Source organism: Bos indicus, chromosome 13 (assembly GCF_029378745.1).
Source record: "Bos indicus isolate NIAB-ARS_2022 breed Sahiwal x Tharparkar chromosome 13, NIAB-ARS_B.indTharparkar_mat_pri_1.0, whole genome shotgun sequence".
In the NCBI taxonomy this organism is placed as follows: Eukaryota; Metazoa; Chordata; class Mammalia; order Artiodactyla; family Bovidae; genus Bos; species Bos indicus.
Window position 1 is genome coordinate 59,267,137 of NC_091772.1, and position 72,089 is coordinate 59,339,225.

Sequence of the window (72,089 nt, forward strand, 5' to 3'; positions counted from 1 at the left end):
TAATATGAATTTTAGTCTTCATCAGTGAGGGCGACCAAGGGGGTAAGCTTCCGATTCCTCGTGTGGAATCACATGACACACATGCCCAGAAAGGAGAAGGCACTAAATACGTGGCAAAGCTTTGCCCTAGGAGTTTGAAGCTGACCTCTTTGTCCATGAATATTATACATGTTGAGGTCTACTACTCAAAGGCACTTTGGTGGGAGGGAATCAAGGTAAGACATCTTCTCACCTGGTACCAAGAACAAAGGAATGATCTTCTTCCCTAAAGACCACAGTGCCCTCTGAAGTAGCAGGGGGACTCTCAAGAAAAACATGGCCCTATTTGCTATTTTTCTATCTGTATATGACAGGTCTGATGGGGTTTGAGGAGAGATGTGTAAAAATGAAGTAGGTCCCATGGCCGCAGAAGTTAAAGGTCAAAATTTAAGTGATACTGGAAACACATTTTTCAAAAGAGTTAGTCCAGCTCTGTTTAACGTTAAGTTGGCTCCTATCAGCCATCTGGTACAGACATTCTCCTCTCCAAAGGGCATGCATGCCTGCTCAGTCGCTCAGCCGTGTCCAATTCTTTGTGACCCCGAGGACTGCAGCCCGCCAGGCTCCTCTGTCCATGGAATTCTCCAGGCAAGAATACTGGAGTGGGTTTGCCATGTACTCCTCCAGGGGATCTTCCGGACCCAGGAATCGAACCCATATCTCCTGTGTCTCCTGCATTGGCAGAAGGATTCTTTACCACTCAGCCATCTGGGAAGCCCTCTTCAAAGGGCATCTGAGTTAAGAGAAAAGATCTCTCTTCCTCCCAGAGGAAGGCCTGTGCACACCATCCACCCTGCTTCGTATCTCCATTTTGCTGCTTTCTGTCCCCCTAACAGAAAATTATGTCCAGGGCACCTCCCACATATCAGAAAGGGCTTCAGAGCAACATGGTTGAATTTTATTTTGATGAGATATCAGGAAAAATAAATAAGTAAAACGTAAACACTGAAGACGAACATACACTTTCCATACGGCCCAAGCTTAGTAAACATGTGCTGGGTTTTCATGCACCCTTGGACTTTCTGATTGTTACCAAACTCCATGTGTACCTGGTTATGGGACCAAAATATTCCGCCAGAAAGATAAACAATGGCTTTGGAGACTCAAGCTCATTGGAACCATCTTGCTGAACAGGCACCTCCTCATAAGAGGGGACCAAGAGGGGAATTCGTGTTTAGGCGAGTAGCCTCCTTTCTCATAGCCTCTGCCTTCAAGGAGTTGGGAGTGAGTGGTTAAGCTGGGGGTCTCGAATCAGAGAGCTCTGAAATAGACTTGCACCTTCTTTTACTGTTTGGGTGACAAGTGACTTTCTCTGCCCTGGCCTCATATTTAAAAGGGTGACATAACTGACCTCGAAGGGTTATTTTCAGGACCAAATGAGGGCATGTGTGGAAGTCCTTCCCAGGGCCAGCTCCAAGGGCAGAGTCCATGGGCCCTGGAGATAAGATCAGACTCTCTGGAAACAAGGCCATTTCAGTATGCCCAGAAACCTAGATGGAGTTCTAATTTGTCCATACTGTTGAGCCTAAATTATGAATCAAGGGGGGGTTAATTTGGAGTCTATTTGTGTGGAATGAGATCGGAGCAGGCTATTCACACTTCCCTTGCCTTTTTCTGCCCATCATGGAGTTATTTTTCACTGTGTGTATGTATTTCAAGTATCTTTACTCGACTTTGCTTGTGAAAGTCTCACATGTGCATAATAATTTCAAAGCATTGTAGAAATGTAAAAGATTTGCTCCCACTAAGCAGTTTAACCCTAAAGCCTCAAGATAACCGCTCAGACTCTAGTGGTACTTCCAATAAACACACACACGTGACTGTGCTTCTTTAAGGGAGAAGGCAATGGCACCCCACTCCAGTACTCTTGCCTGGAAAATCCCATGGGTGGAGGAGCCTGGTAGGCTGCAGTCCATGGGGTCGCTAGAGTCGGACACGACTGAGCGACTTCACTTTCACCTTTCACTTTCGTGCACTGGAGAAGGAAATGGCAACCCACTCCAGTGTTCTTGCCTGGAGAATCCCAGGGACGGGGGAGCCTGGTGGGCTGCCGTCTATGGGGTCGCACAGAGTCGGACACGACTGAAGCAACTTAGCAGCAGCAGTGCTTTTTAAAAATGGAGTCACTGTTTTCATTCAGTCATACGTCTTAAACAACTTTCATATCCATCTATAACTTTCTGTTTTTCAATATTTGGCTGCACTGGGTCTTAGTTGCAGCACATGGGCTCTTCCACCTTCATTGCAGCATGCAAACTCTTAATTGCAGCATCTGGGATCTGGTTCCCTGATTGGGATCGAACCTAGGCCCTCTGCATTGGGAACACGGAGTCTTACCTCCTGAGCCACCAGGGAAATCCCTACCCATAAATTTCTGTCTCTCTCTCTCTCTTTTTTTTTTTTTTTGCAGTAGATTTTGTTTTTTAGAACAATTTTAGATTTACAGGAAAATTGTAGGGATAGTACAAATTGTCCCCACATACCCCACACTGTATTAATAATAGTTTCTCCTATTATTAGTATCTTAGGTTAGTATTGGAGAAGGCAATGGCACCCCACTCCAGTACTCTTGCCTGGAAAATCCCATGGACAGAGGAGCCTGGTAGGTGCAGTCCATGGGGTCGCTAAGAGTCGGACACGACTGAGCGACTTACACTTTCACTTTTCACTTTCATGCATTGGAGAAGGAAATGGAAACCCACTCCAGTATTCTTACCTAGAGAATCCCAGGGACGGGGGAGCCTGGTGGGCTGCCGTCTATGGGGTCGCACAGAGTCCGACACGACTGAAGCAACTCAGCAGCAGCAGCAGCAGGTTAGTATTGTACATTTGCCATAATTAATGGACCAACATTGATACATTATTATTGACTAAAGTCATACCTGATTCAGATTTCCCTAGTTATTCCCTAATATCCATTTCCCGGTCCAGGATCCCACCCAGGACACCACATGTCATTTACTTGTCATGTTTCCTTAGATTCTCCTTGGCTGTGGCCATTTCTCAGACTTTCCTTATTTTTGGTGACCTGGGAAGTTTGGAGGAATATTGGTCAGGTATTTTGTACCTGGTGTTAGAGTTTAGTGTTTTTCTTGTCGTTAGACTGGCATGATGGGTTTGGGGACAATGAACCACAGAGATGATGTGCTCTTTTCATCACATCCTATTAAGGATGCAAGTTATCAACGTGACCTATCACCATCACTGTTGACCTTGATCACCTAACTGAGGCTGACTTCATTTTTCAGTTCAGTTCAGTCGCTCAGTCGTGTCCAACTCTTTGCGACCCCATGAATTGCAGCACGCCAGGCCTCCCTGTCCATCACCAACTTCCAGAGTTCACTCAAACTCACGTCCATCGAGTCGGTGATGCCATCCAGCCATCTCATCCTCTGTCGTCCCCTTCTCCTCCTGCCCCCAATCCCTCCCAGCATCATTTTTAGGCAGCTATAAAATGTTCTGTTTTGGGGAAGTATAATCATGATTTTAAACCAGCTGGGGGTTAATGATAATGCGTGTGTATCTCACACATACACCTGTGTGAAACCATGCCACAGGGCCGATCCTTGTTACCATCATCTTGGCTAGTATTTCAGATGTTTCCAAGATATGCTTCCTGGAAATCAGTTTCTTGATTTTGAAAGATAAGCTACTTTAAAAATTTTGTTATCCTGCCAAATTGCCAACAGAAAACACGGTTCCCATGTATCCACCCACTGTCAGGTATGAGTTCCCATCATCTTCCCCAGGAACACTCCTTTCCTCTCTTTTATCTTCGCTAGTGTCACGGGGCAGCTGGGGATAAATACCTGACATGCTGAGTCTGTTGGCTTCCCGGAATCTGACTACTTAGGTTGGTACCCAAAAATCTAATTTCAGAAACGAGTTGAGTTGTTGGAGCCTATCCCCAAAGAAAATCCCCTTAATGCTAAATATCTGAAAACATAGGAGAAACATAAGAAATAACATCAAATTGTAGGGGCTTCCCTGGTGACTCAGTGGTAAAGAATTTGCCTGCCAATGCAGGAGATACGGGTTCGACCCTTGATCCCAGAAGATCCCACACCACGTGGAGCAACTAATCTCACGTGCCACAACTATTGAGCCTGCGCTCTAGAGCCCGAGAGCCACAACTGCTGAAGCCCAAGTGCCCAAGAGCCCCATGCTCCACAGTAAGAGAAGCCACCACAAGGAGAAGCCTGCACACCACAACTGGAGAAAAGCCCATGCAGCAATGAAGACCCAGCATAACCAAAAATAAATAAAATTATTAAAAACAATCAAATTGTATTTATAAGCTGAAAATCATCACATTTCTAAGCATTTCTACTTTTCTAAATGGAAGCTGTGCCTGTCGGATGCGGGACACATTTGAATCTTTATTATCCTCCTTCTTAACTCTAGCCCATCTCCATCTCTAAAATGAGTTCATATCTGAAAGGTTTGCATCTTTGAAACTCAGGACGTGTCCCTGGTGTAGAGAGACCTGGTTTTCCGTGTGTGCGGCCTCTACTCTGGTCCAAAATTTATACAAATCTCAGGGAAGCAGTCCTTTCAAAACTGAAGATTTGACAACTATTTACATGCTGAATGAGAGCCAAGCTACATCCACTTTTAAATGTTTATATCGGCTCGACAGCTGCTCCAAAGCAAAGGCAATGTGGGCACCCTGGAGGTGGGGGGAGCCCAGAGACGGCCAGCCCGACACCCCCCATCCGCTGTGTGACACGTGCTGCACAGGGCACACAGCATGAAGGTCGCTGTGCGCCCCCCACCCCCATCCCAGGCCTCCCTCGTCTCTCTCCTGGATTATGACTTAGGCTAAAAAAGCAATCTGTTTATAGGGCATATATTAACTTTAAAAATGTAGTCCAATATACAGTGTGTGCTAAGTTGCTTCAGTCGCGTCCGACTCTTGGCAATCCTGTGTCCATGGGATTCTCCAGGCAAGAATACTGGAGTGGGCTGCTATTTCCTTTTCCAGGGGATCTTCCCGCCCCAGGGATTAAACCTTCGACTCCTGCATCTCCTGCATTAGCAGGCGGGTTCTTTACCATAGCACCACCTGAGAAGCCCCTAGTATACAGTAGCACAGACAAGTACTGTTTGAGTCCATTTATACGAGGTACCTGCTGCTGCTGCCAAGTCGCTTCAGTCATGTCCGACTCGATGCAACCCCATAGACAGCAGCCCACCAGGCTCCCCCGTCCCTGGGATTCTCCAGGCAAGAACAGTGGAGTGGGTTGCCATTTCCTTCTCCAATGCATGAAAGTGAAAAGTCAAAGTGAAGTCGCTCAGTTGTGTCCAACTCTTTTCGACCCCATGGACTGCAGCCTACCAGGCTCCTCCGTCCGTGGGATTTTCCAGGCAAGAGTACTGGAGTGGGGTGCCATCGCCTTCTCCAATACGAGGTACCTAGAATAGTCAAATTCATAGAGTCAGAAAGACTCATCGAGAGATCCAGGGGCCAGGTAGTGGGGGGGACATGGTGTTGGGGAGAGGAGATGGGGAGTTAGTGGTTAATGGGGACAGAGTTTCAGTTAAGGAAGGTGAAAAATTCGGGAAATGGATGATGGGGAGAGTTGCACAACAAGCTGAATGTACTTAGTGCCGCTGAACCTTACAGTTAAATATAGTTAAAATAGCATGTTTTATATGATGTGACTTTCACCACAATTAAGAAAAAAAATTTTTTTTTAAGAAAGAAAACACACCTATCACCATCAGCCTCTCTGCTCCCCAGGACATTTTTCTTTATAGCCCTAACTGAATGAGGGGCATTATGCTGAGCGTATTTACCTGTTGATTTGATTTCTATGTCCTTACTGAACTTTGGGGGAATTGGGACTTCATCTTGTGCACTTTTGATTCCCCCTCGCCTGGCATACCATCAGTGCTCAATAGACACACACCCGCCTGCAAACTATTCCTCACTCAGCCACCAGCAACATCTTCCTGAAATGCAAGTGGACCCAGAAGCTCTCGCATTCAGCTCACATCCTCTGTCCCCCTCTTGCTTGGAGGGTTAAATCCTGGCCCCTGAGAGTCTCTGGGTCCCCAGGGGTCTGACCCTCACTACATAACTCCTCCTTCCTGTGTCATCTTCATCCTTAAAATAGGCAATAACGTTAAATTCTAATGTGATTCTGCAAAGGTTCCTAGACAGGTTCTGGGAATACACTGTACCCTGTCTACATGGGTTCATTTAAAACTGGTATTTATTTATTTTTTTTTATGATGAGATTTTTTTTTAATGCTGCTGCTGCTAAGTTGCTTCAGTCGTGTCCGACTCTGTGCGACTCCATAGACGGCAGCCCACCAGGCTCCCCCGTCCCTGGGATTCTCCAGGCAAGAACACTGGAGTGGGTTGCCATTTCCTTCTCCAGTGCGTGAAAGTGAAGTCGCTCAGTCTTGTCCAACTCTTAGTGACCCCATGGACTACAGCTCACCAAGCTCTGCCATCCATGGGATTTTCCAGGCAAGAGTACTGGAGTGGGTTGCCATTGCCTTCAATGATGAGATCTTAAAAAGCCTAGAGTGTGATTTTCAAGACCTGTTTTGTTGAATCAAAGGCAACAAAAGACAGTCATATTTTTCTTCCTCATGAACAATTTAATGGCACTGGGATGCTTTGGAAACCTGTGCTTCTTAGGTTCAACTGAAACAGGGGCTGTCTTTTTGTTTGTACCCCAAAATACCTTTGACTGGAAGTCCTTAAGAAGATAAGAGCTCCCTCATGGCTGCCACCTGATGGATGAGTAATTTACTGAAAGTCGGGGAAAAGTCGGGGGACAATTGGCTAGCTTCACCCATAGCCACATCCCAACTCCTTAACACAGTGAGTTTTTAATTACATCGAACAGTGCTTCTCAATCAGGACAATTTTGTCCCCCAGGAGACATCCCACAATGTCCAGAAACATTTTTGGTTGTCATACCAGGAGCACGCTACTAGCATCTAGCTGATGGAGGCCAGGGATGCTGCTAAACATGCTCCAGCACACAGGACTGCCCCCACCACAAAGAATTATCCAGTCCCAACTATCACTAGTGTCATGATTGAGAAACCCCAGTGTAGGCTAGTTATCCTGGCAGCCAAATGTTCTACTTAGCCTTAAGACACTGGCCATCAGTCAATGAATCACAACAGAAAGGATCAGAATAATTCCCGTAGGTGTAGTGGTAAGTGGGAGAAAGTTCTTATCCCAAGACATCCTTGGATCTGAAAGCAAGTATAAGCTACAGGCAGAAAAATCAAGCCAAACAAAGAATAAAGTCTTGGGCATCTGACATTTCCAATATGGCAGATTTTCTCATTCAGCAAAGCTCCCTTACTAAGTTTAATGGTACCAGCAAAGACTGGACCTTGAGGGACTCCCCCGGTGGTCCAACGGTTAAGACTCGGCCATTCCAGTACAGAGGGTGCAGGTTAAGATCATACATGCCTCCTGCCCCCAAAACAAAAGAACGGAAGCAATGTTGTAACAAATTTAATAAAGACTTTTAAAAATGGTCCACATCAAAAGACTAGACTTTCAAAACTTGGGGTTCATTTCAACAGATATAAATGAGAACCTGCTGTGAGCCAAGCTCAGTTTCAGGAATTGAGAGTCTTGCAGTGAAAATACCGAGAAACATTTCCCAGCCCTCATTCTTGTTGGTGGTAGGCATTTGGGAGAGGGGGTCACTGGAGGAGTGAAATGAATAGTGGGGGTGGAGGGGCTGGTCAGCAAAGTCTTCTCTGGGGAGGTAACAGGAACAGAGACCTGAAGACGGGCCAGATGCAAGCCATGAAGATGTTTGGAGGAAGAGTTTTCCAGGCAACTAGAGCAGCCAGTGCAAAGGCCCTGAGCCAGGGCTATGACTGAAGACTCACAAGAGACAGCGGGCCTGCAGTGAAGAGGGCAATGGGTGGAGAAGAGGGTGGCAGAGGATGAGATGGTTAGACAGCATCACCAACTGAATGGATGTGAATTTGAGCAAACTTCAGGAGACAGTGGAGGGCAGAGGAATCTGGCGTGCTGCAGTCCATGGGGTCTCAAAGAGTCAGACACGACTTGGTGACTGAACAACAAAAGAAGAGAGAGTACCCATGCTGGGAGTGGAGAGGTGGTGCAGGAGACACGGGGCTGCTCTGAGGTTTTGGCTTTTCCTCTCATGAGATGGGAGACATGGGAGGGCTGTAGAAACAATATGCCAGAGATAACTTGCATTGTTTTTAAAAGGCCTCTCTGGGGACTTCCCTGGTGGTCCAGTGGCTAAGACTCAGCTTTCCCAAGGCAGGGGGCCCAGGTTTGACCCCTGGTCAGGGAACCAGATCCCACTCACCACAACTAAGATTCTACATGCCACAACGAAAGACCCCACGTGTGTGCGTGCTAAATCGCTTCAGTCATGTCAGACTCCTTGTGACCCCATGGACTGTAGCCCATCATGCTCCTCTGTCCAGAGGATTCTCCAGGCAAGAATACTAGGGTGGGTTGCCATGCCCTCCTTCAGGGGATCTTCCCAACCCAGGGATGGAACCTGCATCTCTTTACATCTCCTGCACTGGTAGGTGGGTTCTTAACCACTAGCATCACCTGGGAAATCCCTAAAGCTCCCACATGCCGCAATAAAGACCCGAAGCAGTCAAATAAATAAAAGACCTCTCTGGCTGCCGTGTGGGAAACAGCGCAAGGCATGGCTAGGTGAGGATACAGCTGGGAGACTAGTTGTAAGTACTGTGGTGGCCCGGCTGAGGATTGACCAGGCACGAGAGGTGGTGACAAGGAGTGGGGGTCTGGAATGGATCTCAATAAAGCTGGAAGGATTTGCCAGATGATCAGAAGAGGGATAGGGAGAGACTGAAAGGCAGAAAGACTTCTGCCAAAACTGAAGTCTAGAAAGACTTTATGTTATTGATGACTAAAGGAACAAATAGTGTCTATTTTGTTCAGTCTTGTACTCCTAACTCCTAGCATATTTAACACATTGAAATGAATAAAATGTTTTATGAAAGCCCCTTTACTGTATCTTCTCTCACCTTTCTGTTTCCTGGAATGTGGATGTGATGGCTGGAGCTCCAGCATCTACATTGGATCATCAGGTGATGTAGTGTAGTTGTCACAACTGAGGATTAGGGGAGTGCTGCTGGCATCTGGCAGAGAAGGCAATGGCGCCCCACTCCAGTACTCTTGCCTGGAAAATCCCATGGACGGAGGAGCCTGGTAGGCTGCAGTCCATGGGGTCGCAAAGAGTTGGACACGACTGAGCAACTTCACTTTCACTTTTCACTTTCATGCATTGGAGAAGGAAATGGCAACCCATTCCAGTGTTCTTGCCTGGAGAATCCCAGGAACCGGGGAGCCCGTTGGGCTGCCGTCTGTGGGGTCGCAGAGTCGGACACGACTGAAACGACTTAGCAGCAGCAGCAGTAGCAGCTGCCATCTGGTGGGTAGAAGTCAGGAATACCTCTAAACATCTATAATGTGCAAGACAGCCCTCACGACAAGGAAGTACCCAGAGTCAGAAGTCAATAGTGCCAAGGTTGAAAAACCCCGAGGGGGACAAGTGAAAGCATAAACACAATAAACTGATATGTCTATAATCAGAAAACCCCAGAATACTTGAGGAGCACAGAGGAGAGGCTCTTAGCCCAGTGATGTCCATGTTGAAACCAAAAGAATACACAGTATTGGTGGGCAAAAACAGAACAAAAAGCATTCATCAGGCAGATGGGATGCTGCATGCAAGACCGAGAGACAGAAGAGGGTTGGTCTCCTTGAAGGAACCAGAAATGAGTCAGTGCTGCTAGAGCAGAGAGTGCAAGGGCAATGGTGAGCCATCGAAGGTTTTGAAGCAAGGAGGTGATGCAGTCAGATTTCCCTTCTAGAGAAACAGGCAAGGAGACCCTTGGGGAGACAGCTGTGGTCATTCAGCAGTATTTAAAGATCTCAAAGTAAGATGTGGGGATCACAAACCCACAGTCTCTGACCCACTTCTGTCTGTTCCGCTGCTGCTCTTGTTTTGGGTCTAGGCACCGTTCCGTTTTTGTGTTTTGATGTCTGTTTGATACATCTGACAAGGCATTAGGCCTCACTTCCCCAAGCCTCCTAGCACTGATCATGGCCCCTGAGGCTTCTTGGTTGGCCTCAGGAGGCAGGTTTGTCTCCTGGACACAGGAACACAGCCTGCCCCCTGCCCTCTGTGCCCCTCTGCAGTCTGGCTGGGCTTGCCACTAAGCCCATCCCTCACAAGGCCCCAGCCTCAAGAACAAAAGCCCCAAACCATTTCCAGTAATGTAATTTCATGCTCAGAAGTCTTTCACCACCCTCAGAGCCTTTTGATTCCAAAAAGAGCATGTTCTTGGGAAAGACAAAACAAAGTTCAGCATTTCTGTTTAGTTCCAGTAAGCGCTTTGAAAAGTCCCAGCCCTCCTTTTGACAACTCTGCTTCCTTTGTAAGTGCTGCCACCAGACCTAATTGGGTTTTTTTCCCTCTTAAAAATGAGTTTCTGTTGCTGAAAAACTTAAGAAAAAAAAAACTATTAATTCTCTCTCCCTCTCTTTTTCTTTATCACTTCTATTCTTATGTGACCCTGCTCTTGCTACTTTCTGAAGCCGAATAACTGGGGTTGGGAAGGACAGGAGGGACAAAGAGAATACCAGCTTGGGTGTGACATGGCCTGTAAAACTGAAAGTGGGCACACTCTTGGCTTAAAGGGCATTTGCCCTGGAAACAAGCCAAGTGTCCACCAACAGATGCCTACGCAAAATACGGTATATATGTACAAAGGAATATTACTCAGGCTTTGTTGTTCGATCGCTAAGTCGTGTCTGACTCTTTGCGACCCCATGGACTGCAGCACGCCAGTCTTCCCTGTCCTTTACTATCTCCCGTAGTTTGCTCAAACTCATGTCCACTGAGTCAGCGATGCCATCTAACCATCTCATCCTCTGTGGCCCCCTTCTCCTCCTGCCCTCAGTTTTTCCAGAATCAGGGTCTTTTCCAGTGAGTTGACTTTTCGCATCAGGTGGCCAAAGTATTCAGCCTTAAAAGGAATGAAATTCCTTTTAAATGAAATTTGGACTTCCCTGATGGTGCCGGTGCCGAGGACACAGGTTTGATCCCTGGTCCGAGAAGATCTCAAGTGCCATGGAGCAACAAAAGCCCGTGTACCACAACTACTGAAGCCCATGTGCCTAGAGCCTGTGCTCCTCAACCAGAGAAGCCATCGCAACAAGAAGCCATATACTGCAATGAAGAGTAGCCCCCACTCACCGCAACTAGAGAAAATCTGAGCAATATAATGAAGAACCACCACAGCCACAAAAAAATTTTAATTAAATAAATAATAGATTTTTTTAAAATACTGAAATTTGGACACATGTTGCAACATGGATAGAAATTGAGGACGTTAAAGTGAAATAAGCCAGACACAAGAAAGACCAATACTATATGGTTCCACCTAAATGAGGGACATGGGATAGACAGGTTCATAGAGAAAAGAAAGTAGAAGAGTGTTTGCCCAGGGCTGGGGGAAGCGGGGTGGCGAGATGTTGTTCAATGAGGGCACAGTTTCAGCGTGGGAAGATGAACAAGTTCTGGCAATGGATGGTGGTGGTGGTTGTACAACAGTGTGAAAGTATTTAATGCCACGGAAATGCACCCTTAAAAGGGGGTCAAATGGTAAATTTAATGTTATGTGTATTTTACTGAAAATCACACTTTTTAAAAAGTCATTTGCCCTTGACACATTCTCACCGTGCAGTCAAGTGTGTCTCAGGGCTCGTCTTCTGTACAATTGCTTCTCCTAGGGGTAAGCACAGGGCAGTGAAGGTGAGGGCTGTCCAAGTCCTTATTGTAGACACTGCTGTGTAGTCTGACCAGTAGTCACCCTCTCTCCTTCCAGGGGCAGAGCCCCAATTTTCCTCACAGCCGCTCCCACTCGACCCCACCCCCAACACATACCCTGTGCCAGCCCACCGAGGGGAATAGAGCTGGCCTTGTCTCCATGTCCAGAGTTGATGACACCTGACTCAGGGCTGGCCAATTAGCATAATCCATCTCCTCGTTAGAGGTGCAGGAATGGGTACAGCAGACCCGGCCGGCTGATCAGACCAGCAACAAAGTACTGACTCCTTCGAGCCTGCATAGAAAATGCAGCCATAAAGAGAAAACTTAGCTGAGTGCAATGCCAATGGGAGAGAAAGAGACAGAAGATATATACAGATCAAATCCTGATGATGTCGTTTGAGCCCCTGGATCAAGCCATGCCTGAAGCCTATCACTTCTTCATCTATGAGGGACAGGTGCCAAAGGAATCACGCTTTTGCTTAAGCTAGTCTGAATTGAGCTTCTGAACTGACAACTAGTAGAGTCCTGTCTAAATTCCTTTTAGCAACTTCCTTTTAGCAACCCTTTGAGATGGGTTTTATTATCATATTTATTCTACAAATTAGGAAACAGTTTCAGTTTGCTTGGGCTTGGTAGCTCAGCTGGTGAAGAATCCACCTGTAATGCAGGAGACCTGGGTTCAATCCCTGGGTTGGGAAGATCCCCTGGAGAAGGGAACAGCTACCCACTCCGGTATTCTGGCCTGGAGAATTCCATGGACTGTATAGCCCATGGGGTTGCAAAGAGTCAGACACAACTGAGCGAATTTCACTTTCATTTTTCCATTTACTTAAGTAATGTGCCCAATATCACCCAGTAGAGAGTAGTGGGTCAGAATTCTCAGTCCAGAGCTTGCGTGTTTAATCCCTGTTCTTTGTGGCTTTGTAGGATGATGTGAGTAAGATGGTTCTAGAATCAGAGTGGTACACAAAAAGTCTTGTAGCCTTGAACTCTTTACCACTTCCTCCCAGGTCTTCTTTGCCCCGTTCCTTTTTTCCTAGTTTCCTTGTTCTTATGGCACAATCTTTATTTCTTCCCTCTCTGGTCTTCCCTCTTGTTTTCTTCCTTTCTTGACTTCTTTCCTCCATCATCAGACTCCTTGGGAATTCCCATTCTGAGTCCCTCTTTCTCTGGGTTTAGAGGATAAACTGGCAAAAATCCTTCTCTGTGTATCAAAGCTTCTTAAGCTTTCTCTGCTCCAAACTCAGAGATGAACTAGGACAGGGGAAAGGAGGGTTGTGAAGGGAAAGAAGGCATATCACTCAGAAAGTAAGAGACAGTCATACACAAAATGCTTCAAACAATAGGGGGGCTATTATTTCACAAAAACAGGGTGGGCTTCAGACTGGATAAGCAGCATCTCATAACTCACAGACCAAGGATCTGTCTCTCTTCCCATTCTGCCATCACTGGACCACTCCCTCATAGTCACAAAACGGCTGCCGTTACCCAGGCATTATTTCCTCACAAAGCTTCATCTGGAGATAGGAAAAAAACCTGCATCTTCTTGATAACTTTCTTTCAAAATCAGGAAACCTTCTCCAGAAATTCCCTCAGTAGACATCTCTTCTCATCTCGTTAGCCAGGGCTGGATCCCAAACCAACCCCCAAACCAATCCCTGGAGAAAGGAATGAGCTATCAAATAAGACATGACTGGGATTTCTTTGGAAGGAATGATGCTAAAGCTGAAACCCCAGTACTTTGGCCACCTCATGTGAAGAGTTGACTCATTGGAAAAGACTCTGATGCTGGGAGGGATTGGGGGCAGGAGGAGAAGGGGACGACAGAGGATGAGATGGCTGGATGGCATCACTGACTCAATGGATATGAGTCTGAGTGAACTCCGGGAGGTGGTGATGGACAGGGAGGCCTGGCGTGCTGCGATTCATGGGGTCGCAAAGAGTCGGACACGACTGAGCGACTAAACTGAACTGAACCATAGAAACCAGAACCAAAAATTTGGTGGTACAAAGACATTTATCATAACCTAATAGATTTTGTGTCAAGAATTTGGACAGTGTACAGGAGACTGAACCTCTCAAAAGCTGGGGGCTGGAATCAGCTGAAGTCTCATTTACTCTCGTGTGTGGTGGAGATGCTGGCTGTTGACTCAAGGCCTCAGTTTTTCTCCATGTGTAACCTACCCTCACAGGCTTGGTTGGGCTTCCTCACAGGATGGTGGCTGGGTTCCAAGGGTAAGTGCCCTACGTGAGAGAGATTGCTCACCAGCCACGTCACCTTTTCTGACCCAGCCTCAGAAATCATACGGCATCACTTTCACTCTATTGTCTTCATTGCAGCAATCACAAAATCACCCAGATTCAAAGGACTGAGAAATAGACTCTCCCTCTTCATGGATCAGTGGGGCGAGATTCTGGATGAGCATGTAGGATATAGTCACAGCCATTCTGAGAGAGTATCAGAGTTGGAGCCTGCTTCACATGAAGCACAGCCTCACCTGGGGTGCTGCAGGTCAGGTGGATGCCGGGTGGATGATTGTCCAGGAGGTAACCGCATCTGCTGTAAGAAGAGAGCTGACTCGTGTGCTGGGCTCCAACCGTAGGGACCTTCCTGCACTCCTCCAGCCCACCATGTCCCTGCTGCCTCAGAGCTTTGGCACCTGCAGTTACCTCTTTCTAGAACATACTTCTTCCCATTCTTTGCATGTCTAATACCTCACCATCTTCCCAAGAGCAGCATCAAGGGCATCTCCTTAGACAGTCTTTTTTTGTTTTTTTAACTGGGACTTCCCTGGTGGTCTAGTGGTCAAAACTCCACACTTTCACTGCAGGGGGCACAGGTTCCATCCTGATTAGGGAACTAAGATCCCACACGCTCTACAGTGTGGCCAAAGGTAAATTAATTTTTTGAAGTGTATTTGATCTGCAATGTTAATTTCTTCTGTACAGCAAAGTCACTGTTATATATATAGATGAAAGTGTTAGTTATATATATGAAACTGAGTTATATATATGAGAGTGAATCGCTCAGTCGTGTCCAACTCTTTGTAACCCCATAGATTATAGCCTGCCAGGCTTCTCTCTCCATGGGATTCTCCAGGCAAGGATACTGGAGTTGGTATCCATTCCCTTCTCCAGGGGATCTTCCCGACCCAGGGATCAAACCCAGGTCTCCTGCATAGCAGGTAGATTCTTTACCATCTAAGCCACAAGGGAAGCTCAGTTTTATATATATATATATATATATATATATATATATACACACACACATATACACACACACACACACACACACATATATATATATATATTCTTTTTCGTATTCTTTTCCATTATGGCTTGTCACAAAATATTGGCTATAGTTCCCTGTACTATACACTATTGACCTTGTTGTTTATCTATCCTATATATAATAGTTTGCCTCTGCTAAATTCCTTCCCTCCCTAACCTCCTTCCCCTTGGCAACCCAAGTCTGTTTTCCTTAGACACTCTGGTGACCTCCAGACTCAATCAGGTCCCTTTCTAGAATTACCCAGAATGACCTAGATTACCCAGCCCTTCTCATGGTGAGTAAGACCTTATCTTTGGGGTGTACAAGGTCATGATTACAGGTGTGGCTTCTGGAGTTGGGGAACCTGGGTTCAAATCCAGGTCCTGCCACTCACCAGCCATGTGATCTCAGGCAAGTCCCTCTACCCCTCCCAGCCTCAGTTTCCTAAATGGGGATGAGAGTAACCAACCTACAAACTGGGTTTCAATGAAGATTGAAGGTAGAGAAAGAGGTAAAGCACTTGATGCCTGGCAGGCAGTGGCTGCCCCATTCACTCCTGCCCTGTGTCGTGTAAAACTTCTCGTCTACAAGCTGAGTGCGTGTCTGATCTATTCACTTCCTTCTTCTTGATCTTAGGCTTGACCCAGTGGCCCACACACTATGGGCAGTAAACCAATATTCATTGAATGAATTAATAAGTAAGTGATTCTACAGCAAGAGTGTATCTTCTTCACCAGAAATAATCTTGGACTTGACTTTAAGGAGCAGCCCAGGTGAATGTATATGGTCAGACGATGCATTTTTGCCCATGAACACACGAGAATACGTGAAGCTGGTGGGGAGGGACAGGTATATGTAGGGGGGCAAGGACTGGAGCAGGGGTACCCTGCTTTTCTTGCAGAAGGGACAGTGGTGGGTGGAGCCCAGTCCGAAAGGTGACCTCACTTCAAAAGGCAGAAGCTGACAGTGGCAGGTGGAGACACGTCCTGCTCCTTCACCTGGTGGCCCTCCCAGCTCCCAGCTCTCATCTCAGACTCACTGAAGTGGGGGATGGTGGAGGCAGCTGGGGACCCCAGGGTGAGGGGATCTTGGTAACCCACCCCTGCCGCAGATCAGCACTCAGAAGCAATTGTCCAATGACACCTCCCAGTCATAAAATGAGGAAAGGAAACCTTTTTCACCAAACAAGTTATTCCACAGAAGGAAGGTTTGTGAAATGGGCAGATAAGCATCTGAAGAGAACCACAGACTCTTACTCATACTGGGTTCTCGCTTCCCATCCTCCCCACACCCCTCCCCGTGCCAGCCTGTGATGCGTGCAGATCCCAGGAGATAAAGGTCCCAGGAAGAAGCCCCAAGAACACTAGGGGGTCCTGGGAGGCAGGTTAACCTGGTGCAGGCCTGGGAGGCTGCAGTCCCCAACAATGGGGTGGGGACCACACGTTCCTTCTCTGATTCAATGACTAAGTGCCGGCACCAGGGACAGACAGGACCGGTACACGAGGTGGGAAGAGAATGAAAGGTCCCACTCCCATGGCCTGTGAAATCTCAGCAGGTGGGCGGGTAAGAATTAGGAGATAAGCACCAGCCTGTTATCAGCACCCTGAGAGCCCAGCCAGGAAGAGCTGTCCTCACCTTCACCCCAGCCCCTGCCTGCCCCAGATGCCTCTCCTTCTGTCCCGGACAAAACTACTTGGGGATTTGAACCCTTCATGCTGAACCTTCCCTCCTCCCCAGTCACCCCTCTGAACAATATGATAATCCTTTCCCAAGCGTGCGTGCATGCTAAATTGCTTCAGTCATGTCCAACTGTTTGTGACCCTGTGGACTGTAGCCTGCCAGGCTCCTCCGTCCATGGGATTCTCCAGGCAAGAATACTGGAGTGGGTTGCCATGCCCTCCTCCAGGGGATCTTCCTGACCCAGGGATCGAAGCCATATCTCTTAAGTCTCCTGCATTGGCAGGTGGGTTTTTTATTATTATTTTTTTTAATCACTACCACTACCTGGGAAGTCCAATCCTTTCCCAAGAAGGATTAGGAAACTTAAGAGCACAGTTTTGTTTTTGCTTTTTAGAAGCAACTGAAAAAAGAAGCAGAAGCCCAGAAAGGCTACTGCAGACAAATCAGTGCCACCTTGGCCACCCTTTTTCCACCCCCCTCCCCACAAGGAGGATCCCACCCATTAGCACGGGTCAGGGGAGGTATCCTGTGGGCAGATGAATCAGCAGAGGCTCAGCCAGGTTAGGAAGGGGTTTGCCTAAAGGTGCAGGAAGGTTTTGTGACCAGAGGTGGTCACAAAGGGTAGCCACCAGGCAGAAGTTGGTCCAGAGGGGTTTGTGAGCCCCTAGGAGAAGGCAATGGCACCCCACTCCAGTACTCTTGCCTGGAAAATCCATGGGCGGAGGAGCCTGGTAGGCTGCAGTCCATGGGGTCTGGAAGAGTCGGACAGGACTGAGCCACTTCACTTTCACTTTTTACTTTCATGCATTGGAAAAGGAAATGGCAACCCACTCCAGTATTCTTGCCTGGAGAATCCCAGGGACAGAGGAGCCTAATGGGCTGCCGTCTATGGGGTCGCACAGAGTCAGACACGACTAAAGCGACTTAGCAGCAGCAGCAGGGGCACTGGCATGGTGCTGGAGAGACTCTTGAGAGTCCTTGGACTGCAAGGAGATCCAACCAGTCAATTCTAAAGATCAGTCTTGAATATTCATTGGAAGAACTGATGCTGAAGCTGAAACTCCAATACATTGGCCACCTGATGCAAAGAGCTGACTCATTTGAAAAGACCCTGATGCTGGGAAAGATTGAGGGCAGGAGGAGAAGGGGACGACAGAGGATGAGATGGTTGGATGGCATCACCAACTCAATGGATGTGAGTTTGAGCAAGCTCCAGGAGATAGCGGAGGACAGGGAGGCCTGGTGTGCTTCAGTCCTGGGTTTGCAAAGAGGCAGACACGACTGAGCTACTGAACAAAGAGGGAATTGGCAAGTGAGCAAGAGGGATGGAAGAGAGTCAGGGCTCCTGAGGGCCAGTCTAGCCAAAGGGAGTTCAGAATTTCTTCAGAGGAGCGGCTCAGGGAGAAGTCAGATGGAAGCGGGGCTGGATTGTCTTGGCATCACAAAATGGAAAGAGGCAAAGGGATGGCGTCATTACAAATGGGGAAACAGAGGCTCAAAGAACACGGGGAGATGTAGGTCCTGGTCCACCTGTCAGTCTGTGTCCCCTTGCCTCACAGGCTGCTCCTCTCCTGCTTTGGTCCCCTCAGGGCCCCATGCAGAGCCTAGTACCTGGTAGCAGCTTCCGGACAACTTCAGCTGGACTCAGGTGAGCCAGGACTGACTGCTGCTGAAACACACCCCTGCTCCACCTGCAGTCCCTCGAGGGTTTCCTCAGCTTTGACCCTGAGTTCCAAGTGCACATATGTGGTCACCACTTTGAGTGCACCTGTGTGAGTCCATGAGTGTGTGTGTGCATGGGTGGGTGAGTGTGTCAAAGATCACAAGTGAGTGTAAGAGTGGGTGTGCATGTGTGTGTGCCCATGTGCATGAGGGTGTTGTGAGAAAGACGGTAAATATGTGTGTGAGGTGAGAACATGTGTGAGGACTGTGCGTGTGTGTGTGTGTTACACAGCCTGTTTTCTAGGGCTACTTACACAGGTCTTCGGTGTGATTGGGCCAAATGCCGATTCCAAAGGAAGAGGAGGCTTCCCTGGTGGCTCAGATGGTGAAGAATCCACCTGCAATGCAGGAGACCCAGATTCAATCCTTTGGTTGGGAAGATCCCCTGGAGAAGGAAATGGCAACCCACTCCAGTATTTTTGCCTAGAGAATTCAATGGACAGAGGAATCTGGTGGGCTACAGTCCATGAAGTGACAAAGAGCTGGACATGACAGACCGAATAACACACACACACACACACAAATATACACACCCACACATACACACACACACACACACATACACACACACACACACGAAGGAAGAGGAAAACAGCCTTCTGTCTTGTAGAGTCTGAGCGCTGGGAGCAGAGACACTAAGCGTTTGGACTGGAAGGGACTCCGTTTCTCACTGTACATGTCTTGTCTGAGGTTTCACACATTTGTGAGAGTGTGGTGGCTTTAAAATGGACCCCACAGAAGGTAAAGTGTTGTTTTCTCAACCACGATTGATCAAACTGCCTGTATTTTACCTCCATCATTATTTCCTAAATGTAGAAAAGCAGGCTTTTCTGGAAGAGGGACCATGAAGTCGGCTCTAGGGTAGAAACCAGTACAGTTTTGATGAGCAGGGTTTAAATAAGCAAAATCATAGAACGGGTCCAAGAAAAGGGACTGAGAAAACACAAGAGTCATGAGTTGACAGAGTGATTAATCAACAGGTGTCCTCTAAGCACCTCCAGGGATGATATTTCTGGGAGAAAGAAGCAGGGTTTATTATCACTGGGTTATAAAAATCAACCACTGGACTGAGGACAGTTGAGTAACAGGTTTAAGCTCTTTGGCATTGGTCTCCTCATCTGTAACGTGAGGATGCTGATATACTTTTACGGGCTCTTTCAAGTCTTAAAAGGAATATATAGAGATAGATGTGTGAGTGTGTGTTGTTTAAGTCTCTCGTGTCCGACTCTTTTGCGATCCCGTGGACTGTAGCCCACCAGGCTCCACTGTCCATGGGATTTCCCACACAAGAATACTGCACCTGGTTGCCATTTCCTTCTCCAGGGGATCTTCTCGACCCAGGGATGAAACCCCCATCTCCTGCATTGGCAGGCAGGTTCTTTACCACTGAGCTACTGTGTGTGGACATAAATCCATACAAGCATACATGCCAACAATCACTTAGCAACATGCCTGGCTTGCAACAAAGCCTTCACAATTAGAGATCATGATTTTCTTTAAAATTTTTTTATTGCAGTAAAAGTCACATAACATAAAACATACCGTTTTAACCTTTTTAACTATAGCTCAGTGGCACTACGTACATTCACATTGTCATGCAACTTTCACTATCATCCATCCCTGAATTTTTCAGCTTCCTAAACTGAAACTCTGTCCCCGTTAAATACTAAGTCCCCATCTCCCCTCCCATACCCCGCCCCCACCCCCGGCCCCTAACATCTCCCTAGGTACTTTCTGAATCAATGAAAACATATCACCAGCACCTGAAATCATGAGCGCAGAGTATTAGTGGTGTTTTCACTAATATGCATTTTTCTAAATGAAAAATGTTCAGGGGAGGACCACCCAGATTATACTGCAGTTAGCAGCCTCAGTTTAAAGCCCACCCCCCACTCCTGGGGTCGTGCCTCTCTTAGGACCAGGGAGCCTGGGGAGGCAGGTGCTGGCTCCCAGGAGGATGCACCACCCTCTCGGGCCTCACCTGAATCCACCTGACGTGCCCTCATCAGACCCTGTCCTGTTCCATGCTCCCCCATCCTGTGCAGCAGCCCCGGCCCTGAGCTGTCGGCTCCCATTAGCTTTCCTGCTTTCCTGCTGTGACTCCAGCGTGGGCTGAAAGCCCTGTCAGGCCCTTTCCCGTTACACTGAGCAGGCGGATGGATCATTTCTGATCTCTCCCCACCTCGATGGCAAATCGGAGCTGTCAGCACTCAACTTGGAAAGCTGCCAAGGGGGTCGTCCATGGGGAGGCAGACTCTGTCAGGGCAAAGGGAACCCCAGTCCCCAAACTCACCTACCGGTGGGGTCCAGCCCCGACCCCCAGCAAAAGGTCTGGCCAATGGGGTCTTTTCCTTTGGGAAAAAATGATGGGGATATGAAGTTTTCAGGCAAAACGTGTTGCAGGTGGATGAGCCTCATCCTGGCAGAAAATTCTTCCCCATCGTTGGAGCTGAGTTTTCTAAATCACTCCTCCTTCGTCAAACAAATCTCTTCATGTGCCTTTATGTCTAAAAATCACATTTAAATATTTGATCCGCTGCCATGAGCTGAGGAGAAAAACTCCTACTGATGGATGCTATTCTGATGAGCTATTCGGAGAATGTGTCCTCGCTATTCACCCGGCACAATTACGGACCTGCCTCTCCCCACTCGCGCACTTTCAAGAAAGCAAAACAAATAAATGCCAAAGAGCTCAGAGTGCACGGCCTGCTGGCAGGGATTAAGGGGCACAGTTCGCAAGGAAGTCGCTGAATGATCTATTTTATCCAGATTGTGTCTGTTGATTTTACTCGGGGATTTTTTTTCTCAGTAAACATCATTACATGGCACTCTGTGTTTTCATTGCTTTCAGGAGAAATGAAAGACGTTTGTAACCAAAGAGATAAAATGACCAGGCTTTTTTAAAAAAAATTGTTTTTGGTACCAGGAACACAAGCAGAAAGAAACAAAACCCACAGCTCCTAACCTCTCCCTACCTCCAGACCCCCAGTGTCCCATCCACCATGGCAAAAAGAAAACTCTCAGGTGGCAGCCACGTAATCAACTTGACCAAACTAAGACCCCGGGATGAGGTTCCGCACTGGGACATCCATCGGCGTCTCTTCATTTAATTCTGATGGCCAAATGTGAACTTTTCTTCCTGCTCCTAAAGGGTCAGCCCAAAGTATGCGGCAATATTAAAATTCACAGCTGACCAGAACATCCAAAGAGAAAGCAAATGTTTATTTTTCCTATATTGGATGTGGCTGAAAGTATTTGTCCTTTTCCTTTTTTTCTAATTTGATCGTTTGGATGTTGAATAAACTTAGAACTCACCCTCCCTGGGAATCTGTTGGCCTGCTCCTGGTTGGAAGAGCCTCAGGGTGCATCAGGTAAGTTCTTTGCCCACGGCCAATACCCGAAGTACCCAGCAGACTGAGTTGTCTGCCTAGAAACAGCTTTGAGTCTGGAAAAGGGCAGCCTTCCTTATTGTCATCCGTCAGGTACACCCATCTCTTCTGACCATTTGAGTAAAGTTATGGATGGGAGGAATATTTTGCTCATCTGGGGAGCCCTGTGCACAGCACCAGGGTGGGGGCACAGTAGGTTCCCCAAACACAATGAGCAAGTGAGCTCATGTATTTACATGTCTGCCAGAGTCCAACCCTGGATGTTTATTGTGAAGTGAAAGTGAAGTCACTCAGTCGTGTCCGACTCTTTGCGACCCCATGGACTGTAGCCTATCAGGCGCCTCCGTCCATGGGATTTTCCAGGCGAGAATGCTGGAGTGGATTGCCATTTCCTTCTCCAGGGGATCTTCCCAACCCAGGAATCGAACCCATGTCTCCCACATTGCAGGCAGACGCTTTACCGCCTGAGCCACTAGGGAAGCCCTTACTGTAAAGGGCAACCCATATGTATGTCTCTGGCTGATTCATGTTCATGTTTGACAGAAAACAACAAAATTCTGTAAAGCAATTATCCTTCAATTAAAAAAAGAAAGAAAGAAACAACCACTCGGCCTGCTGTGTGGCCCCTCAGGGCTGTTGCCAGGAGCTCCCGCTGCCCGGAACACATCCTCCCAGCCCCCTCCCCTGCTGGAGTCCTGTTGCTCTTCCTTCCTGAACTTGGTCATCAGAACTTCAGAGAGAAGCCTCTTTTAACCTTCCTGGGGGATGTTCTGCTAGTGCTCCAGCACCACTGCCTCTCTCTAGCAGGACTTGCGGTAAGTGTGGTTTTACATTTATGTAAGTCTTTGACTAATGCCTGTCTGTCTCCCAAACCAGACTGCAGCCCCCACAGGAGCAAGGACTGTCTCCATTTTCTGTCTCCCCACCCACCCATATTTGCAGCATCACAGGTTACCAGGCACTCAACACAGATGCATAGTGTGAATATACGATGCTACTTTGTCTTATAGAAAAAACTATAAAACCCATGGTAAAGCAACCAGATCCAATAAAAAGAGCAACATAAGGAACCCCAGGAGTCCCACCTGGCAGGTAGGCACAAGGGGATGAGGAGGTGGGGCCCAGCCCTCTGTCCCAGGAAACCCAGAACCTCGGTCCTCCCAGAGCCCGGGGCTGCCCCACCAAGAGCAGCCTCGTGGTATCTAAGAACTGATCTGCATACAAGTGTCCTCTGCTGATCAGCAGTGGCCAACAGAGGTGCAACTGAAACTCAGGGGGACCCATTCCAGAAACTGAGGCTGATAGAAAACGTGCCAAAACAGAGGCTGGCCACTGCTGGGAAGGCAGATGACTAAAGGAGACTGTTCCCCACTCAGAGGCAAGAAAAGTCCTGGGCCAGACAGGATCATGAATTATTTGGCAGCAAGAAGTCAAGAAATAGTCACTGAAGTTCTACTGTGTACCAGCCACCATGCTTGGGCTGGAGAAACAGGAATGAACTTCACTAAACTCACAGCCCGGGGGGAAAAAAAACAGACATCCATTAATCAAATACACAAGTAAATGAATAAATTATAGTTGTGATTAGGGTATGAGGAGAGGTACAGGGTACTAGGAGAGCATATAATAGGAGTAGCTGAACTTGTCTGGGCAATCAGGGGATGCTTCTAGGAGAAAGTGACATTTAAGCCAACACTTGGATAGTGGATAGTTTTAGTTGCTCAGTCACATCCAACTCTTTGCGACCCCATGGACTATAGCCCACCAGGCTCCTCTGTCCATGGAATTTCCAAGACAAGAATACTGGAGTGGGTTGCCATTCCCCTTCTCCAGGGTATCTTTCTGACCCAGTGATTGAACCTACATTGCCTGCATTTCAGGCAGATTCTTTACCATGTGAGCCACCAGGGAAGCCCTCTGTTTAAATGTTGGTATTTAAGAAGAAAACTGGACCTGTGCTGGAAAGGTGGGAGACCAGAGAGAAAAGACCCAGGACCAGGCCTGGGGGTGCTTTAATCCTGGTAAGAACCCACATGAGGCTGAAACCCAGGGCTGAGGTCTCAAGGACTGAATCGCTCTCCTGGAGACTGAGAAGTCAGACGTCCAACTAGAAGGCACCCATGGCTGGGATTGCAGAGAATGGGACATAGCTGGGAATATTCTAGGTCATGCTGGAGCATATGTTCAGCCCCTGGATCTCGCAGAAGGGCCCCCACCACCATATTTGTAGTCTGTGACCTTGCCCCTGGCCAGAGCTGACTCAGGAGGAGGGGTCAAGTCACTCCAAGTGTGGCCTCTGGTTTTACTTCAGGGAACTTCCATTCTAGTCAGGCGGCCAGTTAAGCTGACCCAAACTCAGTCAGACCCTCTCCTAGGAATGTGAATTTTGAGCAGCCTTAAACAAGGATGGGAAATGCTGATTTTATCCCAGTTCAGGTGCCTGAGGGACCATCCTAAGGGATTTAGATTTGCATCTAAAATCCTAGAATCCTCTCTTACAAGGGTCTGTCCTGAGTTTCTCCTATCAGTCGCAGTTGTTGTTCAGTCGCTAAGTCATGTCCGACTCTGTGACCCCATGGACTGCAGCACACCAGGCTCCTCTATCTTCTTACTATCTCCCAGAGTTTGCTCAAATTCATGTCCATTGAGTCAGTGATGCTATCTAACCACCTCATCCTCTGCCACCCCCTTTTATTCCTGGTCTCAATCTTTCCCAGCATCAGCATCTTTTCCAATGAGTTGGCTCTTCATATCAGGTGGACAAAGTATTGGAGATTCAGCTTCAGCATCAGTCCTTTCAGGGCTTCCCACATGGCTCAGTAGTAGAGAATCCACCTGTCAATGCAGGAGACGTGAGTTCGATCCCTGGGTCAGGAATATCCCCTGGAGAAAGAAATGGCGAACAGCTCCAGTATTCTTGCCTAGAACATCCCATGGACAGAAGAGCCTGGTGGGCAGGGTCCCAAAGAGTCGGACACAACTGAGCACGGCACGTGGAGTTGGAGTTGGAGGCTGCTAAAAGCCCTTTCAATAAATTCTGTTTTTTTTTTTTTTTTTTAATAGTGGATGAGTTTCCTGTAGCTGCTGTAATAAATTACTATCGACTCCGTGACTTAAAACAACCCACGTTTATGATCTTTCAGTTCTGAAACTCTGAAACCCACAATCAGTCACTGAACTAAAATCAAATGATGGCAGGGCTGCATTTCTGTCTGAAAGTGGTGAGGAGAATCTTTTTCCTTGCCTTTTTCAGCTTCTAGAGGTTGTCCTCATTCCTTGATTGATGGCTGCTTCCCTGCATCACCCAGCCTCTGCTTCCATCTTCATGTCTCTGACTACTGACTCTGACCTCCCTGCTTCCCTTGCGATGACATGAGCCTCACTTGGGTAATCCAGAATAATCATCCTATCTCAAAATTCTTAATCACATCTGTAAAGTCCCCTTTACCATGTCCATATTCACAAACTCTGGGAATTAGGGCATGGACATCTTCAGAGACCATTATTCAGACTACTAGAAGAGTCAGTTTCTGTTGCTTGCAACGAAAGAATTCTGGTTGAAACAGCAAAAGTCACAAATCCAAGGTCTAAAGATATTCTATTTTGTTTTTAATTTGAATTAGAACGCTTTAGGAATGGCTAGGACCCCACAGTTCACTGAAGCCCTGGGACATTTTTTTTTTGCTTTTAATTATTTAAGTTACTTGCCTAACCTTTGAAGGCACCAAGTTTGCCACCCCTGTAGTAGATTTAAGCCTGTGGGTTCCAAAGACTTAACTCTATCTCATTATTTGAATATGATTGGAGTTGGAAGATGGATACAATGGGATTAGTCGCTCTTGGCAACACCAGCCAAGGACAGAAGGATGTATCAAGACAAAGGAATGGGTGAATGGGTGGATGGATGAATGGACAGTGGGATGTATGGATGGATGAATGGATAGCGGGATGGGGGGATGGATGGATAGATCGATGGATAGATAGTGGGATGGGTGAATGGACACATAAGTAGAAAAATTAAGATTATCAGGCATTTACCAGGACGAAGCCCCAGAAGTAGGAAAGATGTGGAAGAAAACACTTGTGTTATACACACAAAGAAAAGGAGATGGCAACTTTGCTGTTTTGGTTCATGGTGGAAATAAAAATCCTCTTGAACATAAACCTTCAGTCGGTTTTGTTTCTGCAAAACAAATGACAGACCGCTGCTTACAAGCTCATTACAGAGAGAATCCACGCCACCCACTCTCAGCCCATTTGGAAGATTCGGTCCAATGAACCAAGAACCCAGAAAGGAGATGGCGAGTGGGAAGAGGACAGAATCAGATGCTCTCAAATAGCTACAAAAAGAACTCGAGGTTCAGAGGAGAAGAAGTAATCATCCTATAATTGACTGCTTACTAATGGAATCTATTAATTTATGGCCACAAAAGAATCAGCTAATTTGTGGTTAATGGTGTTTAAAAGATAAACAACATAGATTAACTCTAGGGAGCGCCATCCCAGTTTTCAGGGATCTGCCTGCACAGATAGCTTTCAACGTGGGAGAGGGAAGACGGAGAGGTTGGTGGTCAGCTGGCATCGAGCAGTGAGTGCAAACCCCCAAAGGAGTCTTCTTCACTCTCTAGAGTTTCCTCTCAAATGTCCTTCTCTCTGGACACAACATCACCCTGGCTATTCTTACACAAGATCCCACCTGCACAGCAGCCCCCAACCTGCCATGTCCATGCCCACCTCCGAGCCTTTGCTGCCATGCCTGCTACCTAGGCTGCCTTCCCTCCCTGCTTCCAGTGAAAAATAACACAGATGATTAACAGCTAACTGAATGACTCTTCACTTGCATTGGACACCATGCTAAGCGTTGCACACACATTATCTAGATGAAGGATTCCTTGAAACCCCCCATGAAGCTGGTCCCAGTCTCAGCCCCATCTTATAGGTAAGAAGACTAAGGGCTGGAAAGGCAAATCCATGTGTCCAAAATTTTGGCACAGATGCACACAGGTCTGAAGCTGAAATCCAAGTCTGGTCCCAGAATCCACACTCTACACCAGCATTTCCCAAACCTGACTCATTCTCATACAATATATCCCGCCCTTTCTGCAAACCATTTAGCATCTCGTGCCCTTTCTTTTTATATTTATTTATTTACTTAGCTGCACCAGATTTTTAGCTGAGGCATGTGGGATCTAGTTCCCTACCTAGGGATCAAACCTGGACCCTCTGCATTGGAAATGCAGAGTCTTAGCCACTGGACCACCAGGGAAGTCCCTAGGATCTTTCTTTAAATAAACTCCTCCCTCTTCTTTTTCCTATTTTTTTCTTCTTCTTTTTAAATTTTCACTTCATCCCTGGCCGTATCATCCAGGACTGATAATGTAATAATATATTTGTTTTAAAGACAAATTTGGAATAAATACCTGACTACTAAAATACACATCTGCCTGGTTCGCATCTTATAATCTTGTAAACTACCAGTGGTACAAGAACTACACAAATTCTAACCATATATCCTGACAAACCATAATCAAGTGGCTATGTGTGCAGTTGACCATAGCTAGCATCCTGCGTGCACTATCGAATTTTACCCTCTGCCAATCCTTGCCCAATGCAACCCACCCTTTGAAATGTACTGGAAGCCTCCCTTGCCCGCCTTGACTCCTCCAGCCCACAGACATCCTTCCCTTTGTGGACAGAAAATTCATGTCATTAGCAAACCACAAAAAGACAGGATGAAAACAAGGATATAGGATTTGTTTCCTCAAGTAAATTGTAAGATCCTGGAGGAGGACTGGAAAAAAAAAAAGTGTCTCCTATATCTTGAGGGCTGAGCTCGGGGAAACAGAAATGGAAGAACACAGCCAGCATCTGATACAGCCTGGGGAAGCGGCTGGAAAGGATGCAGGAGGATGACGTCACTGTCATGGCTGGGTTTGGGCTGGCCTGAATCCATCCTCCTCCATTTGCCAACAGTGCTCAGAATTCACCTGGGAGCACATCCTCCCTTTTCTCAGCCTGGTGCTCCAGGGTGGGCCTGTGATCCAGGCATGGGCAATTGGTGCTAAATGTCCCCTAAGCCACTGCAAGTGGTTCTGAAACGGGGCTGTGACCCAAACTGGGCGGAGGGAGTCAGGCCCAGGACTTTGGTTCAAACGGCTCGGGTAGGAGAAGCAACCTGTCCTGCTGAGACTGACTCTCAAGATGCTGGAGTCATCTTGCTCCCACAAGAAGCCTCCTGAGAATTAAAATCCCCATGGAAGGGACTTCCCTGGTGGTCCAGTGGTTAGTGCCTTGCAATGCAGGCAACGACGGTTTGATTCTTGGTTGGGGAACTAAAATCTCACGTACAGTGGAACAACTAAGCCCATGTGCTTCCACTAGAGAGTCTATGCGCCACATTGAAAGATTCCACATAACACAACAAAGATCTGACACAGCCAAATTAATTAATTAATTAAAAAAACATGGAAGATGCAGACATACGGAGAGAGGGCAGGGCTTGGGACATTGTTTGAGAACCTGGATCAAGACATGCCTGAAACCAAGATCTACCCCCAGATTTTTCAGTCAACCAAGGTCCTCTGGGCATAAGCGTTTTTTGAGTTGAGTTTTCTGTCACTTGCAACCAAAACACCCTGGCGAAGCTAGAGGAGCCACTGACTACGACTCAGGAAGCCAGACTCTGACTGCATCTCCTTGTGACCCTGGTGAGTCACTTCACCTTGCGTCACCGTGACCACTCCTTTAAGGATGCTCTCCACCCCCTCCCCACTCCTTCCTGTCCCAGTCCAGCCCCATCACTCCCCAGTGTTAATTCTGTGTTCCTGTCCTCGTTTGCCAGTCATCTGTCTCACTCACTGCTACACCCCTAGTGCTCACAGTCCCGGCACGAGGAGGTCCTTGGTAAATGTTTATTGCACAGTCCTACCTTGATTTCTCCACCTGTGAAATGGGAAGGAGGTACTGCATTTTTTTCTCAGGATCCTCCGGCAGGGCTGTGCTTTGTCTCCATTGCTGCTTTCCAGAGTTCTGGGAATGTGGGGAGAGGATCTCACCCACAGGCACTGCCTCTGAGCCTCCTATTCATGAGGAAGAAGGTGGTGACTTTCCTCCTTCGCTCCTTCCTTGACCTACACACCTCATTGACCAGGAAGTCCCTCTTGACATCTGACCCAACCTTTCATGCTGCAACTCAAGTCCTTTCTCAGGCCTGGAGTTCACAGACTTTCCAGGCCACACAAGAGCAGAAAAGAACCAGTTGAAAAGAAACCTTGTGAAAAAAATAAAAACTCCTTTGCCTCAAAGATGCCCCCGTTTTCTTCTCACAACCAGTTTCTGACTTTGCAGAAAGTTCCTTTCTTGTCTACACCTATGAACAAAGCCCTTCTGGAGATGTGGGTGCAAAAGATGAGAATAAAATAAATAAACTATCTGTTTAATCGTTCCTATTGTCAAAACAATGACTGAGCCAAAATACCTTTGCTCTGATTCATCCAACTGACATCCCTTGGGAGGGAGGAGGCTGGACTGAGAGAGTAAACAGTTCTAAACCCATTTTCCAGATGAGCTCAGAGGTTCTGCAGTGAACCCTGCAGTAAACAATAGAAGAGAAACCACTTCCTTCCCCAGCTCAGGCAGTCCATCTCCCTTTAATTTAAAGGAAGGCACACACTCCACCAAGGATGCTGGCTTCATCATTGATTCAGTCATTCCTTTGGGAGAATAAAAAGCCTGCACTGAGCCCTTCCTCTGTGCTGGGTTCCTTCACCCTCCCCCACCCTCCGAAGGAGGAGCAGGAATTATCTGTCCATTACAAGTCTAACGACTTAATGGTTGAAAATATTTTTCCTAGCTTGTTCTTTGTCTTTTCACTGTATTTGTGGTCTTTCTTGACGTCCAGGAATTTTGAATGTTTATATGATGGGATCTTTCTGCCTTTCTTTGGGTGGTCTGGCTTTCTGTGCCTAGAACAGGCTTCACTGGGGAGTGACTTTTAGGACCTTGTTTAAGGTCACCCTGTGATCAGTTAGGGGGAGGAAAGGAAAAGATCCTCATCATTGCTTCTCTCTACATATGAAGGGATGGAGGCTCCACAGTGAGTAGGCAGCATGGCCCAAGGTTCTTGGCCTTGACTCTCTCTGCTCAGGGCTTTTTCTGCTACGTAATTAGTTAGGAACAAATTCTTAATAAAAAATTAAGAATAGACGGAGGGGAAAAAAAAAGAAAAGAATAGACAGAGGGTTCTTGACTACCTGGGCTGCACTGCCAAGCGATCATTATCAGCTCCTCCAAAGTCAAAGGCCATTTTATTCACACACGTGACATCACATAGTTCAGTCTGGGTATCTGTCCAATGGTCCCCTGTGGCAATGAGCCCTACACATCATTCCCCTGGCAGACTTTTCCAGTCTCCTGATGGCAGACACCACAATGGAAAAGACAAAATGATGCAACACAAACATTAAAAATTCCAGGACATCAAAAGCCACCACTAATAAAATTTTAAAAACACATAACATCTAAGAAGAATAGTTACAACATATATGCCAAAGTATTAAGCCTCTCAAAATAAAGCTCTGACAGATCAATCAAAATGGCTAAAGACAAATCAGAGACAAATCTCAAAAGCAGAAATGTACACGGAGGATACATTTATGAAAAACATTTAAATTCATTAGCAACCAAAGCAATTGAAATGAAAACTATAATGAGATAAATGTGCATGCTATTCGGACAGTAATATTAAAAAAGAAAATAAAAACACACAATGATGCAAGGCTCAGACTACTGGAGAGAAGATGTCCTTGGTCTTTCCGAGTTTTGTTATGCATATTAAAATCTTTACAATCTGCATTCTTTTTTGTTCTATTTTTTTCTTTTCCTTGGCTGGGCCATCCAGCATGTCAGATCTTAGTTCCCTGACCAGGGATCAAACCTGGTTTCCCTGCATTGGAAACAAAGTTTTAATCACTGGGCCACTAGAGAAGTCTCTGTTCTAGCATTTTCTGTTTGTAAGGAATTATTTAGAAACCACAGATAGGAAAGGAAATTTATTTCCATACCATATAAAGGGAAAAGTCAAAAGCAGCCTGCCTATTGACCAGCATTAAGAGACTGGTGACACATGTTGCAACAGTACAGATGCCCAGTGTAATATAATGGAATCAAGGAAAAGGAGGATGCTTCAGAAAAGATAAAGACAGTATACTGGATTCAAAAATCAGAGTACTAATGGGACTTCTCTAGTAGTCCAGTGGCTAAGACTCCACTCTTCCAATGCAGAGGCCAAGTTCGATCCCTGGTCAGGGAACTAGATCCCACATGCCACGATTAAAAGGTCCCACATGCCTCTACAGTGTGGTAGATCCTGCATGCCGCAACTAAGGCGGTGCAGCCAAATAAATAAATAATTCTAAAAACAAAAATAGAACAAAAATCGGGGTATAAAACACTATGCACACATCATTCCAGATCTGAAAAATACACACATGTATGCACAGAAAATAATCTGGAAAAAGTACTCACCAAATTGTTAACACTGGTTTTCTCAAGAAGGCAGAATTACTTCTTTATATTTTTTTCTCTGTTTCAATTGGTATCATATCCACCAGGACAAGCAAGGGTGAAGAAAGAGCGTGAGAGAAATACTCTATTGCTACTGGAAATGTGATTTATCATTAGCTTTCTCGACTAACATGACAGTACTTAACAAAAAGTCTTACTAAGTATGAACCATTTCACCAGTAATTCTACTTCTAGGAATTTACCCTAAGGAAATAATCAGAGATGTGTGCAAAGATTTATGTACAAGGATGTGCACTGTAGAGTTATTTACAATAGCAAAAAGTTGGAATCCGCCTAAATATCCAACAATGGGGAATTGTTTAAGTCAGTGTTGATTTCCTTTCATAGTAAAGGGCTGTGCAGTCACTCAGATCGATGTCAACTATTGCATGAGATGACGAAATGTTCTTGATACAAAGCAAAAAAAAGTTCAAACTGGCACAAGATGTATAATAGCAATATTATAACATACTATACACAATCAATTATAAGTATTTATGTACAAATGAAAGTCACTCAGCTGTGTCCAACTCTTTGCAACCCCTGTTCTATACAGTCCATGGGATTCTCCAGGTTAGAATACTGGAGTGAGTAGCCATTCCCTTCTCCAGGGATCATCCCAACCCAGGGATCCAACCCAGGTCTCGCACATTGCAGGCGGATTCTTTACCAGCTGACCCACCAGGGAAACTCAAGAATACTGGAGTAGATAGCCTATCCCTTCGCCAGTGGATCTTCCTGACCCAGGAATTGAACAATGTCTTCTACATTGCAGGCGGATTCTTTACCAGCTGAGCTAATAAGAGAAGGCTGAAAGATATCATGTTTCAGTGATAATCATTGGGTGAAAGAGTTTGGGGTAAGTTTTATTTTTTCTTTTTCCATTTGCCATTTTGCCATTTCATGTTCATGTTATCACAGTCAGATTTTTTAAGAGTAATATATGTATATATATTGCATATACATGTATATTTATATCTATAATCTATAATTTTATAATATTTATAGTTACGTGATATATTATAATATTTATATACATATTTTTTTACATATACACGTATCCATTCTCCCCCGAACTCACCTCTCATCCAGGCTGCCACATAGTATTAAGCAGAGTTCCCTGTGATACACAGTAGATCCTTGTTGGTTATCTACTCTAAATATAGCAGGGTATATATGTCCATTCCAAACTCCCTAACTATCCCTTCCCCAACCCTTTCTCCCTGGAACCATAAGTTGGTTCTCTAAGTCTGTGAGTCTCTTTCTGTTCTGTAAGTTCATTTGTATCATTTCTTTTTAGATTCTGCATATAAGGGATGTCATATGATAGTTCCCTTTGTCTGACTTACATTCCTCAATAGGACAATCTCTAGGTTCATCCATGTTGCTGCAGATGGCATTATTTCATTCTTCTTAATGACTGAGTAATAATCCATTGTATATATGTACCACATCTTCCTTATCCATTCTTCCATTGATGAACATTTAGGTTGCTTCCATGTCTTGGCTGTTGTAAACAGTGCTGCAATGAACTTTGAGGTGCATATAACATTTCAGACAGACTTTTTTTTTAAGGGAAAAAAAATCCTAGGAACATTTAGATGAAAATAGACATCATTTTTGTCTATAAATTCCAATTTCCAGGCCAGGCTACTAAGTGTTGAGAATGGCAAAGCTTCTTGGGGAATCAAAAGGCCAGGTTCATGATTAAAAGAGCTCCCTTCTAGACATCCTCTCTTTATGTCACTTAGAGTCAGTCCTCTCCTCCAAGCCATGCCCAGCCCATCTGTAAATCTTTAGAGCTCTGAGAAGAAAACTGATCTGTTTTTAATATTCAGGGACAGAATCTGGTCAAGTCCAGCTGTGGTTCACTGTGGCTGACACTTGCTCAATCACCTCTGTGTTGTGAAATGATGAAGAATTAGCCATATTCTCAGAGAGCTCATTGTCGGGACAGGACAGACATTTCCAAATACGTGTTATGGGGTTCATCCTTCTTCCTGTAGGGACAATCAACCCATTTGCCAAAGACAAAGTCACGGAAAGCCTGCAACGGCACCCCCATTGTCTGGATGTCTAACCCAGATGATCTGAGCTCAGACAGATCTAAAAATATAAGTGAACCTCACGCTGATAGGGACCAGAAGGAGGGCAAGTTGCAAGCTCCAGCGTGCTGCAACTATGTCCTGGTACAATCAAATAAACAAAAATAAATATTCTTTAGAATAAAATTTTTAAAAAGTAACAGAGCAAAAGAAAGCCCCTGGGAAGTTCTCCTGCCCTTGGTGTCTCTCCCAAAGCAGGCAGAGCCTTTGATTTCCAGACGTGTGCAAGCTGGTGGTGGATGAGGCTGGCATTCCAGACCCTCCCTCCATGCCTCCCTGCACCTGAGCTGGCTGCCTGGCAGAGGTCACACCCAGGGGACTGCACAGCACCACACCCTCAAGGCCAACAGAATGAAGACAAAAAGAAAGAATCTGTGTCTGCAACCAGGCTTGAGAACCCAGGGTCTTCAGCCTCTGTATTCTAAAAGGCAAGCGCGTTGGAGTCAGCCAGTTGGGTTCAAACCCAGAGGCTCCTGTCCCCAGAACAGAAAATCAGGGCCAAGAAAACCAATGAGACTTCTGACCTGGCCTTTGAAGGCCTGAGTCCTAGGGGATTCCCTGGTGGTCCAGTGGTTAAGAATCCACCTTGCAATGCAGGATTCACAGGTTCAATCCCTGGCTCTAGAGACAAAATGCCTGGACCCTGGTCTTAGCCTTGCTTCTCTCTAGCTGTGTGATCTTGGCCAAGTTAAACAACCTTTCCTGACTTTCTCCGAAAAGTGGAGGGAATCCCAATATATCCCTCAAAAGGTTGTCGTAGAATTGTTGATGTTGTTGTTGTTGTTCAGTCGCTCAGTCATGGTCAACTCTTTTGCAACCCCATAGACTGTATGTAGCCTGCCAGGCTCCTCTGGCCATGCAATTTCCCAGGCAAGAATACTGGAGTGGCTGCCATGCTTCCTCCAAGGGATCTTCCTGGACCAGGGATCAAACTTGCATCCTTGCATTGGCAGGCAGATTCTTTACTACTGAGCCACCAGGGAGAAAAAAAGAAGCTAAACCAAGGAGATCAGCAGCAGTGGTACCTGGTTGTAGTAACTGCTCAATAAAAGATCCTGCTAGATCAGTACCAACATGAGTTCACATTTCAGCAATAGGTCCAGGGGTCCCAGAGGTGTCCTTACTTGAGGAACAAATGAGTAACTTGGCTCATTAATCAATGTTTTCTGAATGAAGTGGTTTGTTCAATCTATTCAAAAGCACGTTCAATGCCAGTGCTTGGTTGAAAAGTGAAGTTGCTCAGTCGTGTCCAACTCTTTGCGACCCCATGGACTGTAGCCTACCAGGCTCCTCTGTCCATGGGATTTTCCAGGCAATAGTACTGGAGTGGATTATCATTTCCAGTGCTTGGTTAGATACAAGAAATCATCCTTTCCAAGATCTGAATCTTTGGGAACAGCTTAAGTTTCTCTAGTTTGCCCTCAAACTAAAACACAGGGTGTCAGAAAGACTTTAGGATTACTAATTGTGATCGGCAGAATTCTAAGCTGGCCCTGAGGTTTGCTTCCCTTGAGGTAAGTTTTGTGTAAACACCTTGTCTTGAGTGTGAGCAGGACCTGTGAATATGATGGATGTCACCCCCTCCTCCCCCCTCCCCTAGATTATGTTATAAGGCAAAGATGAGGGGATTTTGCAGATGTAATTAAGGTCCGGGGACACTGGACTTTGAGTTCATAAAAAGGAGATTACCCTGAAGTAGTTGTAGTTGTTCAGTTGCAAAGTCATGTCCTACTCTTTGCGACCCCATGGACTGCAGGACACCAGGCTTCCCTGTCCTTCATTATCTCCCGGAGTTTGATCAAACTCATGTCCATTGAGTCAGTGATGCCATCCAACCATCTCATCTTCTGTCGCCCCCTTCTCCTCCTGCTCTCAATCTTTCCCAGCATCAGGGTCTTTACTAATGAGTCTTATCCTGATGGGCCTGACCTAATTAGGTGAGCCTTTTAAAAGAGGGTCAAGAGTTGAGAGATGAAGAAGACAGACTCTTAGTAGCCCCAGGGTACTCCTACTGCCCTGGAAAAAGCCAGACACCATGAGTTCTATGGCTGCCAGGAAATGAATTTTGCCAACAACCACATGACCTTAGGACGGGACCCCAGGCGCTGAAAGAAACCCCAGCCCCGGGCAACATATTGACAGCAGCCTTGAGAGACTCTGGGTAGAGGACCCAGCTATACTGTGCCTAGAATTCTGATCCTCAAAAAACAGTGAGATAATAAGCGGGTGTTGTTTTAAGTCACCAGGTCTGTGGAGTAATCTTTCCTGCACTGGAGATGCACACATTAATCATTGTTGCCATTTTTCAGGGCGTGATTGCTAACAGCCTTCTGTAGTGGGTCTCCTGGGATGTTCTCAACTGGAGTAAGTTCCAACAATCTCCCCATTTTGTAAATAGTGAAACTGAGGACCAGAGTAGTTCTATAAATTGGCCACAGGTAGTTGGCAGTGGAGGCAAAGTTTAAATTTAAAATTTAAATCCAGGTCTGCCCCCAACACCTGCTGTCGGTTACTAAGTCTTGCACTATTTTAACATATGTATGAAAATATACGTGTTTAAAGTTCTGAAAGGGTGGACATTCACATTGGTAATCTGGATGGTGAGATGAGAAGGGATGGTTTACTCTTGTATTCTTTCTACAATTTCTAGTCTCTTTTATGGTGAATATTATTTTTAACAGAAAATGTCAATAAGAATTTTTTAACAAAAAAAGAAAGATAAAAGTGCTCAGCCTCCACAGTGACCATCTCTTGAGTCGTGGGGTTAGAGATCACTTTTTAAATGTCCTTTTTTTTTTTATTATCTCGATTCTATACACTTTCAACCATCCACAAGAAATGTGTGACTGATACAGCTTTGAAAAGGCACCAACCAGAAAGGACAAGTGAACACACCGCAGGATGTGGGGGGGTGGGGAGGAGGGGGAAGCAGAAAAGGGGACAGACACTGCCGGTGCCTGGCCCCAGACACTCGGCGAGGAGAGGGCCAGGGTCTGAAGCCTGAGCGAAAACACAGTCTTGTTCTAACAAGAGCAAATTCTCAGGCCAACTAGAAACGAGGCTTCAAGTCTTCCGAAAGAGGTAGCTGTCTTGCTCTCCCAGCAACTGGGTTTTTATTAAACATTTGCAGCTTTTTCTGCAAATGCTGTCACCCGAAACTTTGTTATTTTAATTGGTAGCTATTCCTGTGGGCTCCTGCGGGGAGAACAAAAGCTGCTAAGAAATCAGGGCTCCTGGCAACTTTTCTTCAACGTGGGGAAAGGTAAGGAAGGTGTGTTCACCAGCCCTCAGCACACAGGCTTTGGATGGAGCTCACATTATGGTTTGACACTAACCATTTATTCATTACTAGCTCTGTGCCAAACCTTCCCAGTGCAGTCTGCCATTTTACCCTTCCACATCTGTGTAAGGTGAGTGATAGAATTGTTCCCATTTTACAGATGGGGAAGTAGAGATTTAGGAGATCAAGTAATAATACAAATACCACATTTCCTAAAATCGAAGACATTCTGTAATTTTATGTTCCGCTAACCTGCTGTCTATGGGGTCGCACAGAGTCGGACACGACTGAAGCGACTTAGCAGCAGCAGCAGTAGGAAAACAAATACCCAGCTTTCATTGTAGGACAATATTGATGATAAGATGAATATTGATTCTAGAGACATCAAAATATGCCTCTAGAAAACCCACAGCTGGGTCTTCCCTGGCAGTCCAGTGGTTATGACTCAGGCTTTCTGGAGGGCGAGGGTTCCATCCTGGTCAGGGAACTAAGATGCCGCAAGTCACGTAGTATGGCAAAAAAAAAAGAAAACCCATGGCTATATGCAGTGTTGGTATCCTGGGTTGGATCCCAGAACAGGAAGAAAGAAAATTAATGGAAAAACTGGTGAGATCCAAGTCATTTAGTTCATAGTATTGTACCAGCGTTAATGTGTTCATTTTGACAAATGTACAAACAGGGGTGTATAGGTGTTTGTATCAGGAGAAGCTGGGTGAAAGGTAGAGGGGGATTCCCTCTGCTGTCTTTGCAACTACACTGTAAATCTAAACTTATTCTAAAATAAATTTTATTTTTAAAAAGTTAATAAAATATGGTAAGTGCTAGCTCTGATGCAGGACTCTTGCCTGGGCACTAGTGTGGCAATGATAAAAGACAACACACAGACCAATGGAACAGAATACAGACTCCAAAAGAGGTCCACACATACAGAGTCAACAGACTTTCAACAGCACTGTCAAAGCAATTCAAAGAAGAGGGGAAAGTCTTTTAATAATGGTGCTGGAACAATCACGTATTCATGTGCAGAAAATGAACCTCATACCTCACACTATACACAAAAAATAAGTTGAGTGGATCATAGGAACCCCACTACTGGGCATATGCCCTGAGAAAACCATAACTGAGAAAGACACATGTACCCCAATATTTACTGCAGCTCTATTTACAATTAGCCAGGACATGGAAGCAACCTAGATGTCCATTGATAGATGAATGGATAAAGAAGTTTGGTACATATATACAATGGAATATGACTCAGCTATAAAAGGGAATGAATTTGAGTCACTTCTAATGAGGTAGATGAACCTAGAGCCTGTTACACAGAGTGAAGTAAGTCAGAAAGAGAAAAACAAGTATTGTATATTATGCATATGTATGGAATCTAGAAAGATGGAACTGATGAACCTATTTTAGGGCAGGAATAGAGACTCAGACATAGAAACAGATTTATGGACACAGTGGGGCAGGAGAGGAGTGGGGCAAGCTGCAAGAGTCCACTGAAATATAGACATTATCATATTTAAAATAGATAGCTAGTGGGAAGCTGTTGTATAGCATAGGGACCACAGCCTAGCGCTCTGTGATGACCTAGAGGGGTGGGGTGGAATGGGAGCTGGGGGGGAGATTCTAGAGGGAGGGGACATATGTACACCTATGGCTGATTCATGTTGATGTATGGCAGAAACCAACACAATATTGTAAAGCAATTATCCTCCAACTAAAAGTAAACAAATTTAAAAATTAAAAAAAAAGTCCCAGAACTTCTTGCCTGGTACATCATAAGCTTTAATAAATTGAATTCAAGTTTGAAATAAATAAATAAATGGATCATAGGTCTAAATGTAAAACCTAAAACTATAAATCCCTAGAAGAAAACCCTGGAAGAAAACCTCTGTGACTTTGGAGTATGCACAGGTGTTTTTAGATAGAACACAAAAGCCATAAACCTTAAATGATAAAATCAATAAACTGGATTTTATAAAGCTTATGATCCTCAAAAGGAACTGCTACAAAAATAAAAAGACAAGCCACAGGCTGGGACACTATAGTTGCAGAAGATACATCTTATAAAGGACTGGCATCCAGAATATATAAATAAGTCTCACAATAGAACACTGAGAAAACACGTGACTCTATTAAAAACGGGCAACACGTGGGAACTGACACTTCACCAAAGGATATATGTGAACACTAAAATTAGCAAATGAAAGATGCTCCATATCACTTGGTGGCTAAACAAAATGAAACAACCCACTTGACAATACCAAGTGCTGGTGAGGTTGAGCAACAACCAGGACCCATTCACAATGCTGAAGGGAGGGCAAAACTATACAGCCACCTTAGAAACCATCCTAGGACTTCTCTGGTGGCCCACTGGATAGGAATCCACCTGTCAGTGCAGGAGACACAGGTTCAATCCCTGGTCTGGGAAGATCCCACATGCCATGGAGCAACTTAGCCCATGAGCCACAACCACTGAGCCCGAACTCTGGAGCCTGGGAGCTGCAACCACTGAGCCCATGAGTTGCGGCTACTGAACCCCTGGCACCCTAGAGCCTGTGCTGCAACAGTAGAAAACCCATACACAGCAGCCAAGACGCAGAGCAGCCAAAAATAAAAATAAATAAATAAATAAAATTTTTAAAAAAGAAACCATCGTAGATCTATCTCTATATAAATAAAAACATACATTGACACAAAACTCTGTACATGAATGCTTATAATGGCTTAACTCATAATCACCCCAAACTGGAAACAAACCAAATGTCCATCAAAAGTGAAAGCATAAACTAACTTGTATATCTATACAATGGGAAACTGACTACTGTACACACAGCAGCATGGACAAATTTCAGCTGCGTTGCGCTAAGTGAAAGAAGCCAGACTCAGAAGCTAGGTACCATATGATTCCATTTCCATGACCTGCTGGAGAAGGCAAAACTATGGAAGACATTTCTCTAAGATTAGTAGTTGCCACAGGCTGAGGGTAGGGGTGTGTTAGTGTTAGTCACTCAGTCGTGTCCCACTGTCTGAGACCCTATGGACAGTAGTCTGCCAGGCTCCTCTGTCCATGGAATTCTCTAGGCAAGAATACTGGAGTGGGTTACCATTCCCTTCTCCAGGGGATCTTCCTGACCCAGGGATTCAACCTGGGTCTCCTGTATTGAGAGCAGATCCTTTACCATCTGAGCCACCAGGGAAGGATAGAGGCAATGACTGGAAAGTGACACAAGGAAATTTCAGGGACAATAGAAATGTTGTATAGTTCGGTTGTGATGATGGTTACACGTCTGCAATATGCTGCAAATTAATTTGTAGGCCTGTACACCTGAAAAGGGTGGGTGTTATTGTTTGTAAATTATGCCTCAATAAACCTGACTTAAAAAAAAAAAAGTAAGATCCAGATCATAACTGTGTGTTATTTGACCCATGTAACTGGGGGAGCAGAGGGGAGCCAGGGAGGAAGAGGGTAAATTTGAATTTATTATTATAATTTAAGAACCAGCAGATTTTGACTTCCTTGCTGGTCTAGAGGGTTAAGACTTCACACTTCCAATGTAGGGAGTGAAGGTTTGATCCCTGGTCAAGAAACTAAGATCCTAAGATCCCACATGCCTCGTGGTAAGGTATAGCCAAAAAATTAAAAAAGAAAAAAATAACTCACAAAAATCAGCAGATTTCATCTAAAACTGTGTATATCCACTTTTTCTTTGATAAAGTTGAGGCTCTAGCAACACTCAGCCCCTCTTTCTCACACAACAAGTATCAGCTAGATCCACTGGAGACAGAACATGAGTTCTTCCATTTGCCCCAATCCCCACCACCCCCTATTACCTCTCTGCCTCCAAAGCCTACCTCATTCATTTAAGGACACTTGCTCATGGGCATGTCAGTGTGTGACTCTTGCTGTAAACCTCATATGCATGATGGCTTCAGAAAAAGAAAAACAAGGGACTTCCCTGGTGGTTCAGCCAGGACTCAGTGCTTTCACTGCCAGGGCCTGGGTTCAATCCCTGGTTGGGGAACAGATTTGCAAGTCTGGTAGCACAGCCCTTAAAAAATAAATAAATAAATAAAGGCAAAACAAAAACTCTCTAGCATAGACTGCTGGATGTCTTCCCATTATCCAGTCTCCTTCCTCTTCTCTAAGAGAAATCCTGAATCATCAAAGCCTAAGATGAGTTTGGCTAAAGGATCACATTTTGATGCCTCCTTTGTAAAGTGTGTGGCCAATGTTATATAAGCAGAAGTCAGTAGGTGTGGCATCCATGAGAATTCTTTAAGGGGCTGACTCAGTTGGAAGAGAGCCCTTTTGCCACTCCTCATTCCTCATTATTCCTGACTGGAAAATGGATATGATGGTTGGAGCACCAGCAGCCATCTTGGGACTAAAGGGAGAAGCCAAAGGAAGCACAGCCACCTCAGCTCTGGCACCAGAGAACCTGTAACTGAATGCCAGCAACTACCCATCCCTGGGCGTTAAGTGGGAAAATAAGCCCTAGCCACAGTTGACTCTAATTGCTACTTGATACAACAGTAAACGTTAATGATATTTTCTGTGTCCTCAGGGTAATTCTAAGACTATTCATATAGCAACTCACTTAAGCTCTACCACAGTCTTACTAGGTAGGTGCCACTGCTTACCCATTTTACACATGAGGCAACCAAGGTGCAGGACCCAAGTTCAGACAGCTAATAAGTGGCTTGAGCCAGCAGCCCTCTGATTCTAGAACTCACGTTCAGGACACCTAAGTCCGTGGTGAAATAGGAAAAGCTGGTACAGTTAATGGCCAGGAGACCAGGTGCCCACCTGGGCATCCTAATAACCTACACGGTCACCATGTTGTGTGCTCACTCAGTGTCTGCCCATGACAATGCGGCTGATTGCCCAGGCTTTTCTGGGGCTGTTACGTGGTTCTTCTGAGTTCCCAGATTTCAACAGTTTCAAAAATACCATGTGCTGTGCAACTAGGAAGCATTATTCTCTTTAAAGGTCATCATAGCAGAAATGCAAAGCCCTTTTCCTGCCACACCTGTGCCAGTGTCCTTAGAGGGACAGTCCACACTCCCTTTCAAACAATTTGCTCCTAGAAATCCCAGTTCCACCAAATCCACGAGAATACTGGCCATGTAGAATTTTTTGCCTAAGGCTCCTACTGGACACTTGATGAATCACTGTGGCCGACAATGTAAGGGTCCTGACTGCCAACCTGCATCTCCGCTGACCCCAGCTGTCAGGCACATCACAGCTTCCCCGGCTCCTAAAGGAAAGGATCAGGGCCTGGCCAGTTGTGTGCTCTCCTCCCTTGAGCGACGTCTATGGTCTCAGGTGATCAGTGTCCCCCTCTTCATGGCCCACAATGCATCTATCCAGATGGGAATCATCCCCTGCTCCAGGGCTGGCCAGTCAGCTTAGCTCCCAGCAAACCACAGGATTGATCAGGGAGGGGCATAGGACCCAAGTCAGTCCAATGAGCATCAGCCCTGTGATTTTTTTTTTTTTTTTTTTTGCTATTTAGGAAAAGATAGGTTTCTTTCCACAGAGGTTGCTAAACCATTAGTTGTAAATCTGGAGTTGCTGAAGAACACCATGAAAAAAAGCCTGCCTGAAACGTCCCTGGTGGGTCAGTGGTTTAGAATTCTCCTTCCAATGCAGGGGACGTGGGTTCCATCCCTGGTTGGGGAGCTAAGACTCCACATGCTGTGGAGCAACTAAACCAGCTACAGAAGCCTGTGAGCCCCAACTACTGAGCCCAGGTGCCCTAGAACCCATGCTCCACAAGAGAAGTCCGTGCTGCAACTAGAGAAAGCCACACATGCGGCAACCAGAGCCCGAGCGCCTCAATAAAGACCAAGAGCAGCCAAAAGAAAAGAAAAGAAAAAAGCCTGCCTGAGAAAGAAACCAACCAATGGAAAACATAGAGGAGAAATGAAGAGTCCGGGGAAAATCAAGTGCTACTAACTTTTTTTTTTTTTTGCCTCCCTAGATCCATCCATTCCTGAACCCCCAAATTAAAAACATGGGTCCCAAATTAGACCTAGACTCAAAACGAGTACCTGCCACTTATCAGCTGTGTTCTGTGGTGTGATGGTCTTTTGCTTTTTCCTGCCCAACAGCCATTCCCCTTTTTTGTAATAATAGTGTCTGACTTGCTTTAGAAAACTTACTCCTCTTCTATATTTGGTCCTTGTGGACTACAGATTTGACCTTATCCCCTGGAACCAGGGCAGACCGATGAGTCACAACGGTTGGATCACAAATGGGCACTTGACCAAGCGGGACCAGTAGGAGTCAGCCGTAGGTTCTGCTTTCGCACTCCTTCTGCTGAACTTGTCAGGCTAGAAATTGCATCAAGAGCTGCAGGTGGCTAAGAAGGGAGCATCCTGGAAATCAGGGTCAAAGGGACCCTGATTTCTTTCCATGTCCCAGGGGCTGACCTTTCAGTGTCATAAGCCAATTTATTCCTTCTTTTTTTTCCCCTTTCTGTTTAATTGAAATATAATTGACATATCATTGAATAAGTTTAAGGTGTACAACATAATGACTTGACATATGTAAACACTGCAAAATGATTACCACAATAAGTTTATAAGTTTAGTTAATGTCCATCTCCTCATTAGTTACATTTTTTTTTTTTCTTTGTGATGAGAACTTTTAGGATCTACTCTCTTCGTGCTTGTAACTGTCATGCTCAGTCACTAAGTTGTGTCCAACTCTTTTGTGATCCCATGGACTGTAGCCTGCCAGGCTGCTCTGTCTATGGGATTTCCCAGACAAAAATACTGGAGTGGGTTGCAATTTCCTCCTCCAGGGGATCTTCCCGACCCAGGGATCCAATCCATGTCTCTTGTGTCTCCTGCATTGGCAGGTGAGTCCCTTTTACCACTGTGCCTCTTTTGCTCCCTTAGCAACTTTGAAATACACCATCCAGCAGTGTTAACTAAAGTCAACCCACTGAACATGACATCCCCAGGGTTTATTTATCTTACAGCTGGAATTTTGTACCTTTTGTCCACCTCCATCCATTTTATCCACCCACCACCCCACCCCTCCCCATCTCTGGCAACTACCAATCTATGAGCTTGGGTTTTTTGGTTTTCAGGTTTTTTTTTTTTTTTATTCATATACAGGTGAGAGCATACAATATTTGTCTTCTTCTGTCTGACTTATCTCATTTAGCACAATGCCCTCCAGGTCCACCAAGTTGTCACCTTCTTTTGTTTATTTAATCCAGTGAGAGTTCACTTTGTGTCACTTAAACTTGGGTGAGTTTCCAAGTTTGTTTAACCCAGTGAGAGTCCACTTTCTGTCGCCTAGACTTGGGTGACTTTCTACAACTCTGCTAGACACCAACCACCTCCTCAGTGCCATGTGACTTTACAAGCTCACTGACACATTGGCTGCAGACTCTCCTTGGGGGCTGAGTGCCAGCTTTCCTCACTGGAGGCAAGGATGACCCAACTGTACCCAGGAGGTCCCTTCTCATAATCCCCAGAAGAAGGTTAAGGACCTCAGTCTCCAGCATCAAAGTGGAGACTGCAGGTAAATGTGTCGGATGTTGCCCGAGGAGATTCCTCCATGGGCAGAGACACTGAAGTTTCATGAAGCAAACCTCCCTTCTGGAAGAGGTCACAGCGCACACAGACCTGCCTGAACAGGCTGCCACTCACTGAAAACATGGGTCTTTTCAGGTGCTGAATAGGAGTCCTTCTTTCAAGGCCTTTTAAGGAAGACACACCCTTTTCCTCCTGGCTGTGCCCCTACTTGGATTAAGTCCCTCGGCCAGCTGCAAAGATAGCGAAGCAAAGGACTGTTCCTGTGACTTGGGGACAGACCAAGAGGTAACAATGGGTGTGCCCCAGAATAGTCCATGATGACCAAATCCAGCATTGGAACCCATGGCCCCAGCCCACATTCCCTGTTCAGTCTGCAAATTCTCTCTTCAGTCTCTACATTTGAAGCCAGCATCATTCACACCACAATCTGTATTCTGGCTCTCTCGTAAAGTGAAGACATGGCATTATCAAGCCTGCATGCACAGGTAGCCGCCAGCCTTCCAGTGAGTGGATATACCCCAGATGGCCACATCCCCTCTCAGCCTGCCTCGTCTTCCTGCTGGGCACCCATAGGAATTTGGACCTGTGGTCTGGATATTGCCAATGGCAAACTCATCTCATCCATCTCATTCAGACCCAAACCCACCAGGCTCAGTCATGGCTCTCTTGTCTGTTCCTTAAACAGCTCCAAGGCCTTTGCACATGCTCCCCGACTGCACAACTCAGCCCCTGAAGCCTCCTGTGGCCCAAACAAGTTTCTGCTTAAATGTCACCTCCTTAGAGAACTCTCTGGCGCCCTGTTCTTTTCTTCTTTCTCTTCTTTTTCTCCTTGTCTTTTGGTCTTTTTTATTCCTCCCTTCTTTCTCTCCCTCTTTTTTCTCCCTCCTTCCCACCCTTCCATCCTTCCTTCCTCTGTTTTTCCTCCTCCTTATCATTATCGGAGGCACTAAAAAGTATACGTTCCCATTCATGTCAGCCCACTAAGGAAACACTCAATTCTCCCCACCCACATTCATCTAATAAAACAACAAATTCCACATTTGTAAGGAAAATAGAATTTCAAAGAAATCCCCGGTTTTTCTCTGAACCCCCCTCCAGCTTCCAAGGGCACCTAGAGCCTCTGTGCTCCCCAGATCCTAGGGTCAGGACCCCAATGGAGGGGAGGACGTCCCAAAGACTCCCAACTCCACAAACAAGATGAAGAACATCAGTATGTACAGTCACCCTCATGCCACCCACTCCTACCAAACACACAGCCCCCTCCTGAACCAAACACATTTGAGAAAACTGGCCTCAAACACAACCACCCCCCTCCCCCGAACCTGGCTATTGCTTTCTCTCAAAAATAAATAAATAAATAAAATAGAAGGGTTCTCAGGTGTTTTCTTGCCAACTCAGGGATGTAGGCATGGTTGAAGGGCATTCCCAATTGAAATGGTGGGGAACAGGGGCCCCCTTCCAACAGAGCTCTGTTCATATCACTCTTAAGAAAGGCGAGCTATGCCCTCATGGTCTAACCTCTCTCCCCCTTCTCTCTCGGCCACACTGTCCCCTCCTGACACACAGAATAAACCTCAGAGGCCGCTTCCGCCTCGGAGCAGTCTTGCTGGTCCAGGGGACATCACTGTATCCGGCTGAATCCTCCCAGCACTGCCAGGGAGCCCACATACCGCCCGAGCTGCCTCCACGGGTTGCAGCCTGCCCACAAGGATAGCAAATTCCAAATTCCTGCAATTTCCTTTACCAACATTTTATTTGAAAGAAGTAAAGCCAGGTAAATGTGACCAGAGCCCAGCCCAGCCCCCAACACGCAGCCTCCAAGGTCACATGACCCCCAGAGAGGGGTTGCTGGGCCTCACTGGGAGCTCCCATTCCTTGGGGGCCGCTGGACTTCCAGGGCTGGGTGCACCCATGAGCTCCCTGGGCCGGCACACGCCAGGATGACTCCTGGGTGAGTCATCGTCCTTGAGGCTCAAAGAGGTGCCCTGGACAAATCCACTGGAATTTCCACAGCACTAACAACAGCCACTGTGACAGCTGCCTGGTGAGCAATGCCTGGGGGCATGACAGGTCCCCCTCAGTTCCTTGGAACGCTACTGACCTACCCCAGTGAATGGCTTAAATTGCATGCCTGCCCCCTAACTTATATTCACCTAGGACCTCAGAATGAGACCTTATTTGGAAATAGAGTCTTTGCAGATTTAATTCAGGTAAGGATAGAAATAGGGCTTTCCAGGTGGCGCTAATGATAAAGAAACCATCTGCCAATGCAGGAGACACAAGAGATGAGGGTTCAATCCCTGGATTGGGAAGATCCCCTGGAGAGCATGGCAACCAACTCCAGTATTCTTGCCTGGAGAATCCCCATGGACAGAGGAGCCTGGCGGGCTGCAGTCCATGGAGTAGCAAACAGTCGAACAAGACTAAAGCAACTTAGCACGCACACATACAAGGTTAGAAGTAAAATCACCCTTGATTAAGACAGACCCTAAATCAAACAAGAGTGTCTTTATAAGAGATAGAAAAGGACACACAGAGACACCAAGAGGGAAAGGTCAAGAGAAGATGAGGCTGAGACTGGAGAGGTGAGGCTACAAGCCAAGGAACTCCAGGGATCGTCTGCAGCTGCCACAAGCAGGGGAGAGGCATGGGTGGATTTGCCCTCAGAGTCTCCAAGAAGAATCAGTATTGGAATCATTTTGGACTTCTGACCTCCAGAACTATGAGAAAATACATTTCTGTTGCTTTAAGCCACCCAGTGAGTGGTAACTTACTATGGCACCCACAGGAAATACACTCAGGGAGCAAAAGGACCTTTTGCTCCACGTTTTTCCTATGGGACAAATTGCCCTTTTAGTGGGGTGGATAAGGGTCAGCAAAGCTAGAGCTAGAAACAGTACAGGATTTGGTGTCACCCCCATTACCACTACCATTACCATCATCACCATCACCACCACCATCACCATCATCACTATCACCATCACCACCACCATCATCACTATCACCATCACCATCACCACCACCACCACCACCACCATCACCATCACCACCACTACCACCACCACCACCATCATCACTATCACCATCACCACCACCATCATCACTATCACCATCACCATCACCACCATCACCACCACCACCATCACCATCACCACCACCACCATCACCATCATCATCACCATCACCACCATCACCACCACCACCACCACCATCACCATCACCACCACCACCATCACCATCATCATCACCATCACCATCATCACCACCACCCCCACCATCACCATCATCACCACCATCACCACCATCACCATCATCACTATCACCATCACCACCACCATCACCATCACCACAACCACCACCACCACCACCACCACCATCACCATCATCACTATCACCATCACCACCACCATCATCACTATCACCACCACCACCACCACCACCACCATCACCATCACCACCACCACCACCACCACCACCACCACCACCACCATCACCATCATCACTATCACCATCACCACCACCACCATCACCACCAGGACCATTGTCACCACCATCAACATCACCACCACCACCATTACCACCATCACCACCGTCACCACCACCACTATCACCATCACCACCACCACCATCACCACCAGGACCACTGTCACCACCATCAACATCACCACCACCACCATTACCACCATCACCACCATCACCACCACCACCATCACCACCATCACTGTCACCATCATCACCACCATCATTATCACAGGTTGTTACCTAGTGACCATGCACTTCATGCTGTATGCTAGACACTGTATATATCCCTTCTCCAATCTTCCCAATGATGCTCCAAATTAGCTTTATTGGCTTCCATTTTTCCAGACTTGGAAACTGAGAGATTAAATAACATATCCAGGAGTTCTGAGCTCAGATGGCCAAATCCCACTCTCCATGATTACTAGCTCTGTGACCTCTGGAAAATTCCTTACCTGGCTGATTCTCACATCCCACACAAGGGTGCCCACTTAGAGTTCTCTTGGGGGTGCATGAGACGCACGTGCTCAGTCGCATCTGACTCTGTAACTCCATGGACTGTAGCCTGCCAGGCTCCTCTGTCCATGGGATTTTTCCAGGCAAGAATACTGCAGTGGGTTCCCATTTCCTCCTCCAGTGGATCTTCCCAACCCAGGGACTGAACCCGAGTCTCCTGGCATTGGCAGATAGATTCCTTACCACTGAACCACCAGGGAAGCCACTGACGTCCCTGTAAACGATGCAGTTTTTGTCCTGCTCTTGCCCCATCAGCTACCAGAGAAGGAAGGGGGGTCCTTTCGGTCTCCAACCCCATATTATTAACTCCCTTCCTACCCTCCTCTGCCCTCCCCTCAGAACTGTCTGGAGTGCAGAACCAGGAGCTCTAAGGCCCACTAGGAAATCTGATCACTTTTAATTCCCACAGGACCCCCTGCAACCCCTCCAAAATTGAAACCTAAGCAAGCCCATACCCCCAAGGTCAGGCTTGGCTACAAAATCTGCAGGGCCCAGTGCAAAATGCACATTAAACATTATTAAGAATTTCAAAGGACTCCCCTGGCATTCCAGCGGTTAAGACCCCATACTTCCAGTGCACAGGGTTCGGGTTCAATCCCTGGTCAAGGAACCAGGATATCACACACCAAGTGACGTGACCAAAAACTAAAAATTTTTTTTAAAAAAAGGAATTTCAAGACTCTGACAAAAAGCGTTAACAGAGCAGGGCTTTTCTGAGCATGGGGACCTGTATAACCACCCAGGTCACACACCCATGGAGCGGGCGCTGCCCTTGGACTCTGCTGACCTCCGTGGTTACCCACAAGACTCTTTGCTGTTGCTCCATACTCTTGGGCAACACCTGCTTTCTCCCTGTGACCCCACCCAGGCCGAAGGTCTGTGCTGATGCTGCTGGGGTGAAGACAGAAGTCTCTGGCACGTAGTCAGGCTGGTGCAGGGGTAGAATCATTGATGAGACCGTAAAACCTCAGCAAGTCTGCCACACACCCCATCAAAAAATGTAAGCTAACACTGATCCGGCCTTTTCTATGTGGGGTTTCAAGCTGTGGCCTGCCTAATCCTGTGTTTGATTTGGTCTGATTAACTTGATTCGACACACAGAAAGGGACAGTGGGTGAATTGCAACCCTGCCCCTACTAGGGCCACGTTAAACTTTCCATGAAATCTATATGAAGAAGTAGCCAGTATGGATTCAGCAGTTTACCTGAACAAGGAGCACAGATGCTGAACAAATGAACAAAAGGGTCGTTGGGGAGGGAGACTAGTTGGCAATTAAGGCCTCCCAGCCTTGAAGGATCAGCAAGTGAGGCAGGGAGGGGACCGTTACTAATAAAAAATTGCAATTGATGGAGTTCCTTCTGTTTATCCAGGCTTTGGGCTAAGGCAGGAGCTGGCAAACTTTTTCTTTAAAGGCCCAGATAATAAATATTTCAGGCTTCATGGGTCTTATGGTCTGTGTTGCAACTACTCAACTTTGAGGCTGTACGCAGACAGCTGTAGTGCTACACACAGTATGTAAGTGAATGGGTGTGACTGTGGACTAGGAACACTTTATTTACAATAGCAGATGTCATGGGCTGTAGTTTGCCAACCTCTGGACTAAATGATGTAGATACAGTATGTCACTTTGTCACCTCCCTAAAGTGTGCTTCCCACCTCCTTGACTCACTAATACCTACTCTCACCTGCCCCCACAACGTCTACTTGTTCACAGCATCCAGCAAAACAGATGTTCAATAAGGATTGATTAACTGTAGTATTTCATCCCCAAATTCCAGATATAAAAACTGAGATTCAGAGAGAAGTGATTTGCCTAAAGAAATCAACCCTGAATATTCATTGGAAGGACTGATGCTGCAGCTGAAGCTCTAATACTCTGGCCACCTGATGCAAAGCCAACTCACTGGAAAAGACTACTGCTGGGAAAGATTGAGGACAAGAGGAGAAGGGGGTGACAGAGGATGAGATGGTTGGATGGCATCACTGACTCAACGGACGTGAGTTTGAGCAAGCTCCAGGAGATACTGAAGGTCAGAGGAGCCTGGCGTGCTGCAGTCCATGGGGTCACAAAGAGTTGGACACGACTTAGCAACTGAACAACAATAACTTGCCTACGGTCACAAAGCTAGAAAAAGAAAGACCTAGTTTTCCAGAGATTTTGCTTGGGGAATTTGTTATTGTAAAACATAGGACATGCAAAAGCTAACGCTCACAGAGGTCAAACAGGAAATGAGAATGAACAAATGAATTAAGCGATAGGGAGTGGTGGAGACTGTAGCAAGCTAGAGTTTAACATTCTGTTAAAAGGGGTCACTGTTCTCAGTCCAGCCCACTATGACCGTGTGCAACTCTGGGCCTAGCAGGACCAGATCTTATGGTTTTCCTAGAGAAGCCGGAAATCCATGTTTTCATGTGAAATGTTCCAATTCTTAAATGTTGGCAAGCATTTGTCTTTCTTTTTTCCTAAACTCTGTGCTGGCCAAAGAAAGCATGCCATTGCTTTGTGGCCTCTGGCTTAAAACTATTACATATTTCAAAAGTTTTGTCCATGAATCTTTCTTCTTTGGTGCACCCGTCGAGCTACACAGGCAGCTTGTGGATTGCTGGATGCACAGAATTAGAAACTAGCACCACGACTGAGCCATTGGCTCCAGAACATTCTCCCACCCTATTAACATGTACAGAAATCAAAACCAAAGTCATGTTCTGATCATGAAAACAAGTGTCCTTTTCTAATTTTTAATATCCTCCTGAGAAGGCAGATAAGGTCTCTGAAAATGTGGAACCTGTCTTTAAATGAAGCCCATGCCTACCTGGAGCTAACTTCACAAGAAGACGTTAGGTGCCTTCCTGTTCCTCCAAACATGAACACCTTCTCCTAGGTGGTGTATATCTGTGCTTTATTTCTGCCCCCATACTCCCCATTTCTCCCCAACTCTGGTAAATGACTCCCTTCTACCTTTGGGGAGCATGTGGTTCTGCTGTCCAGTTATCTACTACCTCATCACCTTCCTTAAAGGGAAACATAATCCAGGTCAGGCCAATCACAGTGTGTCGTCTCCCTGGCCATTATGATTGGCCTAGGCACACCCACATGAGCCAGACTGGACCAATCAGACCCCTGCCCTGGGATTTTATGGGCAGACCCTGAGAAATCTGAGCCCTCTCATATCTCTGGGCTGGCCATGGGACAAGGTTGCCTCGTGTGTAAATTTGGCTGTGTCAGTGTCTATGACCCTCCCACTTTTGCACAGCTGCATAAAGGAAGTCCCTCTGTAGAAAAATATCAAGAGGCCAGACAGAGAAAGAGAGAGAAGAGCTTTAAAGAGAGAGAATGTACGCTTTGATGACCACATATGAATCCATGAATCCATCCTTGTGTTTCCAAATTCTGTGAGCCAAACAGTGTCCTTTTTTGGCTTTAACCAGTTTTGATTGGGTTTTGTCCCAGAAACCAAAAAACTCTCCTTCTAAATGCCCCATCAGTGCTAATAATAGCTTAACTCTAGCCTGTTTCTCTGAGGGAGTTCAAGATCAAAGACGTCAACTCCTTCCAGAAATCAGTCTCACAGGAAGAATTAAAGGGAGATGGCCAATTGGCTGGGTCCCACTTCAGGGTTTTAAGAATACCAGTACTTCATAAATGTGTCCGCCAGAATATTTCTAATTGCTGATACAAAAGCAAACAAGTTCTCTGAGAATCTGGATGATCTGACTGGAGCGGATGTAACATTTTTTTGATGTCCTGTGTTTTAACTTAAAAATCTATGAAACAGTTGATCATCCTACTTCATTGATACTTGTATTAAATTGTCTTAAAAGGGTTTCTAACCAGCTTTGAAATACATGCCATGTTTAAGCTACAGCTGTACACGCTGACACATCACCACCTGCCCCAGACATGACCACTTATGGGAAGCAGGATAAAAGCCCTACTGGCTTTCAAGCATAGAAGCAATGCTACAAGGACTCCAAGCTTTATTCTATAGAGCAATTCAGGTCTGGCCCTTCTCAGCACCCCCACACGTCACTGGCACACCCTTCTATGGAGGCAGTCTGGTGACAACCAATAGTTCCTTGAGGGATGGTCTCACACTGCCAGCCTAAATTAGTATCCTAGGAATGCTCTGTGGTTCCTTAGCTGGCTCATCTTCTCATCTCGCTCTGCCCCTCAGTAGCCTGTGTGCCGTAGCCTGTGTGCACCCCTTTATTCTCCCCTTCAGTCAGATGTGTGAACACAAAGCTCCATCAAAATGGCATAATTGGTGTCATCTACATGTATCAGTACTATTTCATCCATCTTCCCTGGGAAGGCCATAGAGATGCAAATGAACTGACCGTGAGTCTCCAGTGAGATTCCAGGCTCCTGAGCCAGGGGTGACCCTGCTGGGAGATGCATGGTGGAGACAGGGTTCCTATTTAGCACTGTGAGTTCATGGGGAACCAAGGAGCCCTTGCTTCCCATTGCTGAGTGCTGTTATATTTGGGGCAAGAAATGTGAACATGAAAGTCACCTACTTGGAGTCAGGGGAGAGGGGATTCCATTTTAGACTTATCACCGTTCTTAGCATATAGAGGGGCTCAGGATCTTTCCAGCTGCAAAGAAACACAGAAATTATTCTTTTCCTTCCATTTCATTTATTCAACAAAGTTGGTGAAATTTTACTTAGCACCTACTGTGTGCTAAGCACTGTTGCAGACACTGGGGATATAGTGGAGAATAGGACCAAGTCCCTGCTCTCAGAAAGAATACTCTCTAGCACTGGAACAACACACTATTCATAATAATATAACAGTATCCATGGACGGAGAAGTCTGGTAGGTTGCAGTCCATGGGGTCTCGAAGAGTCGGACACGACTGAGCGACTTCACTTTTCACTTTCATGCACTGGAGAAGGAAATGGCAACCCACTCCAGTGTTCTTGCTTGGAGAATCCCAGGGATGGCAGAGCCTGGTGAGCTGCTGTCTATGGGGTCGCACAGAGTCGGACACGACTGAAGCGGCTTAGCAGCAACATTCACATAGTGCTCACCCTGTATCTAGCTCAGTTCTAAGTTCTTAGTCATGTCATCCTCATAACCATGTTTTACTATCATCTCCATATTGTGGTCAAGAAAACTGAGGCTCAGAGAAGTCAACTAACTTGACTAGAGCCACAAAGCTGGTAAGTAGGAGAGCCAGGTAACTCAGAAAGTCTGACTCCAGTATCTACCCCTCATTAGCACGACTATTACACTAATTATTATTGTTATACCAATGCTTAAATTTCATGAGCTGCTGTCATGCCCCAGCACAACCCCAAACACCTTATGTATATTCAAGCAGACACTGTGCATCTATTATTTGTCAGGTACAACAATTCTATGAGAAAGATTTATTATTTCCATTTTTTAAACTAAAAATTATACATGTATATTGACATTCAAACACATTTGTATGAATACCTAAAAATTGATCTTATTTCCTTTTTTGTTAATTTATTTCTATGTTTTTAATTTTTTCAACCATGCCTCACAGCACACGGGATCTTAATTTCCTGACCAAGGATCAAACTCGCACTCTCTGCATAGGAAGTGCAGAGTCTTAACCACTGGACCACCAGTGAATGAAGGTCACTCAGTCGTGTCGACTCTTTGCAACCCCACAGACTATACAGTCCATGGAATTCTCCAGGCCAGAATACTGGAGTGGGTAGCCTTTCCCTTCTCCAGGTAATCTTCCCAGCCCAAGGATCAAACCCAGGTCTCCCACATTGCAGATGGATTCTTTACCAACTGAGCTAACAGGGACCACCAGGGAGGTCCCTTATTTCCATTTTGTAACACAAGTAAACTGAGACTTATGAAGATGAGTGTGTGCTGGTCACAGTCGTGTCCGACTTTTTGCAACCCCATGGGGTGTAGCCTGCCAGGCTCCTCTGTCCGTGGAATTCTCCAGGCAAGAATACTGGAGTGGGTTGCCATTTCCTCCTACAGGGGATCTTCCCAATCCAGGGATTGAACCCAGGTCTCTTACATTGCAGGAAGATTCTTTACTGTGTGAGCCCCCAGGAAAGCCATATAAAGATAAAGAACTTGCCCAAATTCTTAGGGCTAGTAAAGGGCAAAAGGAAGACTAAAACTCAAGTGTTCATGACCCATGTACTTGACCTATGCACCCTACAGCCTCCCCAGGATATAATTTTGGTTATTTGGAAAGTTTAAACAGATCCAGTGAATATTTAAACAAATCACCCATATTAAATTTTGGGTTGCTGCCCCTCAATTATGGCATCTCTCAGTTCTCCTATCCCAGAAACTGATATTTTCTTATTTGCTTGCCTGGAGGGCCACTAAAATGAAGATCAACACAGCTCAGAGAGCAAATATCAGTTTTCACTTTTGAAAAACAACCTGACGTTGCCTCCAGGATAAGGCGGTGCCTTCTGCTCTGAACTGGAAAGAGGAAAAGCAAGAGAAAAAAAAAAAAAAAACCAACAGAAAGCATTTTTATAAGTGACTACTCATGCTTTCTCAGCAAAACCTGCTCTTCTTTCCTCCTGGCATTCTGAGCCTGGCAGCGAGGCAGGCTGCACCCCTCCGGGCTGTTGGCCTCACAGGCTGCTGAGCCCGAGTGAAACAGCTAGCTAGTAAGAAGCTCCAGGGTCCCCGTGGGGGGACTGTCTGTGCCTGCCACACACGGTGGGTTGTCGCTCTGGTCCCTTTGATCCGAATCTGAGTGGGACGGAGTCAACTCTCTCTCCCAACCTGCAACTTCCCTTCCCCAAGGAGAGCAGGGTGACACCCACAGTGCCCCCCGACTTCACTGCCCTTGAAGGCCCCAAAGACCATGTTCTTTGGCCACTGAGTGGACCCCTGTGTTACCAGGTTGGGGAGACTACTGGGCATAGACTCAGATGATGTCACAGCTGACAATGGCAGAAACTTTCAAGGGCTTAGAGACATTCCAGGTCATACAGTTCCTTCTTCCAGTGGGGCCTTTCCTCCCACGTCCCCTGCCCCTCTCGTCTGGCTAGCTTGTGTTCACCCTCCAAATCTTAACACCTGCTGCTCCATCTGCCTGCAAGGTTCTCTCCCCAGACTCTCCCATGGCTGGTTCCTCCCCACCATTCAGGGCTCTGCTTAGAGAAAGGACCTCCTCAGAGAGGTCCTGCCTAATCCCATCTGAAGCCATCCCCCTCGACCACTTCATCTTGCTTTCTTGACTTTTTAGCACTTATCTCTCAGAGAGATTATCTTGACCCTTTCTAGTCCGCCTCTCCCCACAAAGTCAGGATGAAAAGGTACTCTCATTGCTCCCCAAGTCTAGGGATCTTGCCCATTGGAAGGGTTAACAGTACACTGCTTCCCTCTCATCTAAAATACACCCCAAAGTGGTCCAGTGGCTAAGACTTTCATCTCCCAATGCAGGGGACCCACATTTGACCCCTGGTCAGGGAACTAGATCTCACATGCTGCAACTAAAAATCCCATATGCCACAATTATTAAAAAAAAAGATCCCATGTGCCATAACTAAGACCTAGCACAGCCAAATAAATAAATACATATTTTTAAAATAACAAATAAATAAAATACCCCAAAAGTTAGATGACTCCAGGTTTGTTGGAGCCAACTTAGTTGTGGAGAATTCAGGAGAAGGGGGCTTCCCAAGTGGCTCAAGTGGTAAAGAATCCACCTGCCAATGCAGAAGACTTGGGTTCAGCTCCTGGGTTGGGAAGATGCCCTGGAGAAGGGAGCGGCAACCCATTCCAGTACTCTTGCCTAGGAAATCTCATGGACAGAGGAGCCTGGTGGGCTACAGTCCACAGGGTGGCGAACATGACTGAATGACTGAGCAACTGCAACTCAGGGAAAAGGAAGTAAAAAAGAATAAGACCCCTTCTCTGGCCAGCTTGAAATAGACCTACAAGAACCAAACCAAAACCCAACAGATTACAGAAACCAGGAGGGCAGGCTCTGTTTGCCTCAGGCCCCAGCTCACTCCAGAAAACACAGCCGGCAAACTTTCTCAAGTCCCAGATCTGAAGGGAGGCAGGGAACGACAGTGGTTAGAAAGCTCTGGAGAAAGAAACACGGACGTGGGTGCCAGTCCTACGACTGCAAACCACACGCCCTGAGGCAAGCCCCCTGACCTCTGTGCCTCAGGTGCCTGTTCTGTGCTAGGAGGCCTTAGGGAGGATGATAGATAATATGCATAGGTAACTGTTCACACAGTAAGGCCTCAGAAAACCATGGGCACTGACAGCAATTACTATAATGCAACCTCAGAAGCCTGGAGGGTCTTTTCCCTTGAGAATCTCCCTGCTTGCATCCTTCCTTTGGCGCTGCCTTTGTGAGAAACAATTCCTATGCATCTGGTTGGCTCTTGTAGAACTGTCTCAAGCCTAGTTTGTTTAGAGCTATGTGAAATACAATTTGCTACTAAAGTTGGGATTTGTGCTTTTATTTTTACGAGTCCCATCCCTCCCAGCTTTCTTCTAATTTTTCTTTAAAAAAAAAAAGTTTCATTTTCTTATTACACAGCATTCTCATTACACAGCCAAGGAGAAAACAATAAAAACCGTCTAACCTCCAAACTGTCAGTTAGGACTCTCTCTGAGTTCAGGAGAAGGCGTGGGCTCAGAATGTGGTAGAATCCTGGTTTCGGGATGCAGTTAGGAAGTGCGGAGAGGTAGTAGATGGGGGATGCGGCAGAGGGCATGGGGTCCAGGAAAACAGAGCCTCAGACCACAGGAGAGGAAGCCAATATGGCCCAACGGCTACTTCCGCCACCCCTAAGGACGACACTGTCCTGCACAGTGAGGTGGTACAGCCTGCCTGCTGTGACCTAGCCCTGGGCTCGGTGATCTAATAGGCCAGCAGGATGTTCACACCTCCACCCTCTGATTGCAGCCATCGCCATCTGCCTAAGCCAATCAGAATGCTCTCTCCCCACCTTCCACCATGATTGGTTCAAGTGACTCAGACCTAAGCCAATAAGCACACAGCATTTCCCTGGCCACCGGGCATTGGTCAGAGGTGGTCCAATTAGCAAGGAGTATCAGGCTTTCAGTTCAAGGATGGAGAGAATTCTTTCTCTCCCTCTTCCCTTCCTTCTTATTTAAGGCCACACACTTTATAAGAATAAAAACAGCAGAATTCAGACCCAAGTCCATCAGCTCCAAAGCTCATATAAACCATGCTGCCCTCCACACCACCACCACAATTATACAGAAATGCTTTGGGACCAAGTGAAGAAGACACACTCCCAAATGATAGGTAATTGTAATAACTTTGTAGGACAAGGGGTGACTGGTTTGTGTCTGTTTTTCTACATAGTTTCAAAGAAACAATCCATTAAGAAGACAAAAGGTTGAAAGTAATTGGAAACTTTACTAAAGTTTCTTGAAACACCCAAGGGAAGGATATTGTCAGAACGATGAGCAAAGTTCTTTGAAGTGCCTCACCATCTTTGTGCCTCTCAGAACTGTTCTCTCGGTATTTTCATAGATCTATTGGGAAGAAGTCATAGGTTGCAAAAAACCTCTGTGAGCCCCTGAAGGCGGCTTCATAGTAGAAAACAGAAAAAAGAGAGAATACCTGAGGAAGAGAGAGAGAGACAGCTCTGGTGACATCACTTAAACCCATGGAACCAGACATGCCTGAAGGCAGATCTGCCTCCTAGATGTTCTTACTTACTGGAGCCAACAAACTGCCATTTTTGTTTAAGCTAGTTTCTGAGTAGGGCTTCAGTTAAAAATCAAAAAAGAAGAGAATAACTCAGTGGCGATAATAGGGTTTGCCTTAGCCAGTTGTAATATAAAAAGGTTTCATGAATGTCAAGTGCTTATATGTTATTGTTGTTGTTTTCCCAGTCCTATGTAAAGTGGGATTTAACCAGTTTTATAACAAAAAGTTGTTTTGTTTTAAGGTAGAAACTCTTCCTTTTCTCTGGAACAGCTGTTGAGTTCTTTCCTGAAAGCCTGAGCCTTAGCATGCTCAGAAACTAGCTCTCTGACGCAGGACCTGTCCCAAGGCTCCAGGGTCTCTATGGCCTCAGTCTCCCCACAACAGAAGGCCTGATGTCCCAGGGAGACGGTACAACCGGAGGCTTGGGAAACCTCCTGAATCCAAATTAATTAAAGCATGGAGCAAGCCACAGATGAAAGAAGCTTGTAGAACTCTCCAACAATCCTAAGAAAGAATTTCCCCTTCAATTATAGGATAATTTTCTTCTCACGGCATTTGCAGCCATCACCAAGCAGTTTTCTGGGCCACTTTCCATGTGGCTGGACCAGTCTTACTGGAATTCCTGCATTTTTTTTTTCCCCTATAAGAGACTCAGTGGAAGGCGGTGGGGATGAAAAGAGAGGAAGACAGTGGGTACATTTTAGAAATGGCTATTTCATGGGATTTGAGAGGCCGCTGGAAATAGAAACAGATGGAGACAGTGTGAATCACCCCAGCTGATATGTTTCCTGCACATCCCAGGAGAGGATTTCCTTCATTTCTGTGCTGCCCCGCTTCCCTCTCCCTTCATTCTTACAAAGCACACACAGGCCATTGGTCACTTCTAGATGAAATCAAGATCTTCCCCGTCTTGAGGTCTTCATCCTTATTCCCTGTGCCTGAAAGGCTCCTCCTCTCAACACACACACAAACCCCACCGGGCTAACCAGGTTAACTAACTCCTTCTTCTTCAGATTTCAGATAAGCAGTCCTTCCCTGGCCTGCTCCAAATAGACTAGGTGCCCCCATCCTATGCATTCATTGCACCCCATACTGCTTCACAGCACAAAGCACAATTGTAATCAAGTACATTTCACTAGCTATTGCTTATCTCTGTCCCCTACTAGCCCTAGAGTCCTGTGAGGGTAGCTTGCAGCTGCATCTTCAGGGCTTGGCACATAGCAAATGACTAGTACATACTTGGGAGAAGGCAATGGCACCTCACTCCAGTACTCTTGCCTGGAAAATCCCATGGATGGAGGAGCCTGGTAGGCTGCAGTCCATGGGGTCGCTAAGAGTCCGACACGACTGAGCACTTCACTTTCACTTTTCAGTTTCATGCATTGGAGAAGGAAATGGCAACCCACTCCAGTGTTCTTGCCTGGAGAATCCCAGGGACAGGGGAGCCTGGTGGGCTGCCGTCTATGGTGTCGCACAGAGTTGGACACCACTGAAGCAATTTAGCAGCAGCAGCAGCAGTAGCAGCAGTACATACTTGAAAAGGTAAATATTTAAAAGAATGTATTATTATTAAGCATCTAATACAGGAGATCAGCAAAAGTTTTCCTAGAGGGCCAGATATTAATAGTAAATGTTTTAGGCTTTACTGGCTAAAAAATGACATGAAGGCTGTTATGTAAGTTCTCTTGTAACTACCTAAAATGCAATCACTGACAAATCTAAGAACTGTTCTTAGCTCATGGAGTGTAAACAAACAGGCAGCTAGCCAGATCTGGCCCATGGGATGGAGTTTGCTGACTTTTGATTAAGTACATGCCAGATCCTCTGCTGGTGTAGGGGTGTGGCAGAGGCTTCTGTTTGTCCCTTAGTGTCACCATTCTCCTCTTCAGCAGGAACAGAATCCCTGTACTTCAGGTGGGCATGTGGTCTCTTGGAATAAAGACTTCATTTCTCAGCCTTCCTTGCCGCTAGCCATCGCCATGCGACTAAATTTATCCAGTGTGATGCAAATGGCAGTATCACGCGAAAGCCTTTTTTTCTTCTCTCGATTAGTCTGAACTGCCGGAACCGTATTGAGTGCCCAGTACAAGCTACTGGGTTAACTCCGAGGGATTGGAGAGGTTTCATAGACGTAAAGGCCAGGCAGAAAGTTCCCCGTGCCTCAGATAATTTAATGTAAATGTCATAAACTAGGACTAGAAGGCTCACAAACCATATATGTACATGTATATGTGTGTGTGTGTGTATATATATATATATGTATATATATATATATGTATATATATATATATATATATATATATGTCTACTAAGGACATTCCCTTATATTACCACAATACAGTTCTAACACTGTTCTGTGTGAAATATTATATAAACATTGCACATATTAGCATGATAATAGCACACAATTATATTATCATGGGCTTCCCAGGTGATACTAGTGGTAAAGAACCCGCCTGCCAATGCAGGAGACAGTAAGAGATGCAGGTTTGACCCCTGGGTTGGGAAGATCCCCTGGAGGAGGGCATGGCAACCCATTCCAGTATTCCTGCCTGGAGAATCCCATGGACAGAGGAGCCTGGTGGGTTGCAGTCCATGGGGTCGCAAAGAGTTGGACAAGACTGAGGCAGCTTTGCACACAGGCACGCATACTCTTACCATACCGACATAGTAGTACACGCTCTGTTACCTAATACACAGTCCACGTCCCCAAGCTGTCCCCATAATGTCCGCTGTAGTCCCTTGCCTGGCACCTAGCTGTCATATCTCCTCCGTCTTCCTTTCATCTAGGACTACTCTGCTGTCATTTTCGGTTTTTGTCTTTTAAGACATGGACGTCTTTGAAGAGTCCAGGTTAGCTTTTTGTACAAAGTCTCTTAGTTTGGATTTGTGTTTTCTTTTTTAAAAAACGTTAATTGCTGTCAACCTTTAAAAGTCTGACATCTATCTTCAAATCTGAAAGTCTGCTGTCGATGAGAAGTCAAGGGGGTGTGGCTGGATCTGAGAGGCTTTTTGAGACAGAGTTTGGCCTTTCCTGGGAACCCTAGTTCATCCCCGTGCAGCATGCTAAGTCACTTCAGTCGTGTCTAACTCTTTGTGACCCCATGGACTGTGTAGCCTGCCAGGCTCCTCTGTCCAAGGGATTCTCCAGGCAAGAATACTGGAGTGGGTTGCCATGCCCTCCTCCAGGGGATCTTCCCGACCCAGGGATCAAACCTACATCTCTTATGTCTCCTGCATCAACAGGCAGGTTCTTTACCACTGAGCCACCAGGGAAGCCCTAGGGCAGGGCCCCGTGCAGAATAAAACTGTGGGGTCCCTGTTTTAGAGCTGCTAAGGAGACTTCCCTAGCGGTCCAGTAGCTAAGACTCTTAGCTCCTAGTGGAGGAGGCCCAAGTTCAATCCCTGGTCAGGGAACTAAATCCCACATGTCACAACTAAGAATTTATATGCAACAACTAAAGATTCCATGTGCTCCAACTAAGACCAGTGCAGCCAAATATATATATATATATATATATATATATTTATTTTTTTTTTTTTAAGTCTCCTAATCAGCTAAAATTTCAAGACCACAGCCATGAAATTAAAAGATGCTTGCTCCTTGGAAGAAAAGCAATGACAAACCTAAACAGCATATTAAAAAGCAGAGACATTACTTTTCTGACAAAGATCCGTCTAGTCAAAGCTATGGTTTTTCCAGTAGTCATATAGGGATGTGAGAGCTAGACAATAAAAAAGGCTGAGCACCGAAGAACTGATTCCTTCAAACTGTGGTGCTAGAGAAGACCCTTGAGCGTCCCTTAGACTGCAAAGAGTTCAAACCAGTCAATCCTAAAGGAAATCAACACTGAATATTCATTGGAAGGACTGATGCTGAAGTTGAAGCTCCAATACTTTGGCCACCCGATGCAAAGAGCTAACTCACTGGAAAAGACCCTGATGCTGGGGAAGATTGAAGGCAGGAGGAGAAGGGGGCAGCAGAGGATGAGATGGTTGGATGGTATCAGTGACTCAATGGACTTGAGTTTGCACAAACTCCAGGAGATGGTAAAGCACAGGGAAGCCTGCCGTGCTGCAATCCATGGGGTCGCAAAGAGTCAGATACGACTGAGAGACTGAACAACAATAAGCTTAAAAAAAAAAAAGAGCTACTAAGAATTGCCACCACTCCAGTCCTCACAAGATACACAATGAACTGCTAAATCACGTAGCTACCAGAGTCCTGATCTCTCCTCTCCTGCCAAGCAGGTCTCCTAAATGACTTACCTGAATATTCGACTTCTGAATATTCTATCTTTCACTTAAGTTCATTGACTGTACATGTAGGTACATGTTAGAACTCTTCGTTGACTAAGTCATGGTGTGTTATTTTCAAATCCAGTGGTTTTCAAAAATTTATTTTGGGTGTGGAGACATGCATAATGCGACCTAACCAATAAAAAGCTTAGCAAAGATATATAAGGAATGATGTGAAAATAAATAAATAAGAATTTCCAGACAGCAACAGCAGAGCCTTCAGTCCAGCCCTGGGCCCTTCTGAGTACTAAGCCCAGTACAAATGTCTATCCATGAAGCAGCCTGAGTAAACAGATGATAAATGGCCTTAAAAATCAGGCCCAAAACTCTGAATTTTCTCCATCACCCATTTTGGGGGAGGGTGCTTCTACTGAAGAATTTTATAGTCAGGAGAGTGCCAAGCTCAGGAGAGCAGGGCAGGAGCTGATGAAGAAAACTTCAGGACTTCCCTGGTAGCCCAGTGGTTAAGACTCTGCCTTCCAGTGCAGGAGATGTGGGTTCAATCCCTAGTCAAGGAACAAAGATCCCACATGCCGTGTAATATGGCCACAAACAAACAAGAAGCAAAGCTTCATCTCTGCACACCAAAGGTGAGCACCCTGGCACGGCACATTAGGAAGTGAGCCCAGCCTGACCAAGGCCACAGAAAACAGGCCAGCTGTTCCAGAAGGACTCGAGGAGTGTGTCAGTGCTCAGAGGCAGAAACAGAAGGAAGATGCCCTGCTGCATGTCTCATACCTGGAGCCTGATGCCAGCCAATCACAGTGAGAATCTGGACCATCCTGGTCCTCCAGCCCTTGGAGCAGATGTAGCGGTGGGCAGACTGGCCCCCAGAGATAGGAAGGAACTTTCCAGAGTGCCAGGGTCACACTGCCATCAGCTGGGGTGGGAATCAGAAACATGTGCAATTAGTACATCAAACGTTCCCCAGATTTCGGTCATTCCAGTGCCCTCCACAAAGCGTTTCCCTCATACCTTGCCACCTACACTTTATTTACTTGTTTTTCTTTTAAAATGACTCATTTTAGGGACTTAATTTTGAAAGACAAGTTCATATCACTGCTGTTAACCAATATCATTTGCCCTTCCTGATGACTATTAACTAAACAAATACACCAAAACCAAATAATACCGTTAAATCCTCGCTAGACAAGCAGTGTCAGTGAAGTCTCTAAGTTTGAGGCCCTTTTTATTAAAAATAATAAGTAAGCAAGGAGAAAGACTTGCAAATGTTAGAGAAGCATGAAGACAGACGAACCTCAAACTGAAACTGGCTCTTTGATATAAGCAGAAAAATTAGAAAAGAATTTGAAAACAAGAATAACTCTTTTGATGGGATGCAACATCACTTAATACCATGCCTGTAAACCACCTAAAATGACCTCGGATAGATTCAGTAGCGTCTGACACAGGTTTTGAGAAATATGGATCAAAGTTAGTGGGTCTCAGTGTATTCCCCAGATCACCATAGAACTCACTCAAAACGCAGATTGTCAACCTCAGAAACAGGGAGTGGGTCTGTGTTTTAACAAGCATGATTCTCATACACACTCAGGGATGAGACCCACTGCTCAAAGCCCTAAAAGAAAACAGTGACGTATGTGCTGTTGGGGTGTGTGTGTGTGTGTGTGTGTGTGTGTGTGTGTGCCATGTGTTTGTTTGCATAGAAAAATCTCTGTAAATATATACATTTAAATGCAAACATGGTGATACTGGAATTTCTAGATAGTTACTTCTTCTTTACATTCTTGTATATTGGTCGATAACAGTTTTTAGTCTCAGTTTTGTTTAAAATGTGTGTGTGTGTCCTCAGTCATGTCCGACTCTTTGCAACTCCATGGACTGTGGTCTGTCAGGCTCCTCTGTCCATAAAATTTTCCAGATAAAAATACTGGAGCAGGTTGCCTTTTCCTACTCCAGGGGCTCTTCCTGGCCCAGGGATCAAACTCCCATCTCTTGTGTCTCCTGCATTGACAGATGGATTCTTTACCAGTGCACCACTTGGGAAGTCTATTAGTTTACAATAGGCATGCATTTTAGCTATAACTTGGTTATATGAAGGGTGGATTTTGCGCCCCACCCCCCCCCGACAAGGGACACTTGGCAATGACTGGAGACATTTTTGGTTGTCCCTCCTGGGGGTCAGGGGGAGCTGCTACTGGCTTCTAGCGCATAGAAGCCAAGGATGATGCTAAACACCCGACAGTGCACAAGACAGCCCCCAGCGGAGAAGGATCTGGATCAAGCCTTCAACAGGGTCAAGGTTCAGAAACCCCGGTTATAACCAGAAAACAGCAATAAGGCATATTCCATTCTGAAGTCCTACTGCTGCTCTTCACTGGGCATGTTTTACCCCCATTAGCTTCTCTCACCTTCACAGGAACATTATAAGCTGAAAGTCACCCTCCAGTTACAGAGGAAGAAACTGAGACTCAGAGAGTTATATGCTTTGTCCCAAGCCCACCATCATGCCCCCACCACATCCTGACTGTCAGGAAGTCTCCCCTGCAGAGGGACCCCGTCACACATCCATGGGCTCAAGCCCCCTCTCTGACCCCATCAGCAACCAGAGCCCAGCCTCAGCCTGGGTGTAGAATCCTGCAGACCCACCTCCAGAGGCTCCCCAGCTCCTCACAGGGGCTCCTGTTATCCTTGCTCCCTTGTAACAAACCTTTGATGTTGGCTTTCGGGTCAGGCATTAACCCACCCCACCCCATTCATAAATACTCTCCAGTTCCTTGTGACACCCTCCTGGGTTACCAGCTGAAAGGCTGGGGATGCAGCCACCTCTGACATGGTTGGGGTTTAAGTCTTTTAAAGATCACAAGTATCTCTTGCCCCAATTCTTATTAAAGTTATCTCATTCTTTTTCTTCTTCACTCCATTGTTCTTCGAACCCAAGACTAAGTTGTTGGCATCAAAAATTGAACACTGAGAAGATCCCCCAAGAAATCTGGTTCCACACTGCCCTCACATCCCCACCCCAGGTCTTCTTCTTCTCAATCTATCTTATAAAACATTACTGTGACAGACTTCCTGGGTGGCTCACTGGATAGGAAACCACCCACCAATGCAGGGGACAAGGGTTTGATTCCTGGTCCAGGAAGATTCTACAAGCCGTGGAACAACTGAGACCGTGCGCCACAACTACTGAGCCTGTGTTCTAGAGCCTGGGAGCCACAGCTGCTGAGGCTGCACACTCAAGGGCCATGAGCCACAGCTAATAAAACGCAAGTACTGAACCCCATGCGTCTAGAGGCTGTGCTCTGAAACAAGAGAAACAAAACAGTGATAAGCCAGCGCTCCACAACTAGAGAAAGCCCAAGTACAGCAATGAAGACCCAGTGCAACCATAAATAAATAAATAAAGCAGTGCGGACATGTCAAAAAAAAAAATTACCGTGGCTTTTAGCAAGGAATTCTACAGGTTGGATTTCTTTTAAATGACACCCCTTACCCAGCTGCAGAGAATTCCCTAAAGATATATACCTCTTTCCCAAGGGACAGGGTAGACCCAAGTGTTGTTGGGTGGACTCTGTGTGTTGTTTTTTTGGGGCAATTGTTGGTTCCAAGAGCATGGTTTGTGCAAAGCCCACCTGATTGGCAGCAGTAAACAGCCGCCGCCCAGGGAGTTTTAGGAACAATAAAAGGAGGGAAGACAGGATGAGACTGGAGTGTCTCTAGGCTCATGTGGAAATAATCATTTCTAAGAAAAACAACAAATTAAACATTTAAAGGAGCTTCCTGCTGCATGTTTTAAGATCTGGTTTGACTGGAATTACATCAAAAGGCATAAAATATAAACATTTCTCAGAGTGTCTTTCCCGGCCTCCGTCCCACCCACCCTCACTCCCCATAAACACACACACACACACACACACACACACACTCACCGGCAATCAAATGTTAAAACTGAAACAGAACTTTAAAGTCACATGTGCCAGCCCCTCTTCCTTCCCTGGAGTGACAGGGAAACAGGCCAGGGTGGGGTGGTCACAGCTGGGCAAGGGACTTGTCCCCAAAGGACCAGCAAGTGTGGGCAGAGATGAGTACTGAGGCAGGGCTGCTGGACTGTGAATGCTTTCTCCGTACCAGGTGAGAGGTCAGCACTTTGCAGCTGTTTTATTCTCCATCTGCCCCACAAAACAGATACCATCCTCACTCCCATTATACAGATGAGGAAGCTGAGACACAATGCGTGCATGGTTAGTCACCCAGTCCTGCCCGACTCTTTGCTACCCATTGGACTGTAGCCCTCCAAGCTCCTCTGTCCATGGGATTCCACAGTAGGTTCCCAATTAATCAATTTGAGTGAATAGAAAGTCAAGAATCCAAGAACTGATTTTGAGGGAAATCAGTACAGAGCTGCAGGTACCTAAAATTTACCACAAGCCATTTAGTTTGATCCTCATCATAACTCTTGAGGCTTCCCAAGTGGCACAGTGGTAAAGAATCTGCCTGCCAATGCAGGAGACACAGGAGACCGGGGTTTGGTCCCTGGGTCGCAAAGATCCCTTGGCAAAGGAAATGGCAACTCACTCCAGTATTCTTGCCTGGGAAATCCCATTAACAGAGGAGCCTGACGGGCTACAGTCCACTGGACTGCAAAAAGCTGGACACTGCTGAGCACGCACACACTGTGCACTGCCGTGCACTGAGCACTCGCCCAGGACCTGGGGCTGCAGCTGGACTTGCCAGATTAAAATACAAAATGCCCAGTGAACTTTGAATTTCAGGCAAACAATGAATGCCATAACTCTAAGTCAAGTGGGATGACCTTTCCAAGGATGGGATAAGCAAGAAGGCATTTCCAACCACATCCTGCAGAGAGGAGCAATCAGGGGATGGAAAGCACAGGGCTGCACTTCTCGAACTTGCTCTGCTCTCTTGCCGCTCTTTCCTTGCCACTCTTTCCACCTGGGATACGTCTCCCCAACCCCAGCCCCTTTACCTGCAGCACACCTGCTTCCTGGAGAGAGATGGAAAGCTTTCCCACAGGTGGAGACACCTCTGCAGCATTCCTAATCATCTTCTCCATGCCCCCATCCCATGCCCCGTCCCCTGGGCACCGTCTTATGAGGGTTCACAGGTTCCCTGAAACCCAGGTGTGAGCCTCTGGGAACAAAAGTGGGAGGGGATAGGAGGGGAGGGGGCTTGCTTACCAAGTGTACCTCTATCTTTGGGCACCGGGCCAAACATCTTGCACGTGGGGTCATGGAATCATCTTTCATCCTCCCAACCTACCTTGCAGTCAACCTGATGGTTGGCCAGTGAGAAAATGGGGTCAGCAGGTCGTGATCACTCAGCTAATAATAGTAAGTGGTGGCTGGGGACTTGAACCTAGCCTCCTTGATCCCAGGCATGGGCTCTGTTCCTCAAGGCCACACTGCAGGACAGGTTTGCTGGGTGGGGTTTAGGACATCCCTCACTCAGCACAAGGAAGTGATAGGAGTAGAGGCAGAAAGAGGGGGCTGAGGGACAGGAGGGCAGAGGAGACCGGAGAGGAAGGATCCAACCGGGGTGTGTGTGTGTGTGTGTGAACATCACTGACTCCACTCAGCACCATTACATACCATGGAAACAATGTATGATACACACAATCCTGAGGTCTACTTCATTCTTCCGTCTGTTTATTCTTTGCATCTTTAGTAATGCTTATGATTTGTGTGTTCCTGTTGCCGGGTTGAGCACAGGGCCCCCTTATCTCATCCCATCCTCACACCCTGTGAGGCTGGGACTTTGGGATCCTCACTTTACAGCTGAAGAAATAGAGGCTCAGAGTGACTGAAGACTCCCTCAAGGACACCCAGCTAGAAAGTGCCCAAACCACATGGTGAAGTCACCTATGCTGGTCATCACCAGGCCCTGTAGCCTCCCACACTGGCTTCCATCACACTGGGCCCCGTGCTTGTGTGGAGTCCAGGGACTGCCCCCCAGGGACTCAAACTTTAGCGGGGACAACAGTCAAGGAGGAGGCAGCAATGCTGTCGGTGACAGGATTTCCCGGAATGGTGAACAATTCTTGATCGAGTTCTGAACAGAACAAAATATATTCCCCCTCCATTAACACAGTAGATCTATTCCTGGAAAAGTCAGTGTATATTAAAGACTTTGCAAAAACTGACTAGTTTCAGTGTCATGTGAAATTGGGTTCTAGACCTGGATGATGATAAACGGTTCTTTGCTACAGGAATGGCTAGGGATGGGGGTTCAAAAGTCACGTGGGCAGCAGGACAGGTCTTCTTGGAGAGCTGCTTTGTGTCTTCTGGGACATTTGGCATTGCTGGCCTCTGCCCACAAGTGCCAGCTGTCCCTCAGCTATTGTGACAAGCAAAGATGTGTGCCCCCAAACATGTACAGTGTTCCCTGAGGGAGGTGTCATGGCTCTAGAACAAAGTTGTCAAGAATCCCCATGGGACCGAGGAAAGAAAGAAAATCAGGCCACAGGGAAGCAAACTAAGTTGTACAGATGCCAAAGGGTCAGGCCATATGGATGCCGACGCCTTCTAACTGTCCTTCCATGAGAATGAGGCTGCTAAATTTCGAGGTCAATTGTGTTCTTGCTCTGATGTGTATGCTTAACAGTCCCATCCTGGATGAAATGCCAGTGAGCTCAGGTGGTCACTGAAGAGCTGGCAACCCAATCCCACCCCCATATTTTGACCATTTCAAACAAATTATTCTGGTCCACAAAATCCCAGATCGGCGATGCCTGGGGTATAATGGAAAGCAGAGAATGCGTCATCAGAATTAGTTCAGCCCCATCCTCCCATTAGCAAGGAAAGCAGCCTTGAACTGGCCTCTGAGCTTCTCGCTGCCTGTTTCCTACTCTGCTAACAAAATAGCAGCTGCATTATTAAAGCTCATCGGGTATTAGACGCTATGCAACTTGAGGTTAGGGTCTTAACTTGTCACTGTCCTCACGGCAATCTAAGTAAGGTATGTTGATTATCCCCATTACACAGATGAGAAAATGGAGGCACAAAAAAGTTAAAATGAGTGAGTCATGCACTTGGACCCAGAGTCTGAGAACACATGACATTTGGAGAGAGCACTTATCTGAGAATTAGCCAGAATAACAGATATTAAGATGTTTTTGCAAAGGCAGGGGCCTTATTGTTTGTTCCACTTAAGAGTTTTTTGCAGAGCTTACTTACAGGATAAAGAGAGGAACTAAACCTTTTTCCAACCCAACTGGGAGGCTCACATATGCAGATGAGGCGTGGAGCCTAAGGGACAATAGAGCCTCCCCTCCTCCTTGGGGGGGAGGTGCCCATGGTGGTCCTTGGTGTTACCTCATCCTTTACTCAGCAGAGGTCTTTGCACCTGTTTGGTGCCAGGCTGAGTGGTCAGGAGTCTTAAGGAATCCGGAGGCTTCCTAAAGATGCACCAGCTTTAGAAAGCTAACCCACACTTGGGGACAGTAGAAGGCAGGGGGCAAAGAAGATATGGCGTGAGGATCAATAATGTAGCAGCTAGAAAGTGACGGGGGGAGTGAAGAGAGGAGAATAAACCCCAGTGCTCAATGTCAGAACCCAAATGAAAGGACAGATCCAGAGGGCCCAAGATGAGAACAAGAGCCAACCCATCCCCTGCCAGGGTCTCCTCTGTGACACGTGTGCCGACCTCCCCATCCCCACTGCCCCGCCACCGTGTAGGGTCTGTACCACAAAGGACACGTGTGAGCTTTGCTCCTGAAAGCGTGGTCCACCGACCCCCAGCATCACAACCAGGAAGAGGATCTGGAGTCCAGTCCATATGCACTGAAACAAACCCTCGATTTTAACAAGGTTTCCCCCACACGGTGCACATTTTCTTAAAGCCATGGAGCTCTGCTGGAGGGCATGCGAGCCACTGGTGAGTGCCAACGCTCTGCAAGGCACTGGCTGAAGAAGGAAGAACAGACTTAGCGCAGAAAGTGAGCAGAGATTCCAAGGAGTGATGTGTTGTGAAGAAAGATTAAGCCTGGCAGAGAGTGAGGGAGGCTTTTCTGAGATGATGCTTGACCTTGGAATTAAATATCAGCGGTCAACCAGTTTGGGTGCAAGTGTGTCCCAGGCAGAGGGGACAGCACGGCCAAGTCTGTTGGGGCTTGGTGTGTTGGGAGAATGCGAGCAGGCCAGGGCTCCTGGTGCTGATGTGTGATGGGAAGATGCTGTGTGCAGGTCTGACTGCCTTCCAGGGAAGCCTCTGCAGAATGCCCAGCACCTTCAAATCTAAGTGAAAGCCCTGTTCTCAAGCTTTCCTTGAGAGACTGATTCCTAACTGTAGTTTGACAATCACTCATACAAGGATTTGAGCATCGCGCCTTTTACTGGCATCAGATTCTTTCATCTCACCAGAGCCCCTGAGATAGGTCCCCATTTTACATGAGAAAACAGGACAGGGAAGTGACCTAGACCCCCTCAGCCCACCCTACACCTACATATTTTTCGCTTTCTACCTGTCTCACCCTCAAATCTCCAAATCTGAGCATTCAGGCCCAGGGTCCCAGCTCTAGCACGGCACAGAAGGTCATATCAGTTTAGGGAAGAGCTTGCTTGTTTTCCCAAAGCCATGCTTCTGTTTCCAAAAGTCAAAAATCCAGGACTTGTATTTCATTTCTCTGAGAAAAACGTCAAAACCAGACCTTTCTGAAAGAATTCAAGGAAGGAAGATAAGAAGAAAAGATACAGGTTGCTGGTTCTTTGGCTCTTTTGTAGTTTCCGTGGGTGGGTGGGTCAGGACTTATTAAAATCACAAAAGAAGGGCATCTTTAAAACTCTCAGTAAGGAGGGTTTTGTAAACTGGAGGTTATCTGGGCTTCCATCAGTATGCATAAGCAGCCTTTTCATCTGGTTTTACAGCCATACCTGGGCTAGCAGAATCCCCGCCCCAGTCTACACCCCAAAATCCCCAGTCAAGATCTTCTTTTGTTGATTTCAAACAAATGTTCCTTTCCCAGAATAGAGGGAGGGAAACAGCAGGGTGGGGCCAGAGGAAAATGCTGCCCTGATCAGGGACTTAAAACAGTCAAGGGTATGCACATAGCTAAACCTATAAGGATGTGAAAGATTCAAACAATCAAAAGGGACATCAATAGAGGTTCAGCTTAAAAATTGTTAAAAATCCACATGGTGAAGTGTGATGTAGCTGCTGTACAATGTCACTGAGGATTATATGTTAACGTCACCATGTGTTGTTATGGTTAACAAGCAGCAGGACAAGTATGGCTTCATTTTTGTAAAAGTAAAAGTGAAAGTGAAGTCGCTCAGTCGTGTCTGACTCTTTGCGACCCCATGGGCTGTAGCCTACCAGGCTCCTCTGTCCACGGGATTTTCCAGGCAATAGTCCTGGAGTGGATGCCATTTCCTTCTCCAGGCGATCTTCCCAACCCAGGGATTGAACCCAGGTCTCCCACATTGTAGACAGACGCTTTACTGTCTGAGCCACCAAAACAAGTGTATAAATATAAATAGAATGTAGGATGTTGAACTAATTAAAGCTCGGCTTTGATCACACCCTTATTACAATAAGTAATTCACATAAATATATTTTAAAATCTTACTACATTACTACAAAGTTGGAGCATTATTACTACCCCTAATCTTCATGAGGGACTTACCTGGTAGCTCAGACATAAAGAATCTGCCTGCAAAGCA

General features: G+C 46.2%; 1 long non-coding RNA gene and 1 other non-coding gene across 3 annotated transcripts; both read right to left on the reverse strand.

The window, feature by feature from the left end:
- Positions 1 to 5,337: 5,337 nt before the first annotated feature.
- Positions 5,338 to 57,353, reverse strand: LOC109567840 (uncharacterized). 2 transcript variants are annotated; one of them, XR_011570160.1, is made up of 5 exons: positions 57,050 to 57,353; positions 52,998 to 53,075; positions 18,804 to 18,887; positions 14,375 to 14,436; positions 5,338 to 13,130 (listed from the first exon to the last, which is right to left on the reverse strand). It is a non-coding gene; the product is annotated as an uncharacterized lncRNA (long non-coding RNA). The 2 variants fall into 2 exon arrangements; XR_011570159.1 differs by having other exon boundaries at positions 5,338 to 14,436.
- TRNAG-UCC (transfer RNA glycine (anticodon UCC)) lies at positions 27,132 to 27,204 on the reverse strand. The gene has a single exon. It is a non-coding gene; the product is annotated as a tRNA-Gly (tRNA).
- Positions 57,354 to 72,089: the final 14,736 nt, after the last annotated feature.